The following is a 62,776-nucleotide window of genomic DNA, read 5'->3' as shown; positions in this document are numbered from 1 at the left end:
GTTTTAAATCTGGGGATTTTAAAAAAACATATACTTTATACATATACATTTACATATTTGTATGATAATCATTGAAAAACTCTTGCTCCTCCCAGATCTAACTACATAAATACACAGCTTGATCAAAAACAACCAGTCTATACGCTACAGCTACCATCAATGTGAATATTAAGGCTAGTTAGAATGGCCACGAGTACACTGGGGTTGAGGAAATAATTCTAACACTAAAGAATGACTAGACTTAAAGAAACATAATTAAACTGCAGTTACTAAGAATAACCAAAAACAAGAAGTGAACATAACTAGGAACACTAAGAAGAACTGAACTAAAGTAAAATAGAAACAGGACCAAAGTAATCAAAGAAAAGACTAAGGAACATAGAATAGTAAAACTAAAATGAATAAATCAAACTCTAAAACACTTAAACAACCAGGGATCCTAACGGACCTGAAGCGGTGCATGTCTTCAGGCAGCAACAGTAGTACTGGGAGGAGGTACCATACTGTCACAACACGGTGACAGTTTTACAAGTATGTAAAAATATTTTTTTGTATATGTATAAAAGTTACATACTGCAGCTTTAAAGCCTTATAAAGTCCCTCTGTGTGGTGCAGCCTGAAATCAGAAATGCGCAGGAGATGCGGTTACTTCACCTTTTTCCGATCCCTCTTCAGCACAACTGTAAGTAATTACCTCAATCACCCCTGGATTATCAGTTTGCGATATATGATCCTCCCAGGCAAGAACTGACACGTCCCTTGGGATCAGATGTGAAAAAGCTCGTTTTCATACTATATTTTGTTCATGCTGGCATGGTGCCTCCTGTTGTGACCTTGAGTCCGTCACTTATCATGCTGTGGTCAAGTTTGAGACCTCCAATGTGCATTTTCAGGAGTGTCTGGCAAGTTGGTTCGAAATGCTTCTCTCTAAGCTTTAATCTCTCCAGCATGATTTAAAAGAAAACTGAAAAAGTAAAATGTGACATATAAATGGTAAATTCATTTTTTTTTGCTAACATTTAAAAGCAGATTCTGATATCAAAAGACACTTTTTTTATCCTCACGGTTTGACATGAAATCAAACAAAGACACCTTCTCCTGCTTTAGGTCAGGTAGGAATACCAACATACTTTCTGTTTGTAAAATACCCGAAGTACAAGAGTGAGAGGATGCTTTGAGATGAGAATACCATGATGCAAACAATGTGTATTTGGCTTATTGTACAAGAAGCTCACAAAGACATGGCGTCAGCATGTGGACTTCCCCAAATTGTTTAAATGTATAATTTTAGTGTATCTTTTAAAGCATCTCCAGTTATTCTGGTATTCAGAAAATAGAAATAATTCAGGGAATGATAACTGATGTCAACCAAAAAAAGTTTAAAATGTCATGTCATAGAGTGAGGAAAATATAGTTGTCTCTATTTTTATTTTTATACCATTTAAGTAAATAGCTGCCTTCGTGTTTCTGTGACAGAAACACAAACTTGTTAGAAATAGGTTTAGAACTTTCTTCAATAGATTTCCAGTTCAAGACAAAGACAAGATATCAATCCGAGATGAAATGTATAAACACTTTGACATATTCTCCTGTGATTGTGTGGGTGATATAAATTTTATAAAAACAATCTTTGAAAAGACCAACCCTAAGACTTTGATTTTAAAGCCAGAGAGGGAGAAAAATCTTTGTTGTGAATTAAATTTCCCTCTGTGACTCCTCTTTCGTTTTTCCCTGGGAAAGACATCCCCGACCAGCAGGGGTCTGAAAAATCGAGACAATGAATGAGTGTTCAGTGAAAATGGTGAACCAACTGGGACAGAATGTCCAGATTGTCGGGGTGTGAGGTCTCCTCCGTCCTTGGACTGCATGTGCAGCCCCACTGCCCATATACTACTGTCAAAACCAACTCCTGTTATTTCTGTTACTTCCTGAGAATTTTCTTGGTATTGGTTCTTTAAACATTCAAGTCCACAAAGTGAAAGTTATCGCCCGTGGAGATGTAACTTTCCATTAATCACAGCCAAGTAAGCCAAAGGCGAGATGAAACAATGAATGGGTTTCAGGTAATAGTACACTCACTAACAATCCTCCAAGGAACTTCTTCAAACCTGCTGCTGCTCCAGGAGCTTGTTGTTGAGCTGAACTATCTGCTGTGGACACAGCAAGGGAGGAACTGCAGCACAGTTTCCGGCATGTACTCCTGGATAAACCATTAACCTGGAGAACGTGTTGGGGAGAGCTTCCTCTCAAGCGATATGGGAGGTGGAATAATACTTCAAATGATGCAAACAAGACAGTAGAGGGAATGCTGTCAGATGAGAAGAGATCGGCTTTTAAAAATAGGACTTCTTATGAAAAGTAGAACTTCTGACAATGTTTTTTTATGTTCCAAGGCAGCATTAAAAGTTTCAAAGAAGACGAAGCTACTGCTGCTCCCATTCTAGCATGATCTAGTCAGGATCGGCTTCTATTGGACAAATAAAACAAAGTTAAAGGCACTGGTTTTGGAGTAAATGAAAAATAGGAACTCAGGAATATGAATTCCTTACAGCGTGCAACATGAGCTGATGTGAATGAGGAGAACTCGGTAGAGAGTGACAGGATCCAGGCTGGAAGAAATGTTGTGGTTTTTGTGCCGGTTTGCAGAAAACCTGTTCCTTTACAGCATGGAGACTGGTATGTGGATTAACTTTTGGTTTCAAAATTCATCCTGAAATGCTGTGACTGCATGCTATGTTCATGGATGCTTCACTGGATCATTCTTTTTTTTTTTTAGTAAAATGGTTTTTGTCCGACATGGTAATGTTTGGTTGGATGCAAGAACATCGGTTTTAACCCTCCTGTAGGCGTTTATGAAGGTAGAATACAGTGTAAATAGTCAGATGTACAATATCTTTATAAAGTATAAGTATCAGCTCAATAACTATGGTAATAGTGACGATGAGCTGATCAGTTCTGTGACAGAATTTTAAAGCTTAGGATGCTGTTTTCTAATCTAGTCTAGCTTTTCCACAACTTTATCCCTGATCTGTCAACAAATTATTTCTAAACGAGAAATTAAAGTAGGGCTGGCAGTTATGGCTGAAAAGCATATCACAAAATAAGCATTTCTTATCAGCTGATTTCGATAATTATTGATTTGTATTTTTCTAAGTGTCTGGAATACTGCCAAACTATTGGCATGACCTTTCCTGTTTTATCCAAACTTTGCTCTCCAGATGTTTTTTTTTTTTTTAAATAATAATTATTTTTAAACAGTTATGAGGCACGGTGACAAAACTTGCTGCTGCACAAGTTACTCAACAAGTTGTTGCTAGGTAACCAAAAGGCGAGTGAGTTAGTTGATGCCACCCAACTGGATTAGTTAACTGTGAGAGGTCAAGTGGCTAAAGTCTTTCCTCTGCCTTCATCCCTCACAATCCTGGGAGTTCTGTGAAAATATTGAAAATTTTATCAGACGTATTATATCAATCACATGTTTATTGTGATAGAAATTGTCATTGATTCTTTTTTGCCCAGCCCTAATTAAAAGCATGCAATATTTTGCCTTATAATTCTGAACTACGTTGTTCTAGTCTGTCACGAAATTGAATAAATACACAGAAGGTTCAAGAGGTAACACTTTTGAAATGAACTGTATAAAGACTTGCATCCCAAACATAGTGATAGACAAGTAACTGGCACATTTTATACAATATTAACTCTGAAATGCAGATATTGCAGGTATTTTCAGCCCAATTAGAGCATCCTGCATTTGTACCATTGCACAAATGGTACAAATCTGGATTATCTGGATAATACGATAAAGAGGGGAACTTCTGAACAGAGCTCATTCCAGAATAAATTTTGCTTTTCTCTCATATCGGTCTATTCATAACTTTGGGCAATGTCACTAGCTGATTGGATCTTGGCGTTTCAGAGCATTGCTTTTGGTGGGAATCTAAGCTTTTTAAAAAGAAATTGAGTCAATCATTTCCATTTGGTTAGATAATTCTTTCGAACCTGAGGTGTGTCTTTCAAAATCCCAGAGGAATCCTAATTTGCTTTGGTTTATTTACTGTACGTGTTTCCTGTAAGGTTGCAAAACTAGCACTTTGCTTTAAAAATAGCTGTGTAAGGATATCAGTGCAACTTAACTGGCACAAACAACAACTTGGATGACTTCCTCCAAACTGCAGGCTAATCCCTGGCTCGACTGGAGAAACTCCAGGCTCCTCTGCCTTTAACAACTTTTTGAATCTACATAGTAAAACTTTAGTGACTGAACTTACAAAAAGATGGTATTATTAACTTCATACTGACAATAAAACCTCGGGAAATCTTTTGATAAGGTAAAAAAAAAAAAAAAAGATTTGTAAATCATTTCAAAATTATTGACATCCATTACAAGCATTTTATGTGGCTTTTTGTGTTGTTTTGTAAGTGAAACGACCTCATTAGTGGTTGATTACAAATGGGAAATCACAACATGTGGTTAAAAAATAAAATAAAAATAATAATCTTGAAGTGCCTCATGCGGAGAATGAAAAAAATAAATGTGTCTGCCTGACTTGAGTGAGTCAGTCTAATATTTCCAGATCCCTGGCAGAGTCTTATGCAGGTTTAGTTGTGCCAGTAGCAATAGTGGGTAACAGACTAATGTGGAAACTAAAACCCACACGCCACAAGATGAATGACAAAAGAACTCCGCAAAGCTCACACATCCAAATTCAGAGTAACGCTGTGTCTCTCGTCACCCAGCTTAAGCAGAAAATCTCACAGCTCATATAAAGTTACTTCCATAGTCTTAGTATTGCCCTGTATGTCACGAAGGATTTTGTTTCCCCTCCCAGTTCGTTTCTTGGTTATGGGTGCACTATATTTCCAATGGACAGGCAGCAACCAGCATGATCTATATAACATATAAGCCATATTTCCTCTCTAACACGGTCACACAAAAAACACATTACTCACCACATTCCTACAGCCAGTCATTTTGTGGTTGAACATAAACATCTTCCTCCATCATGTCTTCATCATCAGAGCACACTCGTTCCATTGTCACTGCCTTTTGCTTTATATGACTTTTTTTTTTTTTTTTTTTAAATAAGGAAAAGCTTTACCACATTTTTTCTTGCGTCAGATCTCAATGGAAAAGCAAACGCTGTGCAATTTTGAACTTGCAATTTATTTATTGGATTTCATGAACATTTTACACGATCGGCAATTAGACCCAGCCGAACACCAAATAACGCTCAGCTTGGCAGACGCTGCAGTTCTAGTCCTTGTGACGACAAATTAATGCTTAATTCAGCATATCTTGTAGCATGTCGCTTCCAAACGGGAATACGATTGAGTGATTTGTTGTTATTTTACACCCGGGTGGCTTCTGTTCCAACCAGAGTCCAAACCCCTTCTGTTTATTATGGTTTCCAACTTGACAGTTCATTTGCTCTGGGCATGACAGATTGAGTTTTCCTAACGACGTTTGTGATTTTGAAAGAACTCTTGGATTTTTGTGTGATGGAGGTGACTGCTGCAAACAGGCAGCAATTTCTGCTTTAGATTATGAGGAAAAATATCAGCTGAGTCGTGGATGCAATGAGTCGCCTCCAGTCTAGACTGGTTGCCCATGTGACACAAGTCTGGCTCAGAACCAAACAGCATCCCACGTTCACAATGACACATACTTGTAGCGTATCCACTATAATGGTTGTGAACAAAATATTAAGTCAGACCACCTACAACTGGAAAATTGTCTGAAATTTACAAGACCACAAACAGTCAGCGTGTTCAACCCCAGAACACTCACTTTTAGTGTCTGCAACATTCAGGAAACTAGTTAGGATGTATAATAAAGCCTACTCAGAAGTTAAATTAGTCAGAGTTTATTAGTTGGTGGCTCAGTGTACTGGAAGGGTCAGAGAAGATGCTTCATAAAGGACCTTGGAGTGTTGTGTTGTGGTAGCGGCATCCAATCGAGCCAAGAGTGAAAGCTAAAAATGAGTCTCAATCCACCGAGTAATGTATAAATCCCTAGAAATGTCAGTGTTAAAATGAATTAATATAAACTTAGAGCTCTCTCCTCTCTTTGTGGGTGTCTTTTCAGCTAACATGATAGATATTTAATCAGAATGTTTCAATAGATAGTTTAAAATATACAGTTCTGAGCAGGAACCTATTAACTAGGCACAAACTCTAATGCAATTGGAAGCTGACTGCCATTTTGAAAATAGTCCAACTTCCTATTCTTTTATTGAGAATAATTTCACAGGGCGTCCTCTTAAAAGCAAAGTTTTTATTCTGTAGTTGTTCTTTTGTCAAATGCCTGCTTGTTTAATCAGACTGACGGCCTGCCACACAGACAGACAATAAATCATTCAAGTTAATATTTATAATCTACCTGTTGTTGACAGTGCACACTGAAGAGAATGGGAGGGTAAGTGAGAAACACCAAAACTATTAGAGAACTGCAGCAAAGAGTGGCACGTTGGGGTCACCAAGTCGCTTTTCCAATAGCTACTCGTGGGTGCCATGTAGATAAATTTTTTTTGTCCCTCTCTGAAATGTGTGAAGGTTGCTAAACTTTACTTAAATTGGAAGAGATGCTTGAGATACACCTCATACTGCATACTGTTAAGCATGGTGGAGGATCTGTTATGCTGTGGGTCTGTTTCTCTTCTAAAGGCCACAGGAACATCTTAGCATCTATGAAATAAATCTTTGAACATTTTAAGCAACAATCTGAAAGCCTTTGAACAAATTGAAATGCTTGTGCATCATTTGGCAGTACAAAAATCAACAGCACAGCCTTGCTTCACATTTTACAAAATTCACCTTCTAAACCATGACTATCTTATTCTTCAAACCTAAATCCCTTTGCAAACCTGTGGGGTGAGTTGAAAAACAGAAAGAACTGTGGGTCATCAAGACAGATTCAGAAACATTGAAGGATTCCTCCATCCGTTTGTTCCAGTCTTCTGACATGTCAAACAAGACCATCAGTGGGACCTGTGTGTATGAGGGGCCGTTTAGGACAAAATTTACGTTTTGTCTCTCACACACTACCAAAAACTCTCGCATACTCCAAAAAAGTAGCCACGCACACTCCAAAAAATTACGTTTTGTCTCTCACACACTACCAAAAACTCTCGCATACTCCAAAAAAGTAGCCACGCACACTCCAAAAAATTACGTTTTGTCCCTCACACACTACCAAAAACTCACGCATACTCCAAAAAATTACATTTTGTCCCTCACACACTACCAAAAACTCACGCATACTCCAAAAAATTACGTTTTGTCCCTCACACACTACCAAAAACTCACGCATACTCCAAAAAATTACGTTTTGTCCCTCACACACTACCAAAAACTCTCGCATACTCCAAAAAAATAGCCTCGCATACTCAAAAAAATTACGTTTTGTCTCTCACACACTACCAAAAACTCTCGCATACTCAAAAAAATTACATTTTGTCTCTCACACACTACCAAAAACTCACGCATACTCAAAAAAATAGCCACGCACACTCAAAAATTACTCACGCACATTCAAAAAATACTCAAATTGCGTATACACACACTACTAAAATGTCACACACACACACACAAACGTTAACTTTCTCGCTCACATACACTACTATCAGCTCGCTCACATACACTGTACTAACAGCTCGCACATTCACAAACGTTAACTTTCTCGCTCACATACACTACTACCAGCTCGCTCACATACACTGTACTAACAGCTCGCACATTCACAAACGTTAACTTTCTCGCTCACATACACTGCTACCAGCTCGCGCACATACACACAAACGTTAACTTTCTCGCTCACATACACTACTACCAGCTCGCTCACATACACTACTACCAGCTCGCTCACATACACTACTACCAGCTCGCTCACATACACTACTACCAGCTCGCGCACACACACACAAACGTTAACTTTCTCGCTCACATACACTGCTAACAGCTCGCACACACACAGACGTTTATCTCTCACATACACAAGACTAAAGTTGAACACACACACAGTACTAAGACTCGTTTTATGTATGTGTGAGAGCGAGACTTTTTATGAATGTGTGAGAGTTGTCACGGAAGAGGCGGGGCATAATTTTTGGATCAAACTGCGCATGCGTAGATCCTAAACTATAAGTTTCGATTGTTGACTCACTGTATGTTCTATTACTTAGTATATTTGTGCTTTTAAATATATATAGAACGTTTAACTTTCTTGTAGATTAAATGTGCTATAGAAATAAATGAATCTGATTGATTGATTAAAAATAGCAAAATTGCTGTAGTACAATCTGTCCACTGGGTGCCAGATTGTAGCACTGCGGGCAGTCGTTGAATCGTTTAATGCGCCTGTCAAAGTGCTGGTTGCCTCCGGAGAAGATAGAATGGTGTTTAAAATGGCAGCTGCCTGACCAATTCTCTCTCGTTTCGAATTAGAGTTAGCCATGTTCGGTATAGCAAACTCTTTCTTCTTCGGCACTAGTTGGCGCCGGTTAATAATTCCTGTAATACTGGCACCCAGTGGACAGATTGTACTACAGCAATTTTGCTATTTTTAATCAATCAATCAGATTCATTTATTTCTATAGCACATTTAATCTACAAGAAAGTTAAACGTTCTATATATATTTAAAAGCACAAATATACTAAGTAATAGAACATACAGTGAGTCAACAATCGAAACTTATAGTTTAGGATCTACGCATGCGCAGTTTGATCCAAAAATTATGCCCCGCCTCTTCCGTGACAACTCTCACACATTCATAAAGAGTGTCGCTCTCACACATTCATAAAGAGTCTCGCTCTCACACATACATAAAACGAGTCTTAGTACTGTGTGTGTGTTCAACTTTAGTCTTGTGTATGTGAGAGATAAACGTCTGTGTGTGTGCGAGCTGTTAGCAGTGTATGTGAGCGAGAAAGTTAACGTTTGTGTGTGTGTGTGTGACATTTTAGTAGTGTGTGTATACGCAATTTGAGTATTTTTTGAATGTGCGTGAGTAATTTTTGAGTGTGCGTGGCTATTTTTTTGAGTATGCGTGAGTTTTTGGTAGTGTGTGAGAGACAAAATGTAATTTTTTTGAGTATGCGAGAGTTTTTGGTAGTGTGTGAGAGACAAAACGTAATTTTTTTGAGTATGCGAGGCTATTTTTTTGGAGTATGCGTGAGTTTTTGGTAGTGTGTGAGGGACAAAACGTAATTTTTTGGAGTGTGCGTGGCTACTTTTTTGGAGTATGCGAGAGTTTTTGGTAGTGTGTGAGAGACAAAACGTAATTTTTTGGAGTGTGCGTGGCTACTTTTTTGGAGTATGCGAGAGTTTTTGGTAGTGTGTGAGAGACAAAACGTAAATTTTGTCCTAAACGGCCCCTCATATGTGTGGAGAGGGTCCCACTGTTCACGTTTCTGGGCATGGAGTTGGAGGACAAGCTAACCTGGAGCACCAACACCAAGGAGCTGTTGAAGAAGGCACAGCAGAGACTGTACTTTCTGAAAATACTCAAGAAGAACCGTCTCCCCTCAGACCTGCTGCAGGCCTTCTATCACTGCTCCATAGAGAGTGTGCTCACATACGGTCTGTGTGTCTGGTACGGCAGCAGCGGACAAGAAGGCGCTCCAGAGGGTTGTTAGGGCAGCAGAGAGAACCATAGGCTGCCCCCTCCCCACTATGGAACAGATTTACACTTCCAGGCTCCACAAGAAAGTTTTGGACATTTTAAATGACTCTTCACACCCTGGCCATGGTCTCTTCCAGCTGCTGCCATCAGGCAAGAGATACAGAGCAATAAAATCCAGGACAAATCGCCTAAAAAACAGTTTTTACCCGATGGTAATCATGGCACTAAATTCAAAGAACTTCTGATCTTGACACCACTTTGTTAAAAATGTAAATTCTGTTGCGACACCTCCAGGCGCTGCAACCATCTTCTGATGTCTATTTATTTCTCATTTTGTACTATTTATTTCTTTATCTTTGTGTATTATGTACAACATAACCTGCATTTTAACTCGAGTCGAGCAAATCTCAATCTCGTTGTAATCTGTTGATGACAATGACAAATAAATCTTATCTTAAGACTATTTTCTGTACTTTTAACAAGAGGAGGTGTTGGAAAAACTAGAAGACATCTTAATAGATGTGGCCCTGGTGAATTTATTTGAGACAATTTCACATTTTACTGTGTGATAAAACATTAACTTATTTTACGGCTTCCACCCCCCCAAAAAAACAATCTTCCCTAGTAACTGTAGAAAGCACTACAACATGTAAAGAGCTCCATTATAAACAGGTAGAAAATATAAACAGGCAAAATTAACACTCAATATTTGATTTAAAAAAATGTGGGAATCCAAGTCACTGGGGAAAAAAAACAACAACAGCTCTCCTATACATTTTACAAAACCCACGACAGAGTGCTCCGCCAAACAGCTGGTGTCCAGGAATGACATGTTTAGCTGGAAATACCAGCAGACACTTTTAAAACTTTTTCAATGATCCCGACCGCGCTATGATTTACTGTAAGAAGACGGCAGGATTCCTGGAGGTCCAGAGGCATCCATATGCCCTGGTTTGCTGAGAATAGATCCTATAGTCACAGGTAAATATGCTCCCTTCTGTGTGCCCGCAGCTGGAAGCCCCACACGCTGTTACACAGTTTATGAGTGCCGAGTTCATTCAGTACCTCAAGTCTTCTGGCCGCAAATATTTCTGCCATTTTGGTGTTTCTTTCTGTTCCTTTTAGACTATAAATGAGAGGTCTTCTCTCGTCATTTATAGTTCATCAACTCTTTGTGATCAGAGAACCACAACCAGCAACAGGCACATTCAGACAATCACATAGGCTTTGTCTTTGTTGGAGGGAAAACAATCCGGGCTGTGCTGTGGTTTCACTCTCTGCTTGAGCCTTACGTCCTTGTTGCTAAAACTCTTTTCACACAGATGTGACTTCATGTGGTACGATCACTCAGATGCCACGCCGCGAAGCTCGGTGCAGACAGACATAAGTGTCAGAAGAACAATCCTGCTGCTGGCAGATGGTTTTAGTCAAACCCACACAAGAACAATGTATCTTAAAAATGCTTGATGCTTTTTTAACAGCCAAATCACATGACTTCTTTTGAAGTCAGATACTTTTTAAAATATCTATGTATATATTTTTAGATGACTTCAGGACAAAAATGCTTAAATATAAAGGGTTTTTTATATGATTTGAGAAAATTGCCTTCAGATTGCTTCATGTGAGGGCGGGTGGAAAGAGGGAAATGCTCATATTGTACAACACAGTGTGACTTGTTCCATGTGGCACAAACATGCCAGCAGTTCCAGGCGGCTGGCTCTAATCAGCTTCTGCATGCATACCAGCTCAATCAAAAACAATCAAGAATCTGGGGCTGCAGTCAGTCCCTTGAAGTTGCAATAAGAATCTGGCAGATAGAAAAATAACCAAATACAAGACAAAAAGAAAAAAAAAAAAGTCAATCGAGAAACCTCAATTCATTGTGAGAGCCAAGTTTTAAGAGCATTTGAGTCACCAACCTCACCTTCAAAAGGAGACCAGCGTGATCCAGAGTTCTTTGTTTTCACTTTAGGAGAATTTCGGAACAGCCTTTAGCAAAGGGTTCAATAGCATTCCGTGGCTTTTAAGATAAGCCACGGCCTGTTGGACCTGAAGCCGCGAGTGAAAACTTCAGGCTGCCCGACAAGCTGTGTAAGCAATGGTGGGAGCTCCTCTAATTAAAGAAAGAGCATTTGACTTAGCGCTAGCCTAGGACTTAGCCTGTCTGTGTTTGCTACTTTGGACCACACAACCACATCAACCCCAGTTCTGGTTCCGTTGTTCTTGTCGATCAAAACGAACCTGCTCCTGCAACCTCTGACTGTGGAAAGAGGCAATGAAGTGCAGTTTGTTTTTAAGGTTCTGCACCAGGAAGGCCAGAAAGGGGATATTTTTGTACATTAAACAACATCTAAGTATATTTTTTCAACAAAATTATCATGAGAAATTATTATTCACACTGCAGCCGGCTCGTTACTTATGGAGGATTATAAGGAGCAAATGTAGATATTCACGTCTTTGCATTAAGACTCATACACCGTCCCCGTCATTGAGGCTGACACATAGATAGAGTTTCTATGAATATGTTCTCTTCAGCACTTTTGTAGGACAGCAAAGCCCTGAGATTTAAAGCCGCAAGTCAGAAATTTGTGACGTGCCAACATCAAATCCCTAAACTTGGCCTAACAGGGCATAAAACGCATTTCAAATTCAATGGTAAAAACATTGACGACCAAAGGAATATTTATAAGGGCAAATCCCGCCAGCTGTCTTATCCAATCAGCTCCACGAATGGTCCTTTGAGAATTATAAGTTTGCAATGTGCTTTTCTCCTGCTTACCAAATTTTATGAGACCCAAATATATAGCTCCGGGATATTGTTAAAAAATACAATGAATAAGCAGAAACAGCTTTGAGGTTTCAACGTCTGTGTTTCTGCTGATGTCCTGTAAATAGTGGACATTTGTTCCATAATATGATAGAGTATATGGGACAAAGGATATCTCTTTTGATTATCACATATTTGACAAGCTCTGTGTTGTTTCCAGCTATGTTTTTTCCAGGTTAGGTCTACGAGATTGCAAAAGCTCGTTTAACTGCTACCACATGTTGGGCTTTTGTTAGTTAACGTGCGTGTGTGCATGTGTGTTTCCAGACATCATGTGGTGAGTGTGTGTCTGAGAGAGACAGATACATAATGGCAAAGGGGGAAAAAAATTAAAAATTATACAGAGCCACCTTATTGTTGGCACAGTAAAGATGAGTAAGAAGCATTAATATAAAATATTTTATTGTAGTGGCATGAACTGATTATGAAAATTTACAGCATTCATCCAGCAGTAATTGTGATAATATTTCACATCTCTTGGCTTCCAGATTGCTTATGGTGTGTCATGTCCTGTGGTTTTGGACTTTTTGGTCCACCTCATGTTCTCCTGTGTTCTGTTCTTTGTCATTCTTGTCATCGTTTCACTGAAACTACCGTCATCTGACTTCTGACTGTCTGCGTTTTTGGTCCTGCTCCTGCACACGTCATGGCATGGTGATGAGATTGATTTTATATCAAAGTATAACTTTGTTTGTCACAGTTCCTGTTTTTTTAAGGTTTTCAGTAATTGCTCTACCTATGGAAATAGCTCAATTTAGACAAGAAGCTGTTTTCCTATGACTGTTTCACACCTTCTAAACATAGGAACATTCCCCTTACTTGAAAGGCAAGCTCTCTTGTCCTTCTGATTTCAATGAGTAGCTAAGAGAATTTGATGCATGCCATTAGATTTAAAACCCAGGGAAACAGAAAGACATGGAATACAATATGAAAATGCCTGTGTACTCTGATCAACTAAAAATAAAAAGCATGATTTCAAAAAAAGGTATTCAGAATAAAGGTGCCATTTTTCAAAGACTTGTCAGTGACAAATTAGGGTTCGGCAAGAAAGGATGAGTTTATTTTAAGGCATCAACATATTTAAACCACATAACTTGTTGCTTTCAGACGTGGCTCATGTAAGTCTCATAGCAATTATCAGTTAAGAGAATCTGAATGCTGTCTTTTATACAATGTAATCATTATTATGTTCAGAAAAATTAAGATGGATACAACCTTAATCATTAGTACCATAAAATCTGTTGATATTTTCTATGTCTGACTGTTAAGACCTTGCATTAAAAAATAGACTAAATTTGTTGTTTTTTTAGACTAACACATTGTAACTATTAAATTGTCTAAGTCTGACCCTGATTAGTAGATCAGCCCCAGTAGACATCTTCTTCCCCAGAAGTGCAGGATATATAGAGGTTCCTTCAGAACCAGTCTGATGCAGTTTAGATGTACAAACTCTTCCCCAGCTCAGTCAAAAATATTACTGATCGCCCTTTTAGAAGATTTGATTTTGAGAAATGTTTTTGTTCCCATTGTGTCCCACATTACCTTACCAGTCTTCTGGTAAGTTGATTCTAAATAAATACTAATGATTTCTCTATGGGGAGGTTAAAAATGCATCTTTCCGACTTTGAAAGCTTGTGATACCAAGATAATTTAACACAGCACAACTACACTCAAACAACAACAGGGTTAAAAAAATATGAAAAGGCTTTTTAAAAGAATATATTAAAGAAATCACATAAATTAGTACATTTGAGCTGCAAAAGTACAAATGCATCTGCTGTTGTCACTGTCATGAATCAGAGGTAAATGACTGGGACTGGAACTAGGAGGATTACTTAAATTTGCCCCAATGACCGGCAGGTGAAAAAACAGAGAAAATGAAAGGTTCAGGAAAGGAAAACCCTTCTGGGAGAAAAGACTTATATGAAATAAAATCCAGTGGAAAGACACTGAAAGAGAAGATGTTGCTTGAAGCGGCTGCGTAGAAATGTTTACTCATAGCTGTGGAAGGCATCATGAGAACAGACTCTGAATGGACCGTAAAGATTTATCTAAAACATAATCACTCTCATTGGCAATTTCCTCTTTGTGTGTGGAATTTCAGTTCAGTCCTTGTTAGTCTATGTACAATTTTCCTTTTGGATACTCTCCTTTGCTTCTCCTCTCTACCTTTTATCCCATAAAGAAAGAAAGTGTGTTTTTTTTTTCTTTTAATTTTTTGCAGAGTGCAAATGGCTGGAATACTGATCTTTGCACCAGAGAAGCTGAAATTCGAGCCCCCCAACATTAAATGTTCCATGAGTGCAACGGTTTCTGTGAGGGTAAATCATGTGGTTGCCTAGTGTCAAAGAACTGGATGAAACGTTGCCATTCTGGTGGTTAAGCTGGTTCGAAAGCGCAGCATAAATTGCACAGAAGTGCATAATCGCCTGACAATGCACCTTTCATGCATCTCGTCATCTTTCCCACAACCCATTCATGTCTCTCTTTCTCCCTCTGCTGTCCGCAGACCAGCGAGGCAGATAATGTTAAATTAATAGCAAGCAGCAGTCAGTGAGTTACAAACCTAGCAGTAGCACGAGTCATGTTTGATTTTAGTAATATTAGATATTTTAGAGACTTTGTTTTGCAGCAATCAGTGGTTTAAAAAAGGGGAAACACGAAAATGAAAGTAATGTGGGTTTATTTCATACATGGTCAGTTATCAGACATAACTGAGCATTCTGAGATGCTGGAGCTGTGTCTTTTCAAAAGGTCACACTGTTCTCCTTAAAATACAAATTCACTCTGCACCTTCTGCCAGTTGTGAGTAGAAGCTTTGCAATGGTGGCCACATGCCTCTGCTGTGTAACGATTAGGAAAATATCGTCTTTGAACTTTTTGGACATTGTTGGATACTCTGATATTTTATTAACAGCAGGTAAACATCTCAGGAGGGCTGCGGGTAGCTAACTAAAACTGCTCCAGAGATGCTGGATTGATGCAGGAACACAGAAGTAAGTGGATTAAAATTTCAGAGATCCTTGGTAGGCAGAAAGTTTCAACTTGAATATTACAGAGTTGGAATTAATCTGGAAGTTACCAGAGAAGACGATTCACTGGTGAAGAAGCACCACTAATGGCCGTGCACGACAAGATGATTGTTGTGATTTCTCAGAACCTTCATCTCACCATAAACCTTGAAAGTGTGGAATATTTATGTTCTGAAGTCATTGCCATATTCTGTCCATTTCTCTTTAATATAGTTTCTTACACACTTCCATTAGTTTATTAGCTTTCTCTTGCTTTTTGTCTTTTGAATAGTTGTATTTATTTTTCTAAGCTTATTGTCAGGCTTTAGAGTGTTTTCACACTTGATAGTCCTGTAGACTTCATTGAATCGGGAATGAAAAATTGCAACATCTGTTACATTTTCAGCAGGTGCGGTTCTCTTTGACACCGCACCGTGTTAAACTAGCCAAGCCTTTAGCCCCTCGCCTGCGGTGGCGCTGCATCGGGAACTACTTGAGGAGACAACAGGAAAACCTCCGAAGAAGATATGAGAACCACTTCCTTCTTCGCAAAATGTAAATAAAAATTGAATAGTGTAAAATTTTTTGCGGTTGTAGGTTTTCTCCGTGCCACAGTTGTTACACATTTCATCTGATTAGTTGTCTGGTTCTCATTGCACTTCGCTCAGTAATTAAGCTTATTCCTGACATCTGTGTTCACTCAACTCCAGTCATCTGTTTTCTATGGTTCCTTCCTCGTTTTCCGTTCCAATCTGTTGTTTCTTTCTTTCCGTGTTCCTTTGTCCTGCACCAGTTTACAAGGCCTGTAAAATTTTTTCTATTACATTTTCATCATGGACTATAAAAGTGGCTGCATGCGCCTTGGCTCTGACATGACAATTCTAGTTGGACTCAATTGTCACATTACAAGCTGCCGGATCCACCATCTGTTTGCTAAGTGCTGTAGCCACTAGTCTGGTGGAGCTGAACTGGGGAGGCACAGGAGAGTCGTGCTCCAGGTTAGGCCGTGCGCAAATAGACAGCGCCAAAAGCAAGCGTTTAGGCGCCCCGGAATGGCTGTCACCGGCGACGCAGAGATTTCTCAAATAAGTATGAAAGAATCAAAGCAACACGCCAGGTATGTTGTTGATAAGGGAATAACATAAAGATTAAAATCAATACTCCCGCCTAATAAACTGTTAAAAATGCTACATGTAAATTGTGATTTCTCCAACTGTAAAAACTCAGCTACAGTTGTTAATTATGTTAATCATTGTTTAACAAAAAATCAGTGGAAAATTCAGCATAAACGTAAGAAAAAGACAAGTTAACTTGTACTGTTTTTAGTGCTTTAAAAGAATGTCTGCTTCAATTACTAACAGGTGAGATTCTCGCATAATTAGGTAATGCTGATGAATTATAAATGGAGATTCATCGGACACTTTAAATCGGAAAATGTGCAACTTTAACTTGGAGTAAGAGTATTTTTGTTTACAATATTTTTCCCATATAATGTCTGCTTCTGCTTTATATGAAACATAGAAAAGAGCACATGTGCGACTATGGTTTTATTTCACTTTTTTACGTAAATGTGCCTTTTTCTTTCTCTTTCTATGAAAATAAATCCAGTTGTGCAGGCAGTTACACAATAAGATCACTAGATGGCGGCAACCTGTTACAAATGGTCTGTATTTGATCCACAGACGCCAGATGGTCAAAACTATGGAGGACCAAAACTGACATAATAAGAAATAAAAGCATACATACATATTTAGTTTTTCCTTGTCCTTACACATGAGTTTCCGTCAAGAAATGTATATATTTTCTTTTTCATTTCCCCTAAACATGCGTTTTGTCAAGAAAAGTAGATATTTTGTTTTCTCTTTTCCTTATGCAAGCCCTCCTTCTTTTGTCATTGCCGCCTCTCCTTTTTCTGTTTGTCCTTTTTCTTATTGTCTTTTTTCTGCTTGCCCTTTTTTTTTGTTTTTCCGTGTGCGTCTTTATATTAATGAGGAGAGCTGCCTTCTATGTCTACCTCCTCTACTATTGGCCAGTAGAGCTTTGGATCCAACGTCACTGCATAAGACGTTGTGGGGCGTTTACGTCTCGCGCAGTCGCTCGGTGCCATCTTTACAGGCCACAGACCAAAACAAACTTTATCCCGGTGTTTTTATTGTGTTACACACCGCAGTGAAGTTAGTTTCGAGTTGAATATTGGATATTTCGATATCCGCCAAGCAAGTGGCGTTTAGCTCAAGGTTGGTCCGATTTATGAACGCTAATTTTGGCCAGCCGTTCTCGAGCTCCCTCCTCAAACGCTCGGAGGTTCACTTGGGGACTGTCAACAAATTTCCAAACCAAACGTTAATAAATACCTTGCCTTGTGACCAACGGATACAAAAACGTGGTAATTCATGCTTTTACATGAGGCACACTACCCTCTATTCAAATGTCAAGTCATACTCAATATTTTAAATAATTTTAATATTAAATAATATAATGTTTTCTTCAATAGCTTCCATACATACATTGAATACAGATGTTGTGATTTCTTTGAGCAGAGGCTCACATGTGGTGGTAATATTTGAGACATGGTGGTTTCTACAGTTGTGCAGGTCACCACCTTTTCCACCAACTGCCTGCAGATTATGCGTTTTCCTTCCACACCTTGTAGCATGGAGTGAACTGGAATTGTGGTATTTTTCCAGGATCCCTAGAAATCCGTCACAGTTCATTCACCCCAATGGCCCAATTAGTAAGTTTAAAACAATTTACTGCCTCGTGAATGTTCCTTCTAAACGACTTAAATTTTAAGTATTGTCAGTGAAACGAAAAGGAAATAACCAATGAGTGGAGTAATAATGAACATCCCCATCTCTTTATAAATTCTTTATCTTAGCTTAAAATAATACTTAGCATTCATGACATTTATGACCTAGATAATGTATATTTTCTCTGTACTGTCTCCTGCAATTTAAAGACACTCTGCCTCCATCCAAAAATTGCACACACACACACACACACACACACACACACAGGAAATTCTATTGTTCCAGATAGGAAATGCTGTGACTGGGGGGGGGTCAAATGACAACGAGGTTGAGGAAAGACACCACCAAATGAAAATTTAAGTGTACATGGTACAACAGGAGGGAAAAAAATCCCAATGAGAATGAGTAGATATCTCATAGCATTGCTGAGTTTGGTGTTTAAGCGTTTAGACATTTACACACAAACTCGTAACAACTTTTATAGATCCACAACAACAAAGCCAGTATTGTGGGCTGCAGGCACAATAAAGAAGTGTGGGAGGATGAGCCATGGAAACGGTGTAGGAATCTTGCCTTGTCTCTAGTGCCCTTTTTTTCAGACAGTATGATAAAGATGTGTTACTCTGCAAGAGAAGCTGTTTGCTTTTTTGTTACTACACTCTTTTCCTATTGGGGAAAATCCAAATATTGTCCAAAAGCAGCAGAGAACTAACTTTAACTTTAAGTGTAAAACTTTGATTCTGTCTTAACAAAATACACCGTGTTGTTCCAATTTATTATGCAAATTGGATTTAAGTGTCTAAAAGATTACATTTTTTGTTGTGCTATTAAATTTATAGATGGTATTGTGTGTCAGGGCTCTTTGAATCACTATAATTAATTTCAGAGAGCTGGCTGATTAGTTTGTCTGGTGAGTTCAATTAAAGGAAATCTACTGAAGAAGGATGTTCCACATTATTAAGCAGGCCACAGGTTTCAAGCAATATGGGAAAGAGAAAGGATCTCTGCTGACGAAAATCATCAGATAGTGTAGTGCTGTATGACAAGGTATGAAAACATTAAATACTGTATTTAACAAAAACTGAAGCGTTATCATCGTACTGTGACGAGATTTGTGGCTGATTCAGAACAAAGATGGGTTTGTACAGATAAAGGCAGAATGAGGAAGGTTTCTGTTAGACAAATTCATTGGATTAAGAGAGCAGCTGTTAAAATGCCCTTACAAAGCAGCAAACAGTTATTTGAAGCTGCTGGTGCCTCTGGAACCTCAAGGTGGAGGATCCTCCAGAGGCATGCGGTGCATGAACCTACTATTGGGCCCCTAACCAGAGCTCACAAGCAGAAACGGTCGCAGTGGGCCCAGCCGTACATGAAGATTAATTTTCAAACAGACTTGTTCACTGATGACTGCAGTGCAACCCTGGATGGTCCAGATGGACGCAGTAGTGGATTGGTGGTGGACGGCCACCACGTCCCAACACGGCTGTGACATCAGCAAGGAGGTGGTGGAGTCATGCTTTGGGCTGAAATCATGGGGAGAGAATCATTGGTCGGCCCCTTCAGAGTCCATGAAGGTTTGAAAATGACCTCAGCAAAGTATATAGACTTTCTGACTGATCACTTTCTTTCATGGTTCAAAAAGAAGAGCCGTACCTTCAGCAGCAAAATCATCTTCATCATGACAATGCACCATCTCATGCTGCAAGGAATACCACTGTGTCATTGGCTGCTATGGGCATAAAGGGGAGAAACTCATGGTGTGGTCACCATCCTCCTCTGACCTCAATCCTATTGAGAACCTTTGGAGTTTCCTCAAGCAGAAGATCTGAGGGTAGAATGCAGTTCATATCAAACCAGCAGCTCTGGGAAGGTTTTCTGACATCCTGCAAAGAAATTCAAGCAGAAACTTTCCACAAACTCACAAGTTCAATGGATCAAGAATTATGCAGGTGATATCAAAGAAGGTCCTATGTTAAGATGTAACTCGGTCTGTTGAGATGTTTTGATTGAAATAGCTTTGGATTTTAGTACATGTGACCACTTAATGCTGCACATTCAAAGAATGACCGTTTGCAGTTCTTTATAATCTATAAAATGTTTAGAAAATCTGCTGTGCATAATAATTTGGAACAGTGCATTTTGAGTTTTATTTTTGAAAAAAATACTGTTCTCATGGGGAGCTTTGTTCAGTAAAATTTGATTTATACTGTAATAGTTCATGACTTGAAACTTATACTGAGCATCATTTGCATTTAAGAAAATCTGAGAAATTATCACTTGCATAATAATTTGGAACACGGTGTCGTAGTAACAATACTAGATTCTAGCAAAGCTGCTAAACAATGATTTTACATACATCCATTGCCTAAAGGTTCAAGTTTTAATCAAACAGCTCTCCATATCCAATCTTCAAGATCTATTGCACTGCAAACGATAGACACATTCCTGCTCATTTGAATAAAATACCTCAATATCTGGTTCCTGCAGAACTTGTTGACATGTTGAAGTAATTGAGGCATTTGATGTCTTGGAGCAGGAATCTATTTAAAAGTTGCAGGATAGTATTTTTCATGGACTGGTGTTGAATACCCTGCTAGAGATACTGGTGACTCTTGATTCTGGATGTGCATAGAACCACCTCCAATTGGGAATTGCGTTGAAATAATCCAACATCACACATTAAGGAGGTATTTACAAGAGGGAGTGTGCCGAGGATCTGTCTGTACTGGTACAAGATCCTTATGTGGTCACAACAAGCGAAAATTGATAAATCATCTCTTCTAAGTGCGACACCTGGATCCTCTGGTTTGGTCAAGGACTGATTTCCAAAAGAAGTCCCATCAATTTCCACTTGAGGACTATGACAGATGAGCAAACTTTCATTTAGACAGCAAAACGTTCAATTTCATGCTGAAGGTCAGAGCTGAAAGAAGTAAAGATGGGCCCCAGATGTTTTGGAAACCGCACATCCTCCTCTTAGAGAATACCCCTCCATGAACATCCTCGGCTAGATAAATTGACTTAATTTATTTGAAGGGCATTATTGTTAATTTAAAGACAACTTCCAAATGTGTTTCTGTGCCTTTTAAATCTTCTTCTTAACGTAAAAAGAACGCCACATTCATTTTCACCATTTGACATGCCTGAGTAGCAGACTGCGACACAGCGTCCAGCTCCCTCCCTCCTCCTCTGTTTCTGCAGTCTGCTCCCCGTCCCAGGCAGGCAGCCCTGCTCCCACCTCCTCCTGCAGCCCTTCCCCACTGCTCATCGATAAGCTGTATTAGCCCGTCGCTAATCATATCAGAGAGCGGGAAGAGCTGCGAGTGGCAGGCGGGCAGGCTTTGCGCGCATCATCCCTGTGTGGGTGGGTTTGTGAGTTAGCAGCTAGTGAGGGAGGAGGGGTGTATCCTAGCTGGGAGCTTTTCCCTGTTGTAGTAACCAGCCACACGCCGACTGCCAGCTATTACTTCACTGCAGCAGGAGTCGGCCCCTTCGCACTGAGTGAGCCAGACACACTAACCTGACTGTCCCCTCCTTTCTCTGCTCTCCCCTCTGCATATTCAGCAGAGCTGCCCTCCTCTCCTCCTCATCACTGTGCCACTCCTGCGGCGCTCTTCTTTGCTTGAAGGGGACGTTGGCCTGCTCCTCACCCACTGGTTCTGCATGACTGTCACAAAGGTAGGGAAGACTTCAATTCCAGATGTAACTTTGACTCTGTCTTAAAATTTATGCCAGATGTTATTGGTCATGGTTATGCTTTTTGTAGATGATAGAAGAAGAGCTTTTAAGTAGTGTTAAAGTTGAGCAAGGTTGCTGTTGCTGCCTCAACACTGCCGATGGGATCAGCTTACTGAAATATCTGTTGTTTTTAATGTGCATTAAAATGTCATTCTTGGCAAGTTGACACAACTGCTGGTGTGATCTAGATCTGCTGCTCTTTCTTGAGGAAAACAAATCAACTGACAGTCAGATGATTTGTTTGCCAACAGCGGCAGGAATCAAGTGTGTCCCTTTAGCGTGTTGCTTATAAATATGACAAACCCAGAAATCTAAATTATGGGTTCCCCACAAGGTAAATCATAAAAATTTCAGCCAATGGCTCTGATATTTGCTCAACTTTAAAGTGGGAGTTAGAATTAGGTATGCATTAATATGATTAGTTTCATGATGCATCCTCTGGGAATGTGTGTAAATAGTGCAGTGTCCACTCAAGGGGAACTTACCAATGTGCTCGGCTGTGTTTGTGTGGATATTAGTAGCCTGTCAGTGTGTGTGTGTTTTTGGTTGCAGTCTGTGCTTAACATGCAGCACCCAGATGAATCCTCTTAATCAATTACCCGGGAGGGAGAGAGGAAGACGCACACAGAGAGGAAACTGGCACACCTACTCCCGTGTAGAGACTTAACCTGGACCAAAATAGATGACCTACTGTAGACATGGGACAATGGCCTATTTAATGCACTGGTGGTGACAAGACACCTGCAATTTAAGCCCCAAAGCTTTGTTAATAAAGAATGACGATACTCGCGTTTGGAGCTGAAGTCTCTGACTCAAATTTACAGACAGCTGCTTGCAAAGTACGTTTTCCTGGCTGCGTGAGACATTGTGTGGGAGGTCTGTGTTCTGCTGTGTAGGTGAGCAATCTCCACTATGAGATCTGGACGAGGAAAAGGTCAGGTGTTCATGTTTGGCACTTAGCCATGAATTAAATCTCACGGTAGTCAAGGCCAAAAGGCACTGGAGAGAATTTTAATGAATGCTGCCTCGCTTTTGTTTTATCTGGCATGTTGATTTCCTAGAAAAACAGTGAATCAAATAAGGGTAAAGAAGAAATAAATGAAAACAGGAAGGTACAATGGCAGATTTCCGAGTGGCATCTAAATGATGATGAATGTCTGTGTGGGAGATGCAGTGAGAGACTCTAGTGAGCTGTTTTCATGGCTCTGCCTGCCAACAACAGAGAAGTCACCTTGGGAGGGACACGGGACACGAGCTGCTGTGCTGACAGGACTAAACAGCCTCCTTCTCTTTAGCACAAGGAACCAGAGAGGCAGTTTTGAACGGGGGAGAAGCTCATGCAACACAACAAACCTAGATCTGCATAATCTGGCCTATACTTTTAAAATATACCAAGACCAGCCTGGTCTCCTTGTTCCATTATTATAACCTTCGTGGGGCACTCGATGCTTGGGATGGTGTCAGATTTTGGATGGTGGTTATTTCACCTCTTTGCCATGTCATACCTCTGGTTGTTTTGTGCTGTTTTTTAAAAAATGGCAGCATATGGGTGATTTGCACAAATCCTACCAACAAGGAGTTTATTTTGTGCCCAATTTGACAAACTGATTTTGTTGTTGTTGTTGTTTTTTGTATATTTTACCTTAAGCTTGCTGTAAAGAAATTAGGTTTTATTTCTTAATAAATAATGTCTACCAGTAGGGGGTCATCTCTCATGTTCCTTATTCTGACAGAGTCAAGTAGTCCAAACAGGGATCAGAAAACAATTATAACATCTATAGAAAGACATATTTCAAGTATAAGAGAAGTGAGGATTTTTTTATGACCATAATTGTCATATTTAATGAAAATACTTAAAGATATTTATTGCCATACAATGATTTGAATAGTCTACAATACATCATAAATGTATGATTATTGCAATAAATCTGTTTTGTTGGGTTTTGTTTCCCAGTAGCTCAATATTTTTTGTTTTACTGCAAGCAGGAATAGATTCTTTGAGTACTTGTCTACTTATTGAAAGTCTTGTCAAAACTGTGAAATCCTTAAACATTATTACATGTTTTTCTAATATTATGGCCTTAGCTTAGATGCATGGGTATGACATAGTAGGAAAGAACAAAAATGGCAGAAGGTAGGTTAAAAAAATCTCTATTTAGTTAATGTACAGATGAACTCACCTTGAGACAATTTAATGTCACTCAGCTCAGTTGTCAGTCCGTTCTACTTTTTGTTTTTATTCTAAGAAACACCAAGTATTTTTCTTTAGTTGCTTCAAAAATAAACTAAGAAGCTGTTTTTGAGCATATTTGGTCAGCAATGAACCTGGAAGAGACTTTCAAGGATCACCATGAAAACATTTTTATAATGTTGGTTGAAATATTGCTAGTTATTTTTTACCAAAACTGTTATGATGTTACTGACACCCATATTTATCTATTAAATGATGTCACACTAGAGAGAACACCAACTGTAGCGTGTGCATGCATTTTTTTCCCTTTCTCTACCCTAAGTTAGTATTCAGGCTATAATTAGAGTCTTTTGTAAAATCTTGCATATCAAAGAACATTCTGCTCTATTAATTAATCAATAAACTCCTGCTTCGTGGTAAAAATGGTGAGTACTGAAATGTGTTGGTTTAGGAAGGTGTTCATTGATTTTGATGGATTATGTCAAGAAATCAGTTTGGTTAGTTACCAAGCTTGCTCAGTCAACCGAGGGAAAACCTACTGTTTACTCACATGCTGACAGAGAATATAGGTCATCACAAGTTTGCATCCATGACTGTTTGCTGTTCAACCTGGGAAGGGACCCTTCTGGCAATAAATGACTATGAAGCGTCATTTAGAAAATATACTACGAAAGATCATTATAGATAAATGAATGTTTATGACCTCTTTCCAGAACCAGATGCTCTTTATTCTGGGTGATTGAGGTGCAAAAAGCATCAGATAAACATAAAATAAACCAACTGCTCCTAACTTTGTAGTTTGTAGTTGGTTTGTATCTGTTTTCCCCTATGGCATGTATTCTGGCATGTGGCATTTCCTCTTTAGATTTATGACGTTATACATGCTTGTTTTTGCATCATCATTAATCCATTACAGATCTTACGCAGTGTGCAAAACCTGTGCTGCATGTTGCTTTATTGCAGCATATCTCTCTGTTTTTCTTAATGATTCTTAATGATTTTGTCTTTGCAAATGAGTAAATGAGCAAGAGGCCATGCTTCTAAAGGCTCTGATTTGTCTGAACGGGTCCAATGTGTCCAACTGCTGTGGCGTTTACCAGAGAAGCAAAGTGACCGCTTCAGGAGACAGTGGTCACTCTGCCAGATGGACTTCAGTCAGACATGTTGGGTTGGAAAAACTCCTACAGAACTAAATTATGCTACTAATTTTGTGTCATTTGTCAACATTTAGCAAGTTATCCTTTAAACATTGACGAATAGTTGTACTGCAGACCTTCAGACAGTGTGGTGAATACCTTCTAAATAACAAAAGCTGCGATTTGCAAGACCACCTCTTTCCACATTCCTTTGTTTTTTTGGAAGGACGACACAATGAAACATTTCCAGGAATTGCATGTGATCAAGCAGGCATACAGTTGGAGGAAGAGCTTTTGCAATCTTTTTTTTTTTTTGTTGTTCCTTTAGATGGCAATAAACAGTCGTTTCAGTTAACACTGACAGTAGTCCATGTGTTGATAAATGTTAGTTCTTACAAACGCATAAATATATGTTGCTCGCCAATGAAGGCTTTACAGTAAACGTATTGACGTGAATCCAAAATAATTCAAATTAGCATTCCAGCTGCGTTGTGTGTGTGTGTGTCTGTGTGTGTGTGTGTTTGCAATTATATATCTGCAAACACTCCAATTATGACAGAGGGAGCCCCATGCTTCTCTGATGTCAGGCACATGTGGGGTTGTAAAGACGTCTGAAAGCCATTTTCAGTGTGTTTATGGTACAGCATCTGCTCTTAGCAGTACAGTAAGCCTATCAGGACTGAAGTGGGATAAAACCAGTCCCAATATGCTATAAAAAGCATCTACTCTTTCCTCGTAACTATAATTTTATTGTAATTTTACTTGTTTAAGTGAAACAGAAAACTAAAACTTGCCACAGGAAAATTACCACCATGTGCACACGCACTTAAACTGTCTGAATTCTTTACTTGGAGCACCTCGCCCACCATAAATCTTAATTGAGTCTGATTTAGACCATTGGCCATTTGTCAAGTCTGCTGTTTACCCACACACCCTCTCTCACACATATTGGCACATAAAACTGCAAGCTAAATCGCTAACCTGGCAACCCAAAAACCTGCTTTTTCAGGGGCAAGAAAATTACACAACAGCTAAGCTGATTTAGGAGAAGTATTACGAAACTAAGCCTTTTTTAGCAGAACAGATAAAAGAGTGACAGGGAGGGGAAATTGTATCTGTGATAGATTTTTTTGTTTTTCCTCTTTATAAAGCAAAGCGGGGGGAAAAAAGGAATATTGTGTGAAGGCAACAAAAAAGCATTCACCACAGGAAGACATTCAGATCCAATGAGCTCATTGCCGGTCAAAAAGCTTCCTTACTAAGCTCAGTGTGTGTCTGTGTTGCTGTGACTGTATGTAAAACTGTACTCTGCAATTCTGTGTGAAAAACCTGAAGTGCACTGGCAGGAGAGCTGGGAAGCTCTTCTTCCTTTTTCTTACCGTATCAATAATTTCTTCACTGAAAAACAAGACACAAGATCACGGATTGGAGATCTGCCAAAATATGGCTTAAATGTATCGAGTGAAGTGCAAAGGTAAAGGCTTTGCTGTGGTTTTTGTTGGATCAGAGCATTCATTTTTTGGATTCCCCAAAGGGAAGGAGTTCAAATAAAATAGCCGGAAATGATGTGAAATTATTTCTGAAGCTCCTCTGAGAAAATTATGAGACGGGAGAGAATGTCCGTTTCCAGCATTCCCTTCATTTCCCCTTCAGCTGAGATTAAGTGTACATCCCGTATGTGTGTGTGCACGTTTGTGTTTGTTTGCTGAGTTGGTTCAGTCGGGATGTAGGTCGTGCATCCCGGACTTTGAGAAAAAGCAGAAATAAATATTTCACTTATTCATAAAGGTTAGTTTCTGACAAAGGTATGCCAATTGGCCTAAACTGTATTTTTGTTTTGTCTTGTAAAATTTTGCTTCTGGAGATATCCACGTTTAGAATAAATTATCCATAAAAGTACCACAATTTAAATGTAAGCCATTTAGTATTTTAGTTCCCTTGATGGGCACATCATAAATACCAAAAATCATAATGCTTTTTGTGGATTTCTTACTGAATTTAAATGTCAGCATTACAATATTACCTGCGCAATGGGTTGCTTTATTCTTTCAGTGAAACAACCTGCATGGAAAGCTTGATGCTGTTTTGTAAAACGGACATTGAAAACTGCATTTCCCACCCAGCTAAAAATCGATGCTTACAACAACATCATTTTTTTTTATGCTTATGCAACTTCAACTCAAGCGCAGATGATTAATGTTTTGTACTTTATCACTCACACATGGTATTGTGAGTGTATACGATGTGCTGTGATTTTTTTTTTTTATATATATATACATATATATTTATATTGTTGGAGCTCTGCTTCAAACATGATGCACGCCACAGTGGAAGGTGCATGTCATAAACTTATCTGTGGGTGCATTATAAAGTTCTGTGTGTATTCTGCGACTACCACAGGGCTGTGAAACTGAGTACACAGCAGTCATTAGTGGGGAGTGGGGCAATGAGAGACCGAACACATGGAGGATGAATCTGCCACCCACACCAGTTCTCCAGCACACAAATACACACATATCTGCAGCTTGAGTTCATTGGGGTCAAACTCAGCACTGTTATTCCCCAGTGGCACTGATCACAGCGTAAATATAGGTTTTAGTCTGTGCAGCATTGATTACTTCAGGCTTCTCAGCTCTCTTTTTGTGCTCTTCTGCCCCACATGTTGTCTTTTTATTGTCTTTCTAATTGCTTGGTGTATTTTCATGCTAAGCTTTTGGCTGTACTTAATATGCAGTTTCACAAAGTATTTAAATTTTCCCTGTTTTTCACAGTGGTTCTAAACCGATGGGATATGAGATCACACAAACTACAAGTGCATAAGCCTCTTATGACGGTTGCGTCACAGTGAAAGTGTCGCCGCTGAACCATAGATAAATCCTTGTCTGAGTATTTTTTTTATTTTTTTTTTGCAAAGCAATCCATTTCATTGGCAAGACTTCATCGACATTTTGCAAACCTCATGAACCCAGAGGTGCACATGGGAAAAACTGTAACGTAAAAAACAAAACAACTTTAACTTGGTTATTTATATGCTGTTGCTGTTTTAGCAGCACATTCTTCTAACTACAGTGGTGTTTGCAGTTATTTCCTCCAGCTGCTTTGTGGTTGGGATCAGGGATTGATTAAACAGAGCAGTTTGGCCTTGTGAAACTGTGATGAGAATATGCTTGTCATTGAACATATTGATCATGCAGGCTACGGGGATACATAAACCCAAAGCCAGATATTTACATGCCACTAGCTAAACACATTACCTTTTTGTCAATGATTTTAAATCAAGATCTGTTTTCTGTTTTAGGTCAGTTGGGATGACCAAAATTATTTGCAGAAGCTGAATACTGAGAGATTATTTGTATGAATAAATTTCACACATTCCCTTATTTAGTAGAATCCTAAACTACATGGCTGTATTCACATGTTGGGGGTATACTTCTATAAGATTTTTACTGTAGTTTGCTAAGATTTTGGCCCATTCCTCCTGGCAGAATTGCTTCATGTTTGTTGGTCCCCTTGACTAGCCACACATTTTTAGCTCCAGCTACAAATCTTCTTTGTGATGTGTGTCGTCTTGTGAAGCCTTTGTGCTCTAATGCATCGTGATGTCAATTTCTTTTTCTTGTATTTTTGTTTTAGAGGTTTCTTTTTATCAGTATGATAGAAACTTAATTGCAAGACATGAAGTCATTAATGGCGGTAAATGCTCTAGGCTTCTATGTTTCTGCAAATGCTTCTACACTATGAAATTCATCTTGTTTCGATTTTCTTAAGATTTTGTAAACCTTTTACATTCCACCAACCATAGTTCTGCAGTGCTTCATGTTTGTACTCAAGCAGATAACCATGTAAAGGGTTAACATGAGATTCATGTCTTGCCTAAAAATGATTAAATACCTGGAGATACTATGGTTCAAATCTAGCAGATCTTTTACTAATCCTGTCCAACTGACTTCATCTGATTGGCTGAAATCAGTCTATTTGGACACTTTAGCTGTTATTAAATAATCTCACCCATACATAGTGTTGACTAGTCAAAGTCAGGTACACCTGTAGCTACACTGTTTTCAATAAACACCAATACTCTCCCACATAGTTTGCATAAGACTCAATACTTTAAAATAAACCACATTTTAGTCTTGTGCTGGCTTTTAATGTGGAGAATAACATCTCCATGCAAAGAACCTGTAGAGACCAAATTTTGAATTATGGTATGCATCTTCCCTTCATTATTGCTTACAAGATGGAGTCACCAGCTGAGAGCCAGCTGTGTCTTTACTTCAGCTTTCACTGTCTTCACCGCGGGTAAAACGATTCCTGGTTGCTTGCCAAAAAGCTAGCTCATTTTTCTAGGTAGATGTTCTGCTGAAAGCTTCAAAGTAGAAAGTGGGGAATATAACACGTACTCTCATGCACCATATGCATTTGCGCTTACTCACATTGTAGACTGGGACCATGACTGGAAAGTAGCCTTGCAGAAATGCTGGAGTTTCTTGCAGTAACTCTAGCCAGCAAACACTTTTTCACTCCCAGTAAATGCTTCAAAGTTGGGACTACATCCTATTAATCACAGATCAGTTCCTTTAAAAAAAAAAAAAAAGTTGTCAAAAGCATTGTGTATCTCAATAAATAACACCCTCAACAAGACAATGTATGAAAATCATTTTTTTCTAATTAGCTTGAAAAGTCAGATGTTCATCGTGTTTAAAGCAAAATAACACAAAAATTAATATGAAATGAGGATGACACAGATAATACAATGAGCCAAAGTCTGACACTGGAAATTAGCTAAGTCAATTGGGACTAAATGGTGCCGGCAAAGCCTCTGTTGCAGAGATATGGGCTAAATTAAATATCTGCCTCCATAGAGGATAGGAAAAATAGGTCTGAGTTTTATATCTGCCCTTTAAACTGGGACACACAGTCGATCATAGCTCTATACAAATGGTGGACATGCAACTGATGGATCAATAAAGCAGACTGGCAGCTGAGTGAGAGTCCCAAAGCAAATCTGCCCTGTTTTTACAAGCTACATTGTGTTTTGAAAGATTCTTTCCAAACTTTTTCTTTAAATCTAAATAACAGCAGCATCTATATTTGAGCCTGATGGTTTATTTAACATAAGAAACTCTTCAGAAGAGCAGCTCCTTTGAGTTAGGTTGACTTCAAAACAACCTTCACCTACAAATGGGAAAAGCTACCCTTAAAAATGTTTTCCTCACTCATCAACAAAACGTTTTGTTATTTGAATTCTCCTTTCTTTTAATTAAATCCTGTCTCCTTAAATTTCCACAACATAATCAGAGTTTCTGCTTTGCAGTAACGTAGATGATTCTTTTCATCAGGGTTCAAACAGTAAGCTGTCAGGAATGGAAAGTGTTTGGCTCTTGAGATCGTCTGGCACTGAGCTGTCCTTTTTCATCTCCAACTCTTATCTTCTAAAGAGCCAAAAAAGTTAGAGAAACCACAAGGGCCCGAGTCCGTCTGCTTACTGATACAGCTGAGAAAGTTCACCTGGCACACCGAGGATCTACATTCTTGGGCTTCAAAGCTTTGTGTCTCATCCAATTTGGACGAACAAGTCGCTGTTTCTCAGGCTTGTGAAACGGCGAGTGATTTGTTCATTGCAGTCAACATCAAATGAAGATTTGTCCAACTGTTTTAGTTTTCCCACGTTGTAGTATTTCTCCTGGGTCTGTTTGTTACAGTATGTTCTGCTATTTTCAGTCAATTTAGAGCTTTGTCAGAGAAGATATTGACTTTTGACAACACAAATCATGATGCTTTTCCTCATTTGAAGGGGACATGTCATGCAAAATCCACTTCTTTTTGTCCTGGAGGGTGGGGGGTCATGAAATGTCTCATTCGCATTTTAATAAAACGCATTGAAATGAGTTTCTCCAAAATGCACCACAGAACAGGGGCAAACAAGAGGCCACAATAACAATGAATTCAGACCAAAACATTGAGGTTCTACTCTACAGAGACCATAAATGAATGATTCACATATGAAGAGGAAGGATTTAAAAGTATGATATATCCACTTTAAATGTCTAACTCATTTATATCCTCAATATTAATCTGAAATGAAAGCTAACACAGCATCAACCTTGCTGTGTCATTTAGTAAAATATGTGGAAAAAGTCAGCGCTAAGGTGTTTAAGGCAAAGATCACATATGGCTTGATTGATGACGGAAGACATGTGGCTGAGTTTTGAGTGCAGCTGGTAGAAGGCAAACAAGTAAACAAAGGGAAGATGAAAAAATGCAGACGGAGTTGAACAAGATCTAAAATGATCTAGAATCAAAAGGGGGAAAGTCTGATCATCTGTATAAATACAAACATACATGAAATAGATCTTAAGAATAAAATAAAAAAGATTTTGCAACATCCTAAAAATAATATTTATGAACTAGATATATCAAGACTTTTTAAACATTTGAACGATGAAAGTGCAAACACAAATAAAAACCGAAGCCCAGCCTCCCCAGGATTGTGACGGAGCTTGTGGTTTAGCACTGATACCAGTTTGGTGGAGAAAACCCAATAAGCTGAATTTTACACCATTTTAGTGGACATTTAAAGTAGTTTCTAAGCAATTAGTAAAACATGTAGCTCTTTTAGAGTCCACCATGTGAAGAGGCTCTCAAGCACCTCTGAGAAACCAGCTAATCCAACAACAGCACCTCAGTCTCCCTGCCATCGTCTGCATTAAAAGATCAATGATCTAAGAAACTCTAAGCAGTCATGCTCTATCAGCAATTACCAAATGCAATATCTGAAAAAACCCCAACTCCTCCAAAACCTGAAGCCACTGACTGCGTATTCATTCCTGAACTGTTCCGGTGGTCTCACTTTGATGGATTTCGGTAATCTGATCAAAGAACTCCTCCATCTCCCTCTTCATGGTCTGTCCGTGAAAAACTGATTTGATTTTGCAGTTGATGGGACTGAGAAGAGAAGTAAATGAACTTTCTACTATGTTGTATCTCTACATTTTTCTTAAATGACTATTTTAACTTTGCTCAGACATTCAAACTTTATACAATCACAAAAATAAACAAGCAGCATTTCTACATTGTTTGCAATTTAAAAGCTGTTGTTTATTAAGAATATCTAATGAATTGTAGTGGATTAAATGCAATCTAGGTGCTAAAATCATAAAGTCGAGGCAAAATTTGACCTTTTCTTTTAAGGCGACTCTGGAAATCAATATTAATCTAACTCAGTTTTAAGCAGCCTTTGTGTGCAGATCTGCAGAGCAGCCAGGTGGTCTGACGGAGGGGGCTAATCTGTCTGCTAGGATCTCCCTCTGCTCCTCCATTCTGTCTGCCTTTTTCCCTTTTAAATATTTCATCAATCAAAAGTCCTACCCCCTGCTCCTCCTGCTTTATTTTTCCCTCCTTTCTTATCTCTAAACTGAAGTGGCATGTTCTCTTTTGGTTGGCGTTTCTCTGTCTTTGCCCTTTTTGTTCATTGTTCATGTTTCATGTCTTCCCTCTGGACATCTCTTTCACCTCGTGTCTCTAACCCTCCCTCGGTCACCCCAAGTGTGAAGCCCAGCTTGCATCATTATGCTCCAAAAAGCACAGCCAGAAGCTCCTCAGGGAAAACGGGCAGCAAACACATGGGATATTATTAATTTAGACCATCTTTTTGGCTTTTGGTTGAATGACCTTTTGAAGGCAGAAGAAAGAAGATGTCTCTCATTTGTGTTTGAAAATGAGCTATGGCATGCTCTGTTTCAGAAAAACGCTATCAGTATATCTGGAGAGCAAACCAGCATGTAATTTTTCTGGTTTGTAGAGCTGCTATGTTTTTATCCTGCGGCAGCAGGTGGATGGATTCCAGGACACCCACTCTTCTGTACCTGTACATCCATCTACTTATAAGTGCCTTTCAGCAGTTTCTGTTTCCTGTACTTTTTGCTTTGCCGCTGCTTAATGGGCTTGGCTTCCCTTCTAAGAGCTGCTCTTAGCTGAGCTTTATGCATCTACTGTGAACACCAAAGCATCTGAAGATCATAGATAGACTCTCCAAAAATTCATACAGAGCAGACTCTTAGAAACATTCTCCATTGCATTTTCAGCTGTTTGCAAATGGTTGGATTGATTGATTTTTTTTTATTTTTTTTTTTATGGTGTTGCCACTGTAATATATTCAAATCAATCCAGTATTCAAAGCTGGATATGTTTGGCTCTGACCTCTCCTTCCAGCAGATTGAATTTCATACAGACTCAAATAAATTATTACTTTTCCAACATTCCTAAGCTAGCCATCTGGAAAATTCAACAAAACACCAGATGGAGATATTCATTTGGTCCTGCTAGGTCAATTATCTCACGTTCTTTTTTTCATGCATTGCTGTGAGGGTACTTATAGGCACCTCTTCTAATTATAACTAAACTAAAACGATAACTAACTAGCATGGGTTAAGATAAATAAAATGAGAATAGACGATAAAATATGCAGAGTAACATGTATCTTAAGGACTCATTAACACACAGCGCCTGCAGCTCTTCACATCTTCTGGCAGCGTTGGTTTGGTTTGGTTTGTTGCTTTTGCAGAGTAACATGATTATCCAAAGGTACAATAGACTCTTTTGTGGAGATTATTCTGGAAGATCTAAAACCATTGAAACTTTTAATAAACTGAGAACAATTTAAGATGGTCAAGGCTCAGAAAATTGTTTAAATTTCTATCATAGCGATGTTGCTATTGTAGAGGGTTTTGAAGGTTAATATTAGAAGTCAAATTCATATTGTTTTGGCAAGCATAAAGGGATTTTATGCAAAGGACCAACACAAAATACAGTTGTGAAATTGAAGGGAGTAAATTCGAGGTTTTAATGTTTCTAGACATGAAATGGACTGACATTTCTGCATCAGTAGTTAGCTGTCCTCATAGTAACAGTTTGCTGTATAAATCTTTAATTTCATCTGTCTTTTATAACTACAATCACCCTGTCAGGCATTACCATGGCAGTGTAGGAAACACTGTAGCACTTTCAGCTGCAATACTTCCTGTTTGAGTCAGTAATCGGAGCGCTCACTTCACACTGAGTGAATATTCGGCCAAGTGAGTCAATGGGATATCACTGGGGCTTTTTTGTGAAATTTGCTCCTCGCTGAGACGGGAAGACATTAAAATGACTGAACAGTGTCGGATCCAGGGAAGAACAACAAAAGACGGAGCATGACATGCTGCCATGACAGGCTTTAACTGTGTCTGAGTGACAAGACATGAAGTCACCCTGCAGATTTCTCCTTTGTGTTTGTTGAATGCAGGCTCAGATGGTTGGACTTCCTTCTTTGGCACCAGCAATAAGGACATTTTTATCAGAAAAAAAACTGGATCTTTTCAGCTGTATTATTGCTGTTTGAATGGCCCTTCTTAGGATTCATAATGCGTCAGTATGGCACCATACATTGGGTATAGTTTATCAATAAAGGACATGCTTGGTGCTGCCAGTCTGGTTGGAAATAACCAACTACAAGTTGCACAAGTTAAACGTGTCATTTTCTATTTTGATTTCTTCGCTTTTTGATGAAGAAACCAGATCTGTTTGGAAATCAGAATAAAGATCTAAAAACTTTAAACTAGACAAGTAAAGCGTTTCAGCAGCAGTAAAAGCAGCAACATCTTCAGGCGACACATAAAAACACCCAATAAACACTCTGCTCTCTGGAGTGCTCTGCCTCGAAGACATGCCTACTGCATAAGTAGATGCTGGTGCAAACAGGCAACACATGGACGCAGAGCTGAAATTCACCCCATATGTGCAACACACAAAGATAAAAAAAAAACAAAAAACGACCTGCCGGGCCAAATTCACGTCTCGGTCTCAGACAATCATCACGGGATGGAGGGCTCACTACAACACCTGCCTCAGCATATCGACCCGACCGAGCAGGAGGTCTGGGGCATTTCCAGAAGCTTCTTTGTTGGTTATGAGTGGAGAGTTTAAGTTAGTGAAGACAATGATTCACACAGCAGACTTCAGTGTAACTTTTTTTAAATAGGAGTTTTTGCAGTGACATGTTTAGGATGCACAAGTTGTGTGTAAATATTATTTATTTTTTTATTTATTTTTTATAATTTGGCTAAAATTGAACAACTGTTCCCTTTGAAATCACCTTTTTAGATTGGACTACACCCTAATTAGTCTCCTCCAGACCAAAGTTACTTGGATTTATTAGTGTACTTATAATTTAGCCAACAAATAACATGTTTATTTACATGTTTTATTTTTTTCCGGCTTCTTTTATTTATGTTGGATGGTTCATTAAAACCTTGCTATAATAACTGCGTTTACAATTTGCTACGTTCATGTGATTAACTCCACTTTTTAATTATGAGAAAACAAATTAGCAGAGTTGCATTTCACTGTCTTGCAGTGAAATATTTTATTTTTAAATGAAATTCGTAAATATTATGTTTCATGTGGAGCAGTGGTCTGCTTTAATTGGGAAGAGGGAAATGCATACAGGGAGGAGAAACCAGATGTTTTGTTTTTATGCTTTTTCACTTTTTTATGGATTTGTTATGTTTTCTTTTATTCTTCTTTGGCAGTCATAGCAGCAGCTGAGTGCAGCATTACCAAACGCGATCAAAGCCAGTGCAACTGTGGTGTGCCTTTACGAAACTTGAAGCAATACCTGCAAAATTTCTGTCGTGTTTGCATCTTTTCTAAACCCTGATTGTTTTTTTTTTTTCTCTGTTTAATTTTACGGAGGAGTTAATTAAGGTGCGACGCTCTGAAACCAAAGGTTGATGTTTAACTTTTTACAATGTTTCCATGTTTCTAACATTGATTAAAAAAAATAGGTTAAGACTCTTGTCAACAACTGCTAGAGGTCAAGATAAACTAAAAACTGCTGATTATAAATAAATATTTTCATGCAAGTAAACATAAGAAACACGTTTCAGTATCATAATTAACTGAGACTTTTGCATAAAGCCAATAATAATCTGAAGGATAATGCATCATTTACTTCCTTTTGCTTCTTCTTTCTAGGAAACATGTTTGTAAATTGAAATAAGGTCTTCACACTTTCACTTTTTTCCCTTCAGTTTTTTATTTATTAATTTAACAAATAAATATGCTGCCATAATTGACAAATGAGCCGAAAAAGCTTCACAGATTTCTAAAAAGCCAGGAAGAAATATTGATCAAGACCAATTTTGAAAGTAAAGTCTGACTTCTTGGTAGCAAAATACATGAAATAAGGATTGGGGAAAAACCTTTTACATTGTGTTGTACATCAATCAACCTGTTTTCATTCTACATTTCGTAGCTATCGTCATCTTTGATCAATTTAAAAATATGCCTCTGTAATTCTGCTTTTTGCACTCACGTCGTTCCTACCAAGGTCTACGGGAGATTACATCCGTCGTTACTAAATTTATGCAAGAATCATATCAGTGGTAGAAATAGTTGGGAAGTCTAGCTCAGACGTTCAGACAAAAGTGAGCCGAAAAACCAAGAGTGTTCCTGGAAGTCAGCCAGGAAGGCCTTGTGATTTCAAACACGCAGCGGGGGGTGGGAGAGGGAAGAGGATGAATGGCTACTACTACAGAGCTGCTGCTGCTGCTGCTTGAGCTGGAGACAGAGAGAGACGACTGAGTGGCAGGATGGGAGAGAGGGCTGAGAGGAAGAAGGAGGGGGTGCGTGCCCTGCAGCTATCAGCACTAGTAGGAGGAGAAGAGGGTGGGAAGACTTTAGAGAGCAGGGGGGGAGAAAAACATGAGAGAGTACGAGGCAGACGCAGGCCGTCTGCGTACATTTGCAAGGCAGGAAGGAAGAGTGGAGATCTGAGCTGCTCATTTAGGAAGGAGGGCGGATATTTGCAGTCAAGGATACAAAGACAGAAGAGCCACTGTCAGGACAAGGGGAAGGTAAGGCAGTACTTTCAGAAGCTTTAGTGATTTCAAAAATGAGAGGTTTCGACAAACAAAAAAACCCCAGCAGGGCGCAACATCCAGCCTGCGGAGAAAACATTCCAAAGAGGGGAACTGTCAGCAGAGTCAAAAAAGGCCCCAGGCTGAGCAGGAAGCTCACAAGTCAGAAATCTTGTGATGGGGTGGATGCAGATTCATCTCGCCGGTGTTTTTGTGTCTTGCATGCCATCGCTCATGATCTGCTTTTGTGCCTCTGTGTGTCTTCCCTCGTGAGATAGGGAAGACACACTCAGACAGAAGTTCTCTGTGTGCCAGAAGCCAGTGAGCAATGAATGAGCATCCTTGTAAGAGTGAGAGAGCTCAAAGCAGGCGAGTCTGCTCTGTCCGTCTCCTCCAACCATCCCTGAGGCTAATTTCTGCTGCTCTTCTGTTCTTCATTAATTCCTTAGCAAGCTGCCATTATGCTGCTAACGCAAACAAAGGTCCAGATCAGATTCTATACATCAGGATGGGATGAGGATGAGATGTTTATGTCCTTAAAGTGACCACCAAGAGCAAAAAATAAAGAAGTGCTTGAAATTTAAGAACCACTTTAGAGATCATGTTTTTTCTGAATGTTATACTAATTACTAGATATTCAGTACAGTTTTAAACCATGTATAGTTTTTCAAACTTGGAGTTTTTTCTTAGACAAAATCTGCTTTTTCAGCATTTATTTTACAGCCTGATCATAACACCTTATGGTCGAAAGCTTGAACAATATCTGAATGTTGTATCTAAAAGAAACAAAAAGAAAACAGGAAAACATCTAGCTAAGGCTTGATGTACAGTCCTTTAGTTGACATTATTTCAGCTGACAGCTCCTTGGGAGTCATTATATTGGTGCCAATACTATTTTTGTTAGCTTAGAAAATGTTCTGTAGATTCAGTTAATAAATTGGGATCAAGCTGCGTCATTGTGACTGACTGCTGATTTAAAAAAATGCACTACCCAAACATCCAGTTCAATGTTTCTGTGCCTCGGAGACTCAAAGATCAAAGGTAAAGGGGTGGTTCAGTTTTTGAAGTGTGGTTCTGTTGAAATGTTATAAGCAGTCATTATCTTATCAGCAATAGATAACGCGGTTGGTATCTTTAATTTGATGAATCAGAGATAAGTTTTTCAGCTACTCGGAGCAGAATCCAAGAGCAAAATGGATTTTTCTCATGTTTAAATGTAAAAAGAAAATTTATCAATTTCAAACATTTCACCACACTTCATTTTTATTTACAGCCTTGTTGAGTGGGCACATTATTATTGAAGTTATTTATGAAAAGACCATGGTTGTGATGTCTGAAAGGATCAAGACACTTCGGTCAGCAAAGTGACCTCAAGTCAACATGACTCTTTTATGCATGTGACCGATCGAGCAAGGTAGTCACAGCTCGAGAGCTCTGCTTTGTGGCTCAAGTGTGCTGTGTGTGTGTGCGTGTGCGTGTGTGTGTGTTGTGTGTGCATGCTTAGAACACAAATCTATTGTTAAAATGAAAAATAGGGTTATGCACTTAAGAGAGAATAGAGCTCCAACTTAAAAAAAAAGAGTTAATTTGTTATATGTAATCAAATCAAACTTACTGTGTATTATAAATTATAAGTTCAGGAAAAAAACCAATTACTCCAGACTTTCATTACATTGCATTATTTATTATGACAAATATTTGTGTTTGGCTTTAACCTGAAAGTAGTCCACATATTTGGCTGAAGGAAAAGCAATGCCATGGCAGCGTCTTGTGTTGTCAGCTTGAGGCCAATTCTTCTTTTTTGCTTGGAGAATGAGAAGACAACAGCAGCGTGGTTAGAGGATGTTTCTATTTGCATGCTTGCACCCCTCCCACCACCACTAGCAGCTAACCCCCTTATCTGTACAACAATGCTGAATAGAGGATCGCCTGATGTCATCCGGCATCGCTGCCACTGATCTGACGAGAGCAAAAAATCCTCTGCCTGCAGTTCCCTTCGCATGCTCACACATCCTGTTTCAGAAAATTGATCAAAATGCGATGAAATGCACCAGTAAGAGTCCCCCCTCCTCCCAGTTTCTGAACAGAACGGCTTAAAAGTTAGCATCAGCGCCCTGCGGCTGAGCCAGCTAATTCTAAACATCAAGAGCTCCACCAGGGCATTGATGTGGTAACGAAAACCAAAAAGTGCCTCCTGAGTCAAATAAAAGCAATTCTCTTTCTTGGTTACAAGCTGTAAGCAATTGCTGCTTTTCTCTTGTACATGTTGCACAAAGACAAAATGCAGTCTGTTGTGCTGATTTGAGCTTTTATTGTTGTTCTTCTTCTTTCCTTATTTTGTAATTTGTAATGTAAACTCGACTTGATGGTCAGTAGTTTTTTTCTTTCCTGTGCATTGAACACAAACACAAAACATTGTCAAAGCAGTTTTCACCTTTCAAGAGTCTCACACCCATCAGAAGTTTGGATAATTTCCCAGCACTGCATGTGTGACTGCTATCACGTCTGCACAGATGGGCCAGCCCAGCCTGTGCCAGTGACTTTACAGAATGCGAATGTGAAAATGGCCGATTCTATCTCTGCGTACAACATCCAGAGCCTCAAAATATGTAGGGACAGAATCTGTTTTGTCGTGTTTGATTTCCATTTATATTTTTAGGTTACGAAAATAGTCCACTTATTCAATGAGTTGGAATAGAGTCATATAATATTTGCAAAAAATGTTCAAAATTGCTGAGACCTTTTGACAGTTTAGCATGTTACAACCAACAACGTTTAAATTTTGTTGGAGTTTTATAGGATTGACCAACACTAAGTAAGGCATTATTGATTCAGTGGAAGAAATTTAATTTTTATTTACAAACGCAACTTTTCCGTGATTAAAATCTGACTGAGTGCCTTTTTATTCAGCCCCTCCATACTTTATAGAATCTTCTTTTCCTTCACGTCTTTGAGTACATTTCTACCAGCTTTGCAAATCTGGAGGCTCGCATTTTCTCCAATATATTTTTCCAAAACTGCATGGGGAGATTGGAGACAGAGCATCTACAACCATCAATTTTCAAATCTTATCATGGATTCTTAGTCAAATTAGGGTCTGCAGAATGAAAGGGCCGTTCGTGACGGGGCACATGAATCTGCCCTAAAGCATGTTAGCTTTCGGCTCTGCTTACTTTACTAAAACTTCTACAGTAATTGATTGTCTTGATTTTAGTACTGTTTTGCACAAAATAAATAGAAATATTTCCTCTGTGTGGCTTTGCTAAGCTTTCCAAGTGCTTGCCACACTAACTAGGAAGAAAATTAGGGGTGCTCCGATTTATCAGCCTGATGATTTATCTGAGAAGATTTCCTGAATTTTGGGAAATCGGTAACCGGCCGATACAAAGCCGATCTTATCCCCCGATATTCCCTAAATCAGCATACGTCTAAAAATCAACCGCTGTCCTCTTCTGCTCTTCCATGAGAGAGGTTTGACTGACAGACTTGTCCATTAGATCATTTTTGCAAGTTTGCAGTTAACAATAGTCACCCAACTGTTGCCAAGACAACAACTTTCTTGCTATATTTAGCGCCGTGTCAGACGAAAAGTTGGGTATTGGGCGAAATTGGAATCGGGAGGTCAGGCTTTTTAAAAGATTGGTAATCAGCGACCAGCCAGAAAACTGGAATCGATACATCCCTAAAGAAAATCAAAGTATTTGTTTGTCATTTCTTCTTCCCTTCTAGATGTCATGGCGCCCGACCTACCGAAGCTCCAAGTTTCGAAATGTTTATGGCAAAGTAGGGAACCGGGAGCACTGCTTTGACGGCATCCCCATCACCAAGAACGTCCATGACAACCACTTCTGTGCCGTCAACTCCAAGTTTCTGGCAGTCGTCACGGAAAGTGCCGGCGGGGGCTCTTTCATCATAATTCCCTTGTCCCAGGTAACAGACGCACTTATTACTTGTCTGTCGTTTGCCAGCAAAGACCTGGTTGTCTTCCTTCCAACGAGTGTTAGATTGTCCCCTTTATTGAACCTGCTTTTGTTAGGCTATGAAATTGAATGTTTTCACCTCTTTACTGGCAAAAATCTAAGAGTGCGGAGCTGTTTCTACACACAGGAAGAACTACTAGATCGGATCTACTTTAGCAGTCGCATTGAAGCCAGGACGTGAAGTCAGTGTTTCAGCAAGCTTGTGCTGCCAGTTGAACCACATAAAGACATAGCTGTGCTGCTCATAAACTGGAGAAAAGGACTTTGTTCAACTGCTAAGTGTTTTCTTCTTATAAGAAAACTGGGTAAGACTTTATTTGACGGATTGTAAATAAGACTGTCATGACACCGTCATAAACATGACATAACACCTGTCATGAACATACGTAAGTCTTCATGAATATTTATGACTGTTGCCATAAAGTGTCATTTGGTAAATCATGACACTTTTAATACAAAGCTGACATTATTCAAAATGTCTTCGTTATGACAACTTGACATTAACCAAGAAATCATGATCTGACATAATTTTGTTATAAAAGTATTACTGATTAAACTTTAAAAAATTATGTAGCTTTATGTTATTAAAGCTAAAGTCATGACAGTCTTATTCACAATAAAATAAAGTGTTACCAAAAACTGAATAATGCAGGGTTTTTTTATTGTAAAAGGCTTGTCATTTTAGATATAAAAACTTGAAATCACACACTGAGGAAAATAAGCAATTAAGTCATATTCTATTTAACACTTAATGTGTGGGTTTGATGTGGATTTCAGAACCAATGAAAAGGTATAGCAATCAAATGGAGAATCTTAATAAGGTAACAGGAATAAGTATACTTGTTGGTGTATTATTTTACACAATAAAGGATAACTTTTAGCAGCCCTTCACTTCTATGCAGAGTGCAGAAAAGCTCTTAGAAGAAATGATGCCTGTTGTTTGAAGATGCCTGAATAGCAAAGGTTAGATGCATCCGAAATGGCAACAAGTCTGCTTTAAAGTCGATGATTTGAGTCTTTTTTTGATTCCTTTTTAAATCTGAAGGCTCATTTTGCTGCTCTAAATCACCTTACCTTCTTCGTGTGTAAAAAGATGTCACATTGTCGGATGCCATTTCACACCATCTTGTACTACAATCATTCTCACAATATCTTCTTAGGACTGGCAAATTTAATTCTCTAACCATAGAAGAAATTTGCTGTAAAACTGCTGCTCATTTACCATAAAGGCATTTGAGGGAAGCCAATCTCCATTTTGTCTGTCTGTACTGCTTCAGTCAGATTAAACGGGGCAAGGCTGCAGTGCAGAAAATAGTCTGAGGCCTCCAGTTAATCGTCGTGCCGTTGTCTTTGTTTACGAGACTCATTTTGTCTGGAGCTGTTAAATCTGAAGTGGCTTTGAGCAACACACACTCTGCAGCATCTTGTTGACTCGAGAGATGCTGCTTCCTACTGTCTAGACTCCGATGTGACTCTGGGCTGACTGAGAAACTAATTTATGGGTTAGATAGATTAGAGTTTAGGCTACCGATGGTATGAATCTTCGGTCCCGTTGCACCGAATCAGACGAGGGAAATTATTGTGAGAAGGCAAATAGTCGGGGATGGCGAAAATAAAGATTTTGATTGTTGGTAACGTTTAATTGGATTTGATGTCAATTAAAAACACATCTGGGCTTTACAGCATCAATTATGTTGTCTAATGAATCAAAATAATATGAGTCAACAAGCTGACAGAACAGCCATAAAACCTGAAGTACTAAATATGTCGACCTCTCAGTTGCCTTATGCAAAATTTATAATCTTATATGATCTTTAATGGGATAAATACTTCATCAAGTTGCCAACAAAGAGTATAAAAACTTGCTCATATTTCTCTTATATTTACTTCTACAGCTTTAAAAACGACACATAGATACCCTTCAATTTAGTGCCCTTCTCTATTTATTTGCACTGTATTCAATATGTCTAACAATATTTAAAACAATTTATCTGTTATTACAGGAGATTAACATAAATAAGAAGCCATTTTGGAAAAAGCCAACCTTAACTTCAAATAGTTTTACTGAGAAAGGGAAATCCCCTTTATACATGTAATGAATACATCTCAGAAAACGAGTTGATTATTCATAAACTCTTCTGGGGAGCTTATACTACTGGGTAGCCACTGGGTCTTGAAGCAGAAATATGATCTTAAACATATGACCAAATCAAAGTATTTATATGAAAATAGTTTGAAGAAAACCTGTGGGGTGACCTGAAGAGAAGAGAGCATAATAAAGAATTAGGTCTCTGTGTATGTCAAAAAAAAAGAAGCTAAATAGTCTTTAAATATAAGCTGAACTTTATGAGAGATGCTGTATAATAGATAATGCTATATTCATATAAGAAAAATCCTTCGTGACAACCTCGTTTGATTATTTCCCCCCCCCCTCATTTGCAAAATTCATTTTTGTTATTCCACAGTCAGGCACTTCGTCAGCATGAGGTAATCTAGCTGATCTGAGCCGGGTTTGGCTCACAGTGAGGTTCAAGCCCATCTGACATATTTCAGTGACAGTTGGCGAGACGGCCATATGTTCATCCACAGTCGGCGCCGTCAGGGAAGGAACTGCTGCTGACACCACCTGGACCACAGACTGGAGCAGACAAGGACACACAAGGTCACGACGGAGACGGAGACGGACTGGGATGTTTATGTGATGCTTTTACACCAGTTTAAAAAAAAATATATATATTCTCATTTGGGCTTCCTGTGTTAACTATTTAGGTTTATTTTTTTCTGAGAACTGTGGCATATAGAAACTGATTCCACCCAAAAAAAAGAAGGAATTAGAAGATTATCCCCAAGAATAAATCAAAGCATACGTCTCTGAAAGCAATTGATTCTAAAGTTTAAAAAGAAAGTTGTGCTGATGATGTTTGATTATATGTTTATTCACCAATAAAAGTGAGTGTTTTCAAGTTTGACCATTTTAGCAAAAAGAAAAAGAAAATGTGCTGCACATAACCCACCAGTAAGAACCAGTCGAGGTGGAACTGGGTGATTTGTGTCACCAGCAGGCTGATTAGTGTGACACTGATATTGATCCTGCTGCCGCCGCGATGTGCGGCGCTGGCTTGCCCTGGAGAATCTAAAGTGATCCAATATCCTGCTTTGTCTCTTTAATGGCTGCAGGGTGAGCAGCAGAAATCATTTATCATCATCATTTTAGGTTCTGTGATGTTTTAATTGGTAATTATTTAAAACCTAGTAAACTAAAAACTAATTAGGGCAGATCCTTTACCAGAGCGGTTAAATACAGCCCTGCCTAAAGGAAAGTTAAAATGCAAATTCTGTTTTGGTTTATTTTCTTTTAGCAGCTGTAAAATGCGATTACATTTAGGTTGAGTAAATTCCAGATAAACTGATATGGGATACAACACTCAAATTGTTCCTTTTTCACAGAATAGCTAATGTAAATCATCTATATTTTCAAGCAATGATAATTGTTTCCATTATTTTATGTCTGAAATGTTTCTACAGTTTTCAGATCCATGTAAACAAGGTTCTCTGCTGCACAGTGAAACACGTGACATGAGTGATCAAGTCCCTCTGCCGTCAGAGTGAAGTGGAGCAGACATGTATGAAACATCACCAGCAGAAAGGCCTGTTGAAATTAAATCATGTACAGCAGCAGAAAGCCACAGTAACTCAATAAACATGACTCGGCGCATTTAGTTTTAGCTGATTTAAATGCAGCAGGGCATAAAGGGGAAACGCAATCTCATGAGTGCAGGATAGCCTCATGGGAAATGTATTTTTTAAAACATTCAATCTCCAAATACTAGCATGTGCTTTGTTATGCTGTATTCCCAGAGCAGCGGTGGTTGTCCACATTAACAAAGATTTATTTGGGATTACAAATCAATTAAAGTTGGAAACTGGTGCGTCACTGAGAGGGATCATGTGTGACACAGCAGCCTGAGGAAGTGAACTGAAGAGCCCTGATGTCTGACAAAGGGTTGTGTGGTTTCCTGATCAGTAGTTAAATAAAATCATGAAATCCCCCTTTTCTCCAAAGTCACAATTTCCTGAAGTCCTAATGAAGGGGCCGGCTGTCTTTGATTTGCTTTGGTTAAATACAACATAATTACAGTCCTGGAGCCCTCCGATACCGTTTGTTTGTAGGACACTTATTTCTTTGCTGTTAATTAAAGACTGGTGCTGAGACAACTGACAAAACTTTTTTTTCTCTTTTGCAGAGTTGCGTACACGCAAAGTAGCCATACTTCTTGAAGGCTGCTGATGCTGTGCTGCCTGAAAGCACATAATAAAAATTTGAGTAACTCAACAAACTACGATAAATATTATTTTTCAAAAAATAATTTCTTCTTCTCCTTTCATAAATGTTTGATTTTGATCAGCTTTTTTCCCCCCAATTACCTGATGCAATGATTTACAGTCATGTTCTTTGTGTTTGCCTATCCTCTGAAATCTCCCCTCAAAATACTATAAGTTTGTGATTATTTGTGATCTAATGCTTTTGCAAGACTATCCAATACTTATCCAAAGAGTTTTAATTCCCTGTTTATACTTATCAATACAATGATGTTTATAATCCTTGGTTTTCTCGATGTAAAATACTTTCTACGACAATCCAGCCTTGTGATTTTGTCGTCTTTGGCCTTTCTTCATATTTTGATTGAACAAAAACTCTTCCTCCTGCAACAAACTGGCCACCATGTTGGGGGAATTAGTGCAAAACGTGTTTTTAAAGCATGTTTCATCTCCTGAATTGTATGTTTTCGTTCATACACAATGCAATACTAACTGTAGCGTTACAATAACAGAGGAGACCTGCAGAGTTCGTTGAGGTCATGCATGCAAACACGCTGCTTTTCACAAATTTATACCGTCATGCAGCTCAAACACAAATCTCTAAGGAAATAAAAAAGCAGGTCAGTGGACTGAAGTGACATGAAACATTCATAATGACATAATGGTTCCTGATTGGTGTCTGTCACTGGGTGCTATGAGCCAGTGCCCCTCTGTGGACTCAGCAGGTCATTGCAATAACACTAACCTGCCTCAGACGTCCCACTCAGAAACGAGGTCTGCTTTGTGTTCAAGAATTATTGAGCAATATCACTCAGTTATTTTTATATGATTTATGTGGTTTAACCAGTAAAATGCATGTAAATGTACTGTATGTTAACACACGTGTTTTCTTTTGGGGAAAATTTTGATCTTCATCTACCTCTTATTGTATACAACCCAAAAATCTTGGTACTGGCTCATATTTTGGATTAATTTCCCAGGCATGCTGCTTGTTCTAGAACAGAGGAAGTAAATGTTAACTCGGGAGCATCTGGGTTTTTCTTTTCAGGCTGGCCGTCTGGACTCTCATTACCCGAAGGTGTGCGGCCACCAGGGCAATGTGCTGGATATCAAGTGGAATCCGTTTTTTGAAAACGTCATAGCCTCCTGCTCTGAGGACACCTCGGTAAGTGACACACAACCTCTGTTTTATTTTTTTTGGGGGGTTGGGGGGAGGTTATATATAAATTTATGATTTTATTTCTATCTATTGTCTGAATACAGAAAGTGACATGGTCAGGCCATATAGGGCTAAAAATTAACGTAAGCTTCTGTTTGGATATTTGATTCAGGGAGTTGTGCTTAAAATGGCAAGTGGTCAGATTTGAAATTTAATCACGGAAAATTCTGCAACACAAAGTTAGATCTTGCTTTAAAACCCCATTAGTCTTTAACTTTCTCCTTGCACCACAACTATAAAACTCTCTTGGGACATTTTCCAACCCGTACATCCACATGTTACTCTTCGTTCCTAAGCTCGGGAAAGCCGTAGTCGCTCTGCGTTCTGTGTAGTACTTCCACTTGTTGAATTATAATCTGATCTGATCCACGGCAGAGCCTTTGGCCCTTTCAGTAATCCGCTCTAATCCCAAAGCAACAGGCTACATTGATAGCTCGTGCTATTTTTGATCAGACGGATCTTCATCTATATGATTTTGATTCTTTTTGAGGTCATAGTTACACTGTAGCTTTGGAAAACACAACATGGCTTCTGACAAAAAGAGCTGCAGGTACATGAAGATAACAAGGACAGAAGTCCATGTGGATGTTTTTGTTTGGTTTACTCTCATTGGCCACTTTATTAGGTACATATTGTTATCACACCATTATGACTTCAGACATCACAAGTAAGATTTAACAGAAGTATCCCAAAAAAAAAAAACATCCAGTAATTTTATGCTCCATGGATTTTTTTTTTTTTTTGCAGGTTAGAGTATGGGAGATCCCAGAAGGAGGTCTGAGGCGTAACATGATGGAGGCGGTCCTGGAGCTATATGGTCACAGCAGACGAGTGGGTCTGATCGAGTGGCATCCGACCAGCAGCGGCATCCTCTTCAGCGCCGGCTACGACTATAAGGTGAGCAAACCGTCGCGTCTCTGGTTAATGCCCAGTTTCTAACTGATATCCCTAAAATAAAAATAAAAACTCTTCCTGGTGTCTCAGATCCTCATCTGGAACCTGGAGACAGGAGAGCCTGTGAAAATGATCGACTGCCACACTGACGTCATCTTGAGTATGTCCTTTAATACAGACGGCAGCCTGCTAGCCACCAGCTGCAAAGACAAGAAGCTGCGCGTCATTGAGCCACGCTCTGGGAGAGTCCTCCAGGTTACATTTTTGTCACCATCTACATTAAATAATTCTGCTACTGGTTCTGTTTGTGTTCTTCCAAACTATAGGATCCTTCATATTATTCAGATCTTTTATTTTTTGTAAACTCTTTCTCTGCCGCCTGGCCAGAAAAAGTGTGTTCATCATTTCAGTTAGTTAAAGAAGTTAAAATCAATACATACACGTACTGCTCCTCTACGTAAAGCATATTTATTTTTTTGATGGATCGCTGTCCATTGTGAGTGCTTTATTATAACCACAAATATAGGAGACAAGCAGAAAAAAACCCGTTAATTACTAAATGGAACCATCATTGTGTCTTGATGCTTTGAAAGATCCATTTTACTCCATTTGAGAAATGCGCTCCTTCCTTCCTGAGCATCATCATTTCGAGTGGCCTGGAACAGACCCGGTCTTTTCCTGTGCTATCAAATGAAACTGCATCAACAATGGCTTTGATAAGACCTGTGTGCCTCCTGCCTTCTGCATCAAACCCAAGGCATCAAATTAAGGCAACATAGGCAGAAAGGAGCACAAAATAATTTCTTACATTTCTGATTTTAGCTAGAAAACATTAATATTATCTATGGTTGTGTTTTTAAGATTTTTTTTTATGTCCACATTATTGCAATATTTGCATTTAAAAGGATTTCATACTCATACTGAAGCTCGACTGTGTCATTGTGTGCCCCTCCCACCAGCAAGCCAGTTACAAGAACCACCGTGTGAACCGAGTGGTCTTCCTAGGGAACATGAAGCGGCTGCTGACCACGGGGGTTTCTCGCTGGAACACCAGGCAGATTGCTTTCTGGGATCAGGTCAGGCGGTGTCTCCGTGTGGCCTCTCTCCATGATGCCACGGTGGGAGGAGTGGGTGGCTGGATGCGTTTAACTCTCTCCGTTTTTGTCCTGTCAGGAAGATTTGTCCATGCCTATTGTGGAGGAGGACATAGATGGCCTCTCAGGACTGTTGTTCCCCTTCTTCGACGCGGACACACACATGCTGTACCTGGCAGGCAAAGTCAGAAACTCTTTGAATCTGCCACGTGATTAGCACGTCGTAATTTGTGAAAATTGAAGACTTAACGTGTTACTTTTTTGCAGGGCGATGGCAACATTCGTTACTTTGAAATCACCACAGAGAAGCCGTACATTCAGTATCTAATGGAGTTCCGCTCTCCAGCCCCACAGAAAGGACTGGGTAAGTCAGAGCTTGATCCGATGTCTACGGCAAAGGAAATTCATCTTTATTAACAGTGAGACATGGAAGAAGTGCTAGGAAGACTGAAAATGAGCTGCATGATTGGCAGTGTAAACGGCTCCGGTAGCTTATTCAGAGATGTCATATAACAGATGGATTTATGCATCCTGCTGATGATATTCTGGCTTGCCATGCTTTATGTTGTCAAGCTAACTGTATCACCGTATTTGTCTGATCTCCTGTGCAGGTGTGATGCCGAAGCACGGGCTGGATGTGGCGGCCTGCGAGGTGTACCGCTTCTACAAACTTGTCACCCTCAAGGGTTTGATTGAACCCATTTCTATGATTGTGCCAAGAAGAGTGAGTGTGTTCTTTCACCACAATCAGATACGCAGTACCTTGCAGAAGTACAATACAAACACGCTGCATCCACAGAATTCAATGTCTTTTGCATTCTCCATTTCGTTTTGATGAAATGGAGAGACCACAACTTTGTTAGGTCGAAAAGAGAAATTTGTTCCCACATACTTCACAAATAAAAATCTGAAAAGTGTGGAAGCCCTCTTTACTCTGAGGCTAGAAAGAAAATCCAGTGCAACTAATTGTGTTCAGAAGTCACCTGTGTAGTAAACAGAGGCCAGCTTTCAGTGATTTAATGTGTGAATGCATCAGACATCACATAGACCAAATGACAGAGCAGACAAGTCAAGAAGAGTTGTAAAGCAGGGTAAAGTTTGAAAAGATATTTTAGAAACACATCGAGAGCTACAATGCGACAATTTAGATCAAATCATGTCCATGCGTTTTACTGAGACCTAAAATATACAGTAAGTGCGACTGTGTGGGAAGACTTAAAAATTGATGTTCACAGATACCCTCCCTCTTACAGCACAGTTCAGCTATTTCAAAAATAAGAATGAACCAACATTTCAGTCAAAAGTTGGAAGACAAAAAAATAACTTCCAGCTGTTGGCGCAGAGAAAGAGGGTTCTGCAAAAGGACTGACTCAGGAATCCACACATATGCCACACTTTTCAGATTTACATTTGTATATGTAGGTTTTACATCCATTAAGGTATTGTTAAGTAAAACTTGAGTGTAATTTCTCAGCTCTCACAGCACCAGTATCACACAATCCTTGTTTGTAAGAAATACCTGTTAAAAGTTCAAAGTTAATGAAATTATTCACAAATGTCACCTATTCATATAGATCTTTTAATTAGATTTAAAGAGAGGATTTTCTTAGCTTCTTGCTAAAACTTTACCAGATTAAATATACCAAAATCAATCAATCAATCAATCAAATTTTATGTGTACAGCACATTTCAGCAACAAGGCATTTCAAAGTGTTCTACATCATAACAAACACAAAAACACAAAGTCATGCAACATTCAAAACATTACATTAAGTTAAATCCCATCGTTAAATTTGTAATTAATTATGTTTCAAATAAACTCTAAACAGGTGGGTTTTTAGTTGAATAAGTCTATAAAATTTAAACATATTGTAATGGGTGATTATGAAAGATATTATAAGATTTTATGTTTCTCTTTGAAAGCCCGTTGTCCATGCCATAAAATCAGGGTGCCCAAAGTTGGTCCTGGAGGGCAGGTATTCTGCATGTTTTAGTTCTCTCCCTTGTAGTACCAACAACCTTTTCAGCATGTCCGTGTTCTTCTTAGGCCTTCTAATGAGCCATCATTGGATCCAGGTGCGTTAAACCAGGGAGAGAACTAAAACATGCAGGATGCCGGCCCTCCAGGACCGACTTTGGGCACCCCTGCCCTAAAACAATGTGCTGCACCAAATGTTTAGCAAATATGTTGCGCAGATCAGAAGCTAAATCATCTGAAAATGTGTGTATTAACAGTCTGATACATACCAGGAGGACATCTATCCAATGACAGCCGGGACCGAACCTGCCTTGTCCGCCAGCGAGTGGCTAAGTGGGATTGATAGAGGTAAACAAAACACTCAGCTGCTGCACAACTCCAACAAAAAAAAAAATGCAAAAGAGTCCTAAAGACAAGAGATCCATCATTTTAATTTGATTCAGGATTTGCCTGATAATACTACGGCTCCACTCGTCATCCGACCACTTATCCCCTCAGGTGTTCACTCTAGACGCACCATCTTCTTGCATCACCACACCAATTGTTAATCTACATGTAGGACTAAATTACTCAAAACCAGGAGCATTGCTGCTTCTTTTGTTTTTTTATGTCGGCGAGTGAACAGTCTTCCTGCCGGTGTGCGAGCCGTAAGAGTCGCTTTTCTCGTCCGTTTCTCTGAGAGACAAACCTTTGTGCTTCACTCTGAGTACCGTCCTCATGAGGGATGTCTCAGCAGAAGTCGGTGCCTATGCAGCCAAAAAAGAGAAGCTGATTAAGCTTTCTTCAAGTACGCAAGTGTTTTTGTTTTATCAGCTATATAGTCAAATAAAGTGAAACTGATTTTTTTTTTTTTTTAAGTGTGCCTGGTGGTTAATTAACAGAAATTAGAAGAATTAGATGCAAGAGAAACAAAAACTACCAGTATTGATGAAATATTTTACATATTGTACATAAAGAATGCACTTACTACATTCTCACTGCATCTATTGTGTTTTGTTGTGTTGGATACATCTTACAAAATGTTTTTAGAGAATGTGTTTTTAAAGACTAAATTCAACACAGGTGGATTGTAGCATCACAGAGGCCAGACTGAAAATTACGTAACATTTCAGTTTGGCCACAAGTACAGTACACTGTACTAGCAAGGTGAGGCAAGTTTATTGAAATGGTACCATTTTTCACAACATTTTAAAATCACTACAGTGAACCATCGCTATAACTCGGTTCACCTTTCATGGCCTTTCATCGCTGCTTCGCGGAGTTTTTTGTGCATTTTTTTTTTTCCACAGTGCATTGTGTTCTGCGTCCTGATTGGCTGAACAGTCTCCGTGTCAATAACGTTACTGTTTTTAAATATACGTAATACAGCTTGGGAAATTTTGGCAAATATTTTTGCCCAGAAGAAAAAAGAGCGACAACAACAACTACCGATAACTATGTTCTTCTCTCAAAAAAACACACCTGCACCACAGGCTGCAGGAGAAAAAGCCACTAGAGAGCGGAGTGAGGCCGCAGCGTCACAGTCAGAGGAACAGTGAAATATCCGAGTCACAATTTGTTATACTGTACTTCGTATTGATGATTAAAATTATTATTTTACTGTAGTTATTTGTAAGTAAGGGTTATATTTGTAAAAAAAAAAATGCTTATTTCTGAAAACAGTTTTTGTTTTTTTGGTTTCAATGTAGAGTATTTAATTATGCTGTATAATAATTGTAAAAAATAAAGGTAAGTACTTCACGGATTTCGCCTATCACGGGTTCATTTTGGACCATAACCCCTGCGAAAAACGAGAGTTCACTGTTCTTTATTCTCAGCGAGGTATCTGTGCTCCTCAACCACCTCCACTTCTTCTCCCAGGATGGAAATGGGATTTAACCGAACCTTGTTTCTCTTGAAATCTACACGCATCTCCTTTGTGTTTTTTCTATTTCAGATCATTCCACAAAGTGCTCCATCAGATCTTTGTACTCAGATTCTTGTCCATAGACTCAGATACACCGGACAACTGCAGAATCATCTGAGTATTTCTGTAGATGATAAGACTCTGCTTTGTACTGGAAGCTAAAGGTGTATAAAGTGAAAAGGAGTGGTGAGAGTACAGTCCCCTGTGGTGCTCCGGCCACCAGATCAGACACACCTAATCCGTCAGTCTCTCAAACCGTAGTCTGCTGGTTTGTCTGGTAAAAGCAACCAAAATGAGGATTCATGACTACTTGACAAAGAAAATACATCTTACATATAAAACAAGAATGACGCATAGCATAAAAACATAAAAAACGGAAATGCAATCCCACAAAAAAAATTGTTAAAATAACATTTTAAGATGTATAATGCTAAAGCATTATCACCAAGATGATAAAACAAACTTCGTCCTGTACAGAAAGCTATAGTGATGATTCCGGTTTTGGTTTAAGAGTCCCAAAAGTTTGTGAATATCTCAGGATTTCAGGTACTTTGTTCAAGAGGAACATAGAAACTAAATGCTCCCTCCTCTCTTGCTTGGCTCTGGTCCTGAGAACACAGAGTGAAGGGGTCTGGGATGATCTGAGGGGACCACATGATTCATATCGTACCGGCAAATCTGAAATGTATTTACATCCAAGACCATTCGATTCCCTACAGTCCATCAGCAAGATTTTTTACATCTTGCCATTTGACAAACAGGAAACCATTGCAGCGATTCCAGGCCTGGAAAGTCTTAGATTCTTCTTTAAAACCTCCCAGTTTTCACACGATTGACCCTTGACCTGTGCTTCTGACAGACCCAGTGCTGATGTCTCTGAAGGACGGTTACCACAGACCAAACCAGTTAGTTTTTAAAGCCCCAGTGAAGGAGAAGAAGAGTGTGGTGGTGAACGGGATTGACCTGCTGGAGAATGTCCCACCCAGGACAGAGAATGAGGTTTGTGGACCTGCACACATTAAGTCCCTCCACCCCCTTTGTTTTTTTGTTTTTTTTGTTTCTTTGGTTCTGGAATATTGTGGGTCGTGGGATCTCAGATCTCAGTTGCATGAGAGGTTTGCACTAGCATTTGTGCACATCAAAATAAACATATTTCCAGAATTGGGGCGGGGGGACCACTGCTGTAGCACTCACCTCATTAGATGTGTCATTTGGTTGAGTTTGTGTTTTTTTGTTTTTTTTTTACGCAGCTCCTACGAATGTTTTTCCGGCAGCAGGATGAGCTGCGGCGGCTGAAGGAGGAGCTGACCACGAAGGACGTACGAATACGCCAGTTGGAGCTGGAGCTCAACAACCTGAAAAACGTTAGCCCCAAAGACGTCTGACCTCCGAGCCTTGTGGACTGGCAAAGCTGCTTCCTTTGCTCCCCGATTCTGACCTCCAGATAGCCTCCGAGTCCCACCATGTTGCTTTTTTTAAAGAACTTTCCTGCATAGAGTACAAATAAACTGTTGGATAACGTCTTAACCGATGCAATTACTGGATTCTTATACTGTAGTAGTATTTATTATCATTATGATGAAGAACGGGCAGTTCAGGGATTTTCAATTTAAAATGTGATCAATCGGGGGGGGAAATATAGTACATGTCCTGTTTCCTCTATGGAGATAGCTCTTCATTCAGTCATTTATTTTTAACTTCAGCACATAAACATTTGTGCCATTTTCCCTGACCTTTTCTTTGTATGGAAATGCCTTGTTAGAAATGCAAAAAAAAAAGAAGAAAAAAAGCCCCTTCACCTATCCTGTGTTTCTGACTAAATCTCCCTCTTTCTCACTTCCTGTTAAACCAAAACAGGATGATAGACTCCTACCCATCCTCCCCCAGCCCGTGCAGTTTGCAGTAAGCTGCAGCATTATCCCAGAATAACAGAGGTGAAGTAGTTTCACACCTGTCAAGTAGAGAAGCATTTTGCAGACATGGATTGTGTTTTTTTTGTTTTTTTTTTCTCTAAAAAAGCTGCTTATCCTGTAACTGCTTTCCTTCACCTGTGGTATAAAATGACTTCTCAACACTGACTCATAGCGCCACAAATCCCGTCTTTTCCTGAGAAGAGCGGATACTTAACTTAGGTTTTTGACTCTGTGTTCAAATAGTGCAAAAGTAGAGAACACAGATGGTAGACATGTGTAACTACTCACATTTGTCCTCCGCTGAGGCTGCTTTTTAGTGGGCCATTTTGAAGAATTGAGGATGATAAACATTTGCTTCCATTTATTTGACACATTTTAACTTTTTTAGCTGACAACTTGCCTACTTATTAACCCATTTTTTTGTATAACATAGCAAAAGTAACGGTTTTGATGCTCTCTAGATAGTGCTGTGTGTATGTGACTGAAACGATGCGAAATCTGTATGGAGCTGCTAATTATACGACTGTAACTGGGGATGCGTTTGCTTTTAGTTGTCATTCTGCTTTAGTCACCTGTTTCTAATTCACATGTAACAACAAACCTTGGCTACACTGCAGTTTAAGTGCCTCTATTTAATGTTTTAGGCGGCTCTAAATTACACTTGATTAGCTGTATTTTAACAGCTGGGTTTTCTATGCAAGCTAAATTTCAGCCAACCTTTTGTTGTCTTTGATTCTGCTTCCTGTAAAGCAAGGCAAAGAAAAAGGAAGAATCCACCAGACGAAAGAGAAGAAAGTATAACAGGTAGGTCTGGAGTTAAGGAGCAGATGCTTTGCTCATCACATCCTTGCAGAAATGTAAAGTTCAAATCTCTAGGTTGAATCATCAGGAAGTGTAATAGTGTCATATGGTGCATGTGTGTTTGCAGGTTTTGAAAAAAGGCTGCAATACGGTAGACATCGGAAGGGGAGGCAGGAGGTTCGGAGTAGGTAGCCAAATGGTATCTTTGCTTTGATATTGTCAAATGCTTCGAACTTGAATTTTTAACAAATCAATTAAATGTGTTTGCATTATACCGCACCTCAGATTTTGTAAACGAAAAACAGAAAAACTCATCCTTCTGATCGTAAACTTCAGTTTGTTCCCTCTAACTACTCTTTTAAAAATTTCTAAATGAGGGACAGATTTGATGTTTTTTTTTCTTCCCCTTCAATTTGACATTCTAATGTAGACAGTTAAGAAATGAACACAAAAGATTGGGCTTAATTGTAGGCTAAACATATTTCCTTTGATCTCAGGTTTCTTTGCATTTGGCATGCCAGCTGAGGTCTGTAAAGTCTGAGTCACAGCGCCTGGGATTTTGCAGCTTTTCTAAACATTTTGTCAGAATAAACTGGTGCATCCCCTTCTCTGGAGACTGGAAAATGACTGAAGTGTTTCCCACAAAAGAATAATTTTTTTTCTGACTGAAGTGATGAATTTCACAGCCTTTTGAAATTGCTCTAATACGCTTTCCAGCTGATGGGCAGCAGAAATTGCTTTTCTGAAGTTGTTGCTGGGCATCACACCACTATGCCGACAAGCACAACCCTAAAAGGCCCTTCTTTCATAGAAGTGATTTAATGTCCTTTTATCAGCAGTACGTAGCTACCATCACTCCTATTTAAGACATATTGAGAGTGTGGATGCTGCTGCATTTGTCATCTTGAGAACATAAGAAAAATACCGGAAACACGATTCATAATTTTTTTAGAATTTGACTCTAAAAGCAATAAAATGTATATTTTCATGACTACACTACAAGAACCACACCCACACTAGACTTTCACAAAAAGAAAGAAGCACGTTTCAAATGGTTTATATAAAAAGGATTTATTGAAGTGAATGGGAGAGAAAAAGAGAAACAAAATTTTTATGATGACACTGGATTTATCAGAGCGAAACATTTCCGAGGTGGGCCAATTCGACCGTTGCAATTTATGAGAGCAAAGTCCAATTCATTGACTGTGTTCCAATTTTTCACACTTTGAAATAACATATTTAAATGCGCATACACTGCAGTTGTAACTTCCAATTAACACCAATTACTTCTCTACACTAACACCACCAGCGCAAACATGGTCACCTTCATGTGTCCCCAAAAAAAAAAGATAAAAATAAAAACATGGGAGGAAAAAAAAAAACAATAGGTTCTGATGGCAAACATCGTCTTCTCATGGAAGGATTATGCATATAAAGTTCAAATCCAAGAAATTTCACACTGCGCATTTTAGATAAAGCAGCATACATATTTAATATTTTATTACAATTCATAGTTTCACCTCCGTTGTCTGTTCAATGTCTGCCGTCATCAAAGAGAATACAAAAAAATAGATTTGGTCATTATTTACAAGAACACGTAATTTCCGAACTATCAAAGCTGAGGGTTTCAGGAGGAGGAGCGGCTTTGACAAAGGCAGACATGTTGGTGCCATAATTTGTTGTTGTTTTTTTTTTTGTTTTTTTTTTTCCTTTTAAAAAAGCCCTGCCAGGGTCACACTGTGCACGTTCAGACACAAAGGTTCACACCAGGACAGCAGAGAGTATTGGCTTACCGGTGACGCTACAAATACATAACTTGCATCATAAAAGAAAAAAAAAAAAAAAAAGTATGATGCAAAACAATACATTTAAGACAAGGAAATGACAGCCATACATGAAATCCAGTAGTTGACTTTAAAATGTATAAGACATGCACTCTTTTTTTATTATTATTATTATTGTTTTCGAAGGGGAAGCCTTTTAAAATGCATAAGTTATATGAAACTTGTCTTACATAAACAGTGAGAAAACAAAACGATTTTCTTTTCAAAAAAGATTTTTTTTTTTTATCTCTGCTATTGTTTCATTTTACAAAACAGGTGTCCACAAAGCAGGTAAAAGTGGACTGTTGAGACTGGAACATGGGATTATTAGAGGTGCAGGAAGCCGTCCCATCAACCTGACTGGCCAATAATAATAAAAAACAAAATCAACAAAAGAAACACTCCTACTGCAATATGAAACTGGGAGGAGGGGCAGGGGGGTATTTGGGTTTGTAGGGAAGTGACCGGGAGAAACAAGTTTAAAACAGTTCACAACTAGGCTTACGCAGGACTCTCAGTCGTCTTCGTCTTCCTCCCCTTCTTCATCCAGGCTCCGTTTTCTCTTTTGACCTCGCTCTTCTTCTAGAAAATAAGAGTGAAATTAAGCTTCCTATTGAATATCAGGTGAATTTTTCTTCAAATTTGGTGCACATTTTATTATTATTGATCTATTTTCTGAATACGGTGCAGTAAAATTACAGCAGATTTAGCCCAACTCTGTGTCTATTTAACAACCTCGAGTTAACTGCAGATCCCCCTTATGTCATTATGCACTTGTTACTGGGCAAGATAAAACTTTAGCGACATGGAAGTAAGTCTCTGATGGGGTTGTCTTTTAGATCTTTACTTTTTTCAATGGTTCTATCTTTGGTCCAGTTACACCAGCAAAAACGAGGATGCCAAGATTCAGTTTAGCCCCAAATCGCCACTTCTGCTGATGTTCAGGTCATGGCCCAGTGATTTAACTTTAGTCAGTGGGGGAGTTTTTTCAAATCAATTAGTTGGAAAAAACTGGGGTAGGGGGGCATAAAGTACTGTGTGTTAAAGTAGAATCATTTTCACAACTCTGTCCTTTTTTGTTTTGCACAACCAGACCAGTGAAGAAATGTTTTGGCGTGAGTGCTAATTGTAGTGTAACATATAAACAGAATAATCAGATTGAAAGTGGGGAAAAGTTCAGGTATATCGACGATCTCCATTTGTACTTGCCTTCTTCATCTTCATCTTCAACCTCTCTGTCATTCAAGTCTTCCTCTTCTTCCTCCTTCATTCAAAGAAAAGGGTGGGAAAAATGAGAGGGGCTTCCTCCAGGTATGCTGTGATTTGAAAAAAAAATACATATACATATGCACACATAATCGAATAAAAAGCACCCACCTCCCCACTCAGGTCCTCTTCCTCCTCTTCTTCATTTTCCTCTTCATCATCCTCTCCTTCTTCGTCTTCCTCGTCGCCAGGTGGGGCATCCTCATCGTACTCTTCCTCATCTACATGTTGGTAAAAGCGAATGTTTAAAAGTCAAAATTGGTAACTTAAATGGTGCTAAAACAAAAAAAGAAAGAAAGACGCTATCGTCTTGAGCTGCCTTACACCTACCATCTTCATCTTCGTCTTCGTCATCTAAGCCCTCGGCGTAGACCTCGGCATCGGAGTCGGGGGCCTCTTTGTCTTCTTTGTCGTAGCCGTCTAGGTACGTGAGCTGTGGTAAGAGCTTGAACACGTTGTCTCTGTACTCGTTCAGATTTGTTACTTCACAGTTGAACAGATCGAGGCTTTTCAGGGACCCCAATTCTTTCTGCCAAGAGAGAGCAAAACGGTTAAATGAACACTTTAGAAAGACGTGTTTTCTCCACGGACGTGTTTACAGCGACGCTATTTGCAGCGTGCACAGAGTTGGAGAGCTAAAATCCCTCCTGCAATGTTTTTGGTTTAAAGGTTTTAAATTAAGAATAATGCACCTCTGCCCCTCCCACACCTGTCGCTACCTACTGCTGATGAGCCAAATGAAAAAAGTTGAAGTCAGCTATTTTACATAAACTATAAAAAGACATAACCTTTTTTCCCCTTACGTTGATGTGGACTCAGACCAAATCCTTCCTATTTTACGGCAATTATTACTAAAATACTTTTATTTACCAAATGATAGAAGAAATATAGATTTTTTTTTTTGACAGAATTCATTACTTAAAATACAAATATTTGCATACACTAAAATTACTGTGCTGTTCAGGACAGAGCAGGTTTGAACTTTGAACTGCTGTGTTGCTGAAATGTGCTACACAAATGAACTTTTATGGCTTGTGCACTTCACAAAAAGAGACGAAATCCCAAGAAAAAAAATAGTAATGTCAGATTTTATGGATTGTTTCTAAATATTTGGTCTCCCGTATTTTGTTGTGTGATGTTATTGTTTTAAAGGTTTGAATTAAAATAATTAGATCATGTTACATGTTTTTTTTTTTTTATTTACAATTTTTAACCATGAAATGAATTTTCACACAAGGGTATGTGATTAGAGTCTCACAACAGCCTATGTCCAGAATAGTGGGGAGAATAAATATGTGTTGGTATTACTCACCAACGGTTCTATTGTGCTAAGATCTTTTATCTTGTTCCCGCTGAGATTCAGATGCGTGAGGTTCGGACATTTACCCGCCAGAACTTCTAACCCTCCTGAGATCCGGTTGTCGCTGAGTTCAAGCTGGTGAAACAGTTAAAACCATTAAAACCGATACGGTCTGAAGTTTTACACTCGTTCAAGGTTAGAAAGACCTTACCTTTTTGAGTTTCTTTAGCTTCGGCAGGTGAGCAACTGTTGTCAGACCGACATTGATTGTGCTTAGGAATTCCAGCTCCTCAAACTCATCCGTTAGACCCTCGATCTTGCCTTCGTTTGAGCGACAGTTGTCCAGCACAAGCTCTTTGACCTGCAGAACAATACATCTGGTTAGCGTTTATCATGAAACTTAAAAAATGAATATGTGAAAAGATCATATGCAGTGGGCAGAATATTTCAAGTACTTTGTAATGTTACAAATGGACTAGGACTGAATTAAACAAAAAGAAATGTGCAAATGTGCTTGTCATTGTTTGTTTTATAGAGCAGGTCACTTTTAAATGTCAGCCATCCACCCTGGGCCTGCATAGCCCCCACCCAGCCCCTTTCACATCTAGGCAGAACATATTAAGCAGCATATTTAAATAATTGTGGACCTTACATTTGGTGGGGCAAAAGATGCAAATCAGCTGATTTTTGGGATTTGTGATCTTATTATTAGGGGCTAATAATTAAGGCTTTGTTTAAAAACCGTTTTATTTTGAACCTAAACTTCAAAGTTCAGCAGTTATTTTCCAGGGGTGCTTGTATGTGCATTTCAATATCTTTTTTTTTTTTTTTTTAACGTAATGCACTACACAGTACACTAAAACTCAATGATAGACTTTTCTGACACAATTCAACCTTCCTCCAAATAGAGAGCTTAGGCACATCTCTGTCATAAAGATGATAAAATACCGTCGCGGTCCTTGAAAGGAAAGATAAACATGGGGTGTGGCCATATTTGGCGGAGGGCGGAATGAAAGTAGAGCCAGTTTTTTTTTGTTTTTTTTACACTTTCGATGTTGCTTTAGTTGGCCTTACGATGTTAAACGTAGAATTGCGGTCACAGGTGTGCTGTTATCTGACATTTCATGTGGACCTTGAACGTGTCTCTGCCCATCAACAACAGTCAGCGGTCAGAACATATCTCGCCGCTCTAAATATCGCGATGTCTTGGGTCTTCTTTCATTACGTAAATAATAATACATTTACATCTATTTTTAAGACAAGCCGATCAAAAGTACGCCTTTGCTTATTTGTGAAGTTGTTGATTGAGCAGTAGGACAGCAGGAGACGCGTCTGTTTGGTTTCCGAGCGGCGTAGATGTACATTTTGAGAAAAGAAAGCAGTGGGAGCTGAGCAGACCTACGAGTCGTGTACAGGGTCATTTGTGAGTAGGAGGGGCCGCTAAAGCCGATTAGATATCCGCCAGGCAAACGTTTCATTGTTGCTTCACCTAAAGCGTTGTCGGTCGGGACTAACGACGAGTGTAGACCGCTAATAAGATGAAGGTATGATAAACCGTTCGTCGTTCGTGTCAAAAGGACGGGGTTTCGGTGTGTTTCGAAATGCCTTTGTTTCTGAGTAAAATGGCGGCTTGTCCTAGTTCCGAAAAACTGGAGCAACAACAACGCGGCTGGAGCGCTTTTTCCGAGTTAGTCGACTGGTTATCCCTAAAAAGAAAAAAAAAAAGTCCCCCCAACGGTGGTTTACACCGACCCCGGGCGAGTTTATGGTTCGTCCCTACTTGTGTTCGCCCAGCCTGAGCGGTTGTTGACGGTCCGTACCGAAAGCGCGTTATTTCGGCCATCTGTACGAACTGTGGAGGCTTTGGGGGAGGCTGCATGCAAACCGTGCAGCCTCCCCCATTACAAGCTGCTTAACGTTTCAATGCACTCCATGCCGAAATAACCCATTTCACCTGGACGGCTTCAGGTACGGTTATGATCTGTATGCATCGTTTGATAATTTCATGACTTCCAGTATGCGCATCCGCAACCCGCCAAGTGCACGACTTAAAATATTTAGAGGGACGAGTTTACCGGCGAGACCCGCAGATAGCCCATAAAACAGTCGGCAAATGGGAACAGCGTTGGGTATTGGAGAGGAAACGGGGTTCGCAGACGAAAAGTTACAAATATGGCTCCTCGTTGCTTGCCGTGTTTATAAAAACTGTGCTGCGTTCTGGAAATGTTGGAGCGGCGCAGAAAGTTGGAAGCAGAGGACCTGTCGAGAGTAAACACGAAGCCAAAAGCAACAATGTGACCCCCGCGTCTCCATCGTCTTTTAACTTGGAGGAAACTTTGTATCCCCCTCCCCACGCCAAGACATCACGCGAAATATTCTCCATTAAGGCAGCGTGAAAACATCGCAGGGGGAGATGCGAGGCCAACTTACGTCCGACGGAGTGCGGTTCCGCAGCTCCAGGTGAATTCTTTTCTTCATGTCCATCCTCGATCGGCGCTCAGATGATACGATACACACTTTTTAATAATTACTGCAAATGCAACTAGCACCTCAGGAGCAGACTGCTGCTGTTCATTCAAACTTGATCCGCTCGGTGGGCGGCAGCACGTTTCAGGATTGTCGTCACCGCCGTCCAATGGGAAGAGCCGATTAAAGAGGGAAGGGATTTACAGACGCACAGCCCAATGAGGCCGCTCTTATACAACTGGGTGGGGTTTTGTTGTGAAGTTAGGTTGTTTGTTAACCAAAGTTTACATAGAATTAACGATGCTGGGTATATATATATATATATATATTTATTAAAACAGTGGATATTAAAATAAAATAAACTATTTTTTTTAAACTTGTATTGACGTTTTTAGCAAGTTAATAAGAAAAATAATTCTGAAACGATGCACAAAATGCAAAAATGTTATTTTAGAACACGAGTACTAAACATCATTTTAAGCCCACATTTGTGCATCGAAATGTTCTTATTTATTGGAGTGATGTAATCCAGTTTTAAATGTGTTTTAACTGTAACCGGAGAGTCATAATTACAATAAAGGCTTAAAAACAACTCTGTGTGTGTGTAATTAATTTATATCATGTTTCACTTATTGAAATGAGT

At 39.1% G+C, this 62,776-nt stretch overlaps 2 protein-coding genes across 7 annotated transcripts; one reads left to right on the top strand and one right to left on the bottom strand.

The window, feature by feature from the left end:
* Positions 1-21,525: 21,525 nt before the first annotated feature.
* On the top strand, positions 21,526-55,886 carry coro2ba (coronin, actin binding protein, 2Ba). 4 transcript variants are annotated; one of them, XM_032560154.1, is made up of 14 exons: positions 36,985-37,170; positions 40,903-41,103; positions 46,522-46,638; positions 47,440-47,589; positions 47,677-47,841; positions 48,546-48,662; positions 48,760-48,864; positions 48,948-49,044; positions 49,292-49,404; positions 50,916-51,006; positions 53,424-53,563; positions 53,815-55,281; positions 55,406-55,462; positions 55,776-55,886. In XM_032560154.1, the coding sequence occupies exons 2-12, from the start codon at positions 40,903-40,905 to the stop codon at positions 53,947-53,949; spliced, it is 1,431 nt and encodes a 476-aa protein (XP_032416045.1). In that variant the 5' UTR covers positions 36,985-37,170; the 3' UTR covers positions 53,950-55,281; positions 55,406-55,462; positions 55,776-55,886. The 4 variants fall into 4 exon arrangements, with proteins under 4 accessions (XP_032416047.1, XP_032416046.1, XP_032416045.1 ...); XM_032560156.1 differs by lacking the exon at positions 36,985-37,170 and adding an exon at positions 21,526-21,889 and having other exon boundaries at positions 55,406-55,885; XM_032560155.1 differs by having other exon boundaries at positions 36,977-37,170; positions 47,677-47,842; positions 48,550-48,662; positions 55,406-55,885.
* Positions 55,887-56,330: 444 nt separating this feature from the next.
* Positions 56,331-62,289, bottom strand: anp32a (acidic (leucine-rich) nuclear phosphoprotein 32 family, member A). 3 transcript variants are annotated; one of them, XM_032560160.1, is made up of 7 exons: positions 62,098-62,289; positions 59,879-60,028; positions 59,680-59,802; positions 58,698-58,896; positions 58,479-58,588; positions 58,311-58,365; positions 56,331-57,683 (listed from the first exon to the last, which is right to left on the bottom strand). In XM_032560160.1, exons 1-7 carry the CDS (start codon positions 62,149-62,151, stop codon positions 57,616-57,618), a joined length of 759 nt encoding a protein of 252 aa, XP_032416051.1. In that variant the 5' UTR covers positions 62,152-62,289; the 3' UTR covers positions 56,331-57,615. The 3 variants fall into 3 exon arrangements, with proteins under 3 accessions (XP_032416051.1, XP_032416048.1, XP_032416050.1); XM_032560157.1 differs by lacking the exon at positions 62,098-62,289 and adding an exon at positions 61,448-61,529; XM_032560159.1 differs by lacking the exon at positions 62,098-62,289 and adding an exon at positions 61,448-61,529 and having other exon boundaries at positions 56,331-57,680.
* Positions 62,290-62,776: the final 487 nt, after the last annotated feature.

This window comes from Xiphophorus hellerii, chromosome 4 (genome assembly GCF_003331165.1).
Source record: "Xiphophorus hellerii strain 12219 chromosome 4, Xiphophorus_hellerii-4.1, whole genome shotgun sequence".
Lineage (NCBI taxonomy): Eukaryota > Metazoa > Chordata > Actinopteri > Cyprinodontiformes > Poeciliidae > Xiphophorus > Xiphophorus hellerii.
This window is presented reverse-complemented; position numbering and strand designations above follow the sequence as displayed.

Coding starts and splice junctions, on each gene's coding strand:
- coro2ba (XM_032560156.1), top strand. Junction 41,104..46,521: donor TCATAATTCCCTTGTCCCAG/GTAACAGACGCA, acceptor TTTTCTTTTCAG/GCTGGCCGTCTGGACTCTCA. Junction 47,590..47,676: donor GCGCCGGCTACGACTATAAG/GTGAGCAAACCG, acceptor CTGGTGTCTCAG/ATCCTCATCTGGAACCTGGA.
- anp32a (XM_032560157.1), bottom strand. CDS start 61,510: ATGGCCGAAATAACGCGCTTTCGGTACGGACCGTCAACAACCGCTCAG. Junction 60,029..61,447: donor CTCAGGCTGGGCGAACACAA/GTAGGGACGAAC, acceptor ATTGTTCTGCAG/GTCAAAGAGCTTGTGCTGGA. Junction 58,897..59,679: donor TTAGCACAATAGAACCGTTG/GTGAGTAATACC, acceptor CTCTCTTGGCAG/AAAGAATTGGGGTCCCTGAA.